At 37.9% G+C, this 72,089-nt stretch overlaps 1 protein-coding gene across 1 annotated transcript; it reads right to left on the bottom strand.

The window, feature by feature from the left end:
* Positions 1-24,547: 24,547 nt before the first annotated feature.
* On the bottom strand, positions 24,548-70,787 carry LOC134528047 (malonate--CoA ligase ACSF3, mitochondrial-like). Its single transcript, XM_063361248.1, has 9 exons — positions 70,545-70,787; positions 51,195-51,588; positions 49,684-50,010; positions 48,493-48,649; positions 40,896-41,096; positions 36,824-36,969; positions 35,232-35,459; positions 30,316-30,494; positions 24,548-27,997 (listed from the first exon to the last, which is right to left on the bottom strand). Exons 2-9 carry the CDS (start codon positions 51,556-51,558, stop codon positions 27,800-27,802), a joined length of 1,800 nt encoding a protein of 599 aa, XP_063217318.1. The 5' UTR covers positions 51,559-51,588; positions 70,545-70,787; the 3' UTR covers positions 24,548-27,799.
* Between the last annotated feature and the right edge of the window lie 1,302 nt (positions 70,788-72,089).

Here is a 72,089-nt window from a genome sequence, read left to right as displayed (position 1 = left end):
GCCTACCAGGTACAGGAAGTCCGAAAGTGCCATATTTTTTTGTTGGTGATGCAGCATTTGGACTACACAAACACCTGTTAAGGCCATATGCTGGGAAACATTTAACAGAGGAAAAGAGAATATTTAACTATCGATTAAGTCGAGCAAGAAGGTACATAGAGTTTGCTTTTGGTATTCTCAGCAACAAATGGAGAATATTCCATCGACCTTTAAATGTTCAACCACAATTAGCTAATGATATTGTTAAAGCCTGCATTGTTCTTCACAATTATGTTAGGGATAGAGATAGTTACATACAGGGGCGTAGCCAGGGGGGGGTTTTAGGGGTTCGAACCCCCCCCCTTAGCACCAAATCTTTAATTAATTTCTTATTCATCACTCAAACAAATTTCATATTAAAATTAATAAAATTTTTACCATTACAATATTTAAATTTAAGTACCGAAAACTGCTAAAATAGCACTATTTTACACCTTAAAATCCAAATTTTCCCGGGGGAGGACCCCCGGACCCCCCGCTTTAATACGGGGGTGGGGGGCCATGCTTCTTAACACCCCCCATATGCAAATCCTGGCTACGCCACTGGTTACATAGTTGAGGATGCAACCTCAATTGTAGGGATGGAAGAAATACCAGGAGAGAACACGATAAGAGGAGGCCTGATAGCTAACAATGTGAGAAACATTCTCTGTAAATATTTTGTTTCAAGTGTAGGAAGGATTTCCTGGCAGATGTCCAAAGTGTAAATTGTTTAAACATTTTTCTTGTCACGCTGTGTTTAATTTGTGAAATTTTTGAATAATGTAATGTAATATTTGCAATAAAAAAGGTAAAATAATAACTTCACTTTTTTACAATTAAATATATTCCATTCCATTCCAAAATGATATAATGGCACAAATTATTAGTGAATTGAATTATAGAAGGAATATGGACTTGACTTACCAAAATTGTTCCTTTCATTTTCTGGCAACTGGTCGAAATCACTTCGTAATTCCACACACACAGCATGCCAAGCGATTTTCGTGGCGTTTCGGTCCTTAAAAATTTCTAGAGTTTTATCCCATACCACAGACTTTGCTTCCACTAATGATATAAGGATTTCATTATCAATTTCGTCACTCATTATAACAAAACACACGGGGGAGAGGATACGCGATGCGGAAACAGAAACAGTACGGTGCATGCAGGAGAGTTCAAATCATACTGCCCAAAACAAGAGCGGTATAATCCGCTGTGTGTGCAAACGTGCATTTTATCACGTAGGCCACTACTTCGAAGCGACGGTAAAACTTCCGTCGGCTCCAGTGGCACCGGGCGGCTGCACAACTAACGCCGACGTTAGACTTACCGATCGTTTTTTTTTTCCGTCGAATGTGCAAGCTCCAATGTACTACAGTGGGCTACTAGTGGAACGGCGGCGACGGTAAAAGATCCGCTCGGAAAAATCTGCTGTGTGTGCAACGGGCCATACAGTTAGAGGTAATCATGAACTCCCGATGGCTGGACCAAGAATCGAACAAGGGTCCTTTGAAATGTAAGCAATTGACCATTCCATCACCTTAGCTGCTTAGTCATAATTTAAAAAAAATAATAATATTGCACTCGAGAAACCTAAAATCTACAAGCTCATATATATACAGGTTGTATCAAAATTCATGTTACAACGCTTGAGGGTAGAAAGCTCTTATTAACCATTTTTTCCAATAAACATGTTCCCGGAAACGCGTAGTTAAGCCCCTGTAGCCCCAGAAAGTCAGCGTAGGCAACCCGTTGGGCTTTGTACGAGACAGACGATGCTGTGGTGAACTACGTGTTTACGACGCCGGGCAGCGCTCGAGAGAACTGTACGATGTCGAATGCTGACCCCCGCCCCTTTTTACTTCCGTTGGTGGCGCCCTCACCTCTTTTCTTCCGTTCGTGCCGTGCCATAGCACTGCGCAGCGTGACATCGCAGTGTCGCAGTGTGTTTTGATATCACTGGTGGTCTGTCGTTGACTGTTCTGTCGTACAAGCAAACTCGTGGTGTCATTTCTTTCGCTGTGGTTCTGAAAACGGCGACGTTTTAGTGGAGCTCAATGGGGTACACGTTTAGTGAGTACACGGACATGCTGCTTGTTTACGGGGAAGCTAGACAAAATGGACGAGCCGCCCGTCGTCTGTACGAAGAACGATATCCGGGTCGTAGGATTCCAGCTCACACCATGTTTGCAAGACTTACTCAGCGAATGCGTGATACTGGTACATGTGCCGTCACAAGACCAAATGCTGGTGCTCCACGCAGGGTTCGTACTCCCAGTTTTGAAGAAGATGTACTTCAGTGATTTGAGGAGAGTCCGGATACAAGCACAAGGGCAGAAGGTTCCGATATGGACGCTGACAAAATGGCTGTTAGGCGAGTTCTTCATGAGCAACTCTTGTACCCGTACCACCTTCAAAAAGTGCAACACATGGGTCCGGCGGACTATCCTCTTCGCATGACCTTTTCTCGTTGGTACATTCGAAGAGTATTGAGGAACCCCGAGTTAGTGGTTTTATTCAGAGATGAAGCCAAGTTCACTAAAGACGCTATTCTCAATTCGCACAACAGTCATGTTTGGAATGATGTCAATCCGCATGCAATGTGCTCGCCAGGAACGTTTTTCAGTTAATGTGTGAGCCGGTATTGTTGACGGCGTACTCATCGGGCCTTTTTTTCTTCGCCATGACTTACCGGCGCCTGATACCTCCACTTCCTTCAGAACGAACTACCAGGTATTCTTGAAGAGGTTCCATTGCATGTCCGACGTGTGATGTGGTACCAACATGACGGGGCACCACCTCATATTTCCCTGCAAGTGCGAGAGTATTTAAACTAAACATTTCCAAACCGATGGATTTGGACGAGCGGGCCCTGTCGCATGGCCGCCAAGGTCACCGGACCTAACCCCGTTAGATTTCTTTCTGTGGGGTTACGTAAAAGGGCTTTTCTACGCTACGCCAGTAGAAACGGTAGAAGAGCTTACACAGCGAATCATTGAAGCGTTCGAAATCATAAGGTCGACTCCACACATGCTCCAGCGTATCCGTGAAAACATGATTCGCCGTTGCCACCTCTGTGTCGCTCAAGGTGGGCGTGTTTTTGAGCCGTTGCTTTAGGCTGTCACGTTGTTAAAACGTATGCAACAATTTCAATGTTGTGAAACAAAGCCGAAGCTGTGATTGATTTCAGAGTGAAATTTAAATCTGTGCCACGATTAAAACGGTTATTTCTCTACTCGAACGCCCGCACATCCACAACATAACACTCTACAACGGGTTGCCTACTCTGACTCTTTCTGGGGCTACAGGGGCTTAACTACGCGTTTCCGGCAACATGTTTATTGGCAAACATGGTTGAAAATAATAAGAGCTTTCTACCCTCAAGCGTTGTAACATGAATTTTGATACATCCTGTGTGTGTGTGTGTGTGTGTGTGTGTGTGTGTGTATATATATATTTTTTTTTATTTATTTATATTTACTTAAATTAATTTTATTTGGAATGGAGAACATTGAATTTCATTTAATGATTAAAAAAATAAGTCCGGATTAAGGTAAAATTAAGAATCGGTTTGATAGAAATGGGAAGAAGTATATGTCTAAAATAAGACTGTTTTCAACATACCTTAAGCCCAATGACCTGAATGTTAATTAGTAGTTGGGAGCCATAATTTAAAATATTTAGGGTTTTAAACAATTGAAGTACATAAGCAAATTATAAGTTGCAAGTATGTTTGATCTTAAACCAAGCATTTGATCAAAGATCAAAATTATGAAAAATCGAACAATATTATTTTCTTGAATTTACTATGGATTAATAGTAAGCACTGCACAGGGGCGTAGCCAGGGGGAGGTTTTAGAGGTTCAAACACCCCCCCCCCCCCCTTAGCTCAAATCTTTAATTAATTTCTTATTCACCACTCAAACAAATTTCATATTAAAATTAATAAAATTTTTACCATTACAATATTTAAATTTAAGTACCGAAAACTGCTAAAATAGCACTATTTTACACCTTAAAATCCTAATTTTCCCGGGGGAGGACCCCCAGACCCCCCGCTTTAATACGGAGGGGGGGGGCATGCTTCTTAACACCCCCCCATACACAAATCCTGGCTACGCCACTGGCACTGCATATGGGGGAAAATGTTTTTCAATCTCATTTTGCAACTGTATTATTTTATTTGAAATGAGAACCTTATAACGAAAAAAAAATAGTTGTAATAAAATGGTTTTATGTTGGGGTTTTTAACACACGGGAGTTTTTTCATTCATATCTTCCAAAGAAAATTTGAAATATAGTAATATGATAAAGGTATCATGCAGAACAGAGTGCCACAAAAAACAGAGATTCGTGATAAGTGTGCCGTACACACTTCGGTAGGTCGCAGAGCGCAATGTGACTCTGACGTAAAGTCCAAAACAAGGTAAAATACAACATATGACAGTTTTGAAAATTTGCGATCTATTATGAAACCGAACAGACATCGAACCAACGGAAATAAATCAGTCGTGACAAAACACTTACTTGGTGCAGTGGTGCCAAAGCGCTACACTGACACACCTCCAGTGGCGTCTCGTCAGGGCAAGCAAGGCAAGCAGTGCTTGCCCAGGAAGTTTCCACGCATTGTATTTTTTAAATAAATATTTTATTCAGAATAGTATTTTACTTTGGCTCGTGCCGTTAGGTGTATGTATTTTTTACACTATCTTCTTGGGACCCAGTACTGTGCGCTGTGCGCTATAAGAAAAGAACTCGTTGACACACAAAACATGCTGTTTTAGAAGCGTTGCTAGGTTTAGAAGCGCTGGGGAGGACCGCTTTCAGCAGGAAGGCTGCCGCAGTAGTTTCCTTTCGGGAGGGGGGGGTGGCATGGTACAAAGGTTCAGGGAGGGGATTGGCTGTAAAAACACGTGGTAGAAGCTACGAAGGTAGCGCTTTCTTGCCGATTTTTTTTTTTTTTCCTAACCTAACTAAAACTAAGTGTATTTTGGAGGGGTCCGGGTTAGGGAGGGACCTAGGTGCGTCTCAGGCCGAAGCCTATACGCCTAGTCATGCTGGGATTAGCCATGCAAGGAGAGGGTCGCATGCATCATGTGCTAGGAGGGGATTGGCCAGCCATGGCAGCGATTGGCGCCATGACTAACTCCCCTCACTCTTAAATCTAGACTATAACTAGAGATAGGTTGGGCCCAGGTAAAACCTGCATAGACACAGGGAAAACCCTGGGCACATTCATGCGGGATGCAAATTGGCATGCATTACGTGTAGGAGTTTACAGGAGACAGAGGATGGTCTGGATGAAGTGTTGGACAGAGTAGAAAAGAGTCTACCATGCGGGGGTTGGGAACTTGGACTCGTAGTCCGCTTTGCTTTTTATCCAGGACTGGATTTAGTGACCAGGGACGCAAGCGCCCCTGGTGGTGAGTGGTTGCACTGACCACTCACTCCGCCGCCAGTCAGCACTTTCTTGCCGAATTGAAGCGAACATGGCCGAAGCAGACTGCTTCGGCTATGTCCGCCACAGTTCGGCAGGGCAGGTGGCAAGGTCGCGTTTCAGCAGAAGTGGAGGGGTTGCCCTACTAATCCACAGAAGTATACAACATAGTGAATTTCATTTACCTGAATTTAATAAATTAGAAGCTGTGGCAATTACTTTTAAAGTCAATAAACAACAAATTGTGCTTATTTCGATGTATGCACCACCGGGCAGGTCACTAACTGAAAACGAGCTGGACATCTTATATGGCTCAGCTCCCACATTCCTAGCAGTCGGCGATATTAATGCCAAACATAAAGACTGGAACTGTCGGAGCAATACAGCCAATGGCCTACTGCTGCAAAGACACGAGTCTAACAAAAATTATCAAGTACATGCTCCCTCAGAGCCCACGCACGATAGCGGAGTACTAAGGCACAACCCCGATATTTTAGATATTGCATTAAATAAGAGAGTTCAAACGGGATTCGAACTCAGAGTCTTTCACGAAATGTCGTCTGACCACTTTCCAGTACATCTACTATTCGATGACGTGGACACTGACATCAGTCCTCCGAGAAAAATTAAAGACTACAAGAAAGCCGACTGGAGAGGCTTTCAGACGTATTTAGTCGATAATTTGCCTGCAGCCGATGCCGCCAACTTCAAAACAAAAGATAACATCGAATCAGCAGTCACTGAACTTACAGTTAAAATTCAAACTGCAATTAACTCGTGCATCCCAGAAAAGGTGGTTAGATTTAAGCAAGATGAACTGCCGGTGTATATTAGGGATTTAATTTCTCAGAAAAATAGATTAAGGCGCGAATATACTCGACGTAGGCAGCGCGACATTAAAGCGAGAATTAATGAATTACAGAAAATAATTTCCGATGAAATAACTCTATGGAGGAGCAGCCAATGGGAGACGAAAGTCTCTCAGCTACAGGTGCAAGATGGTAGCACCTGGAGTATGACAAAGCGATTCCTTCATAAGATAGATAAAATACCTCCGCTACAAACACGCACTGGGTTCGCTTTTACACCGACAGACAAAGCACAAGCCTTCGCGAATACCCTTGAATTAGCCTTTCAACCTAATATCGAACCCTGTGACCCGAAATTTAATGCCAGAATATACAGAGACCTTACAATTAAACTTAATCAGCCTTTAACCTCAAAACCTTACTTAACTCAATCTCAGGAAGTTAAACAGGCTATCAGGCGTATGAAACCACGTAAGGCACCGGGAAACGATGGCATTCAGGCAGTAGTCCTTAAGAAACTGCCCGATGAAATTTTGGAATACCTAGCTCAATTAATAAATGGAATACTTAAACTACAGTATTTTCCATCGCAGTGGAAAGAAGCGAATGTGATAGTTTTTCATAAATCCGGAAAAGATAAGACACTGCCCCAAAATTATAGGCCCATTAGTCTGCTGAGTACATTGTCAAAAGTAGCTGAATGCATAATTCTACAGCGACTAAATACTCACATTAAAGAAAATGACGTACTGCCGGACGAACAATTTGGTTTTCGCAGCGCGCATTCAACAACGCATCAACTGGTCCGTATGACAGAACAAATAATAACTGCGTTCAATCAGAATAGCTATAATCTCGCAGCGTTTTTGGACATAGAAAAAGCCTTTGATAGAGTACTTCATGAAGGCTTAATTTATAAATTATATAAAACTGGCTTCCCCGAATGTTATATTAAATTACTGGCCTCGTATTTAGAAAATAGATCGTTTAGAGTCACGACAGAAGGAGCACAGTCCGATTTAAAAATAATTAAAGCAGGAGTCCCACAAGGCAGCATCTTGGGGCCGGTTTTATTCAATATTTATATCCACGATATGCCTAAGCCCGCACACCGATCAGTTCAGTTTGGCTGCTACGCGGACGATACGGTATTGTTTAGCAGATCTAGTATTCTAGAACTCGCAGCAGACAGATTACAAACCGCGTTAAATTCAATAGAACAGTGGTGCACAAAATGGCGAATTAAGGTAAACCCTATTAAATCAGAAGCTATAGTTTTTACGCGTAAACATCTCCCGCCACTTGAAGATAGACCACGACTAACACTTTTCAATGAGCAAATTCCTCACAAAAATGTGGTTAAATATTTAGGCGTACACATGGATAGGAAACTACTATGGCGCGATCACATAGAGGCGAAAAGAAAAACAGCTTTCACTAGGCTCATGACCCTCTACCCCGTCATGAGCAGACGTTTAGGTAGCTCTGTTAAAAACGGAATAATAATTTATAACGCACTAATAAAACCAATAATCACGTATGCAGCGCCGGTGTGGGCAACAGCAGCGGAATCTCACTTAATCAAGCTACAGAGAATTCAGAATAAGAGTATTCGTATTGCGACAGATGCGCCTGTGTATTGCCCCGTAAGGGCTATGCACAGAGAGCTCAAACTCGAACTTTTAAAACATTATTATTTCCGAACTGCGCAAAAATTCTATGATAAATGTGCCATAAGCAGAAACCCATATATTTCATCACTGGGCGAACAAGATCCAGAGTTGCATGGAAAATATAAAATGCCAAATTCAATCTTGGCTCACAGACCTCCGTAGTGTGCTGTGGCTGGCTGAGCGATCGGCCAATCAGTCTCCCGCGAGTTGAAACTTAAATTATAGACATTAACGAATAATTTGCTTATTCAAAATGGTCCGAAGCACGCAGGTGTAGGTTCGGCTCCCGGGAGTTCACTGCCTGTTGTGTTAGGGCTGACTCCCTATGTCCGATGGGCATGGCCCGCCTGGCAGGCTTCACCTCCAGTGCCGGTTGTGTTTCTGAAAGACATGGGATTTTGAATTACAAGCTTGCAACCATGCCAGAATGCGAATAGGTCTTGACTTAATTCACCTGTAACTTTATACACCGACAGTTCCTCTATATTTAACTAGTAGTATAGTAGTAGATATTAGAGATTTATAAATTAGTAATAAGTCCTAGATACTAAGTAATAGTCATCAAAAATATATATTTCTAAAATAATAATAAAAAATCTAAAAAAAAAAATTAAAAAAAAAAATATATTTTTAGTTCTTATTTTAGTTTTATCTTAAGCACTGCACGTACATCCCTGAGTTGGGTGTTTGCATATTTCGTAACGAAATGCCTAGTTTGTAAGTCATTTATCTTTTTTCTGTTTTAGTTTCTTAGTTTTTTAGGTGCTGACTGGCGGCGGAGTGAGTGGTCAGTGCAACCACTCACCACCAGGGGCGCTTGCGTCCCTGGTCACTAAATCCAGTCCTGGATAAAAAGCAAAGCGGACTACGAGTCCAAGTTCCCAACCCCCGCATGGTAGACTCTTTTCTACTCTGTCCAACACTTCATCCAGACCATCCTCTGTCTCCTGTAAACTCCTACACGTAATGCATGCCAATTTGCATCCCGCATGAATGTGCCCAGGGTTTTCCCTGTGTCTATGCAGGTTTTACCTGGGCCCAACCTATCTCTAGTTATAGTCTAGATTTAAGAGTGAGGGGAGTTAGTCATGGCGCCAATCGCTGCCATGGCTGGCCAATCCCCTCCTAGCACATGATGCATGCGACCCTCTCCTTGCATGGCTAATCCCAGCATGACTAGGCGTATAGGCTTCGGCCTGAGACGCACCTAGGTCCCTCCCTAACCCGGACCCCTCCAAAATACACTTAGTTTTAGTTAGGTTAGGAAAAAAAAAAAAAAAAATCGTCGCGTTTCAGTCGGCGGTCGTCTCTCGGGGCGCGCGCATCTCTCCCGCGGGCTGTTGGCTGGCAGTGCGTGGGGGATTTGTGGGCGTACGCGTCCCGCGGGTGGCGGATACGGGATCCCAGCTCGAGAGTAGCAATCTCGCTGGGCTGACTGTGAATAACCAATAGCAGTCCGCGGACCAATGGCCGGCCTGTGGAGTCGTTATCGCGGCTGTCGGGGAGAAAAGTAGCCTGAATGTAGCTCGGCGCGTGGCAGGAAGCAGCTTCGTCGGCGAGGCACCGCAGGGGAGCTCGATGTGCCCTGGATGCGAAGTGTAGACGAACTGCGGGCTGGAACTTGCGGAGCTGTGGACTGCCGCGCGCGCAACGGAACTGAACAGCATCGTAACTCTGAAGGAAGAGATGGCGGCGCCTTTAAGTTGGGGCCCTGTTGGAGCCAGTAGTAGCCTGGGCGGCGCGACCTTCAACCGTCCCGGGATTTTGGAGGACAAGAGGGTCCGACTCGCAAGATACTTAATTCGCCTGAACGACTTACCCCCACCCTGGCTTGAAAGGTTGTTGGCTGTTGACTGGAAGAAGAAAGATGAAGATGGTGCAATGTCAGGCTGCCTTTCGTCCCGTACGCCCGCAGTTCGAGCCGGTTTACTGGCTCGTCTGCCCACTTCTGTTTTAACTGTGGCTGCCTGGGCAGCTGTGGCTGGGCTGACGAGTGAAGTCGCCCGCCCCTGGGGGCGCATGCGCCCCTGGTTAATAATAACCCAGGAGTACCCAACATTTAAATGCGGGCCGCAAGGCCCAAGCACCCAACTCCAGCATGGTTGATTTTTCAGCCCCTCCAACTCTTCTTACCTGGACCCTTCTTCCCTCTTGTCCAGTAGTTACCTGCTTGCTTAATGCATGTTAATTGATCCCCGCATGACCCGGACCAGGGTTTTCCCTGTGTCTATGCAGGTTTTACCTGGGTCACATTAGCTAGCTTTTAAGCTAGGCGACCAATGGGGCGTCAGTCATGGCGCCAATCGCAGCCATGGCTGGCCAGTAAACCCCAATTAGCACACGATGCACGCGCCCTTCTCCCGCATGGTTAAAAACCCGCATGGTAGAGTGTATAGGCTTCGGCCTGAGACACACTTAGGTCCTCCCCTAACCTGGACCCTCCACTTACACACTTAGAAAAATTTAGGCTAGGAAAAAAATCGTGGCGTTTCAGGAATGATTGACGTGCCAGTTTCTTGGTACACGTACCAGTTAACAGAGTTTCTGATCACGTATGAAGATAATTTCTTTTATGTTGGTACGAAAAATACCAACATTTAATTTTTACTATTCTAGTACATTTTTATGAGGTTCTTCTCTTTATTTTAAGTACTTACTTTGTCATGTGTTGTCTGTTTATATATTTTGTACCAGATATCGATGATACTACACTCCCACTTAGTATATAAGTAATGTAGAGTAGGTATTTTACTATCAGAATAATGTAAGTCAAACATTATTTTTTAAAAATAATTTAAAAAAAAAAAAAAGTCAATTTTTCTACCTGTGGAATAGTCAATGTTCAGTTAAGAAAACCACTTAAATAGCACCATTTTGTACCTTCAAATCCATATTTTCCCGGGGGAGGGCCCCCGGACCCCCACCCCCCTCCATCATGTTTTGATATGAACGGAGTTGTTGCTTCCCCTCATGTAAACCGCACGCCTCGCCACTGCACACCTCCCACTCATGCTGGGATAACATTAGCACGACCACGTATTCGAAGATTTCTAACCATTCACGTTCAACGCAACTATGACGTCAACGCGAACAAAATGGCGGACCACGACAGATTTCCCGATTAGAAACATTTTCTATTTCTATCACGTCGCGTGCGCAGCGTTATTCTGGAATCACAATAGCATGACGGCAGCGATTCGAAGATTCTTGACCAATCACGTTCAACACATATTTAACGTCAGCGCGAACAAAATGACAAACGCGAAATAATTTCCGATTTTAAATATTTTCATCTCGTCGCGGGCGTAGCGTTACCGAAATACGTGTCAGGTTTTGTTTTCGAAATATATTTTAACTGGTGCACTAGTAGTTCTATCATTATTCTTATATTTTAAAAGTTTTGGTTACTAAATTTATCTGTGAAATATCTAATGTGTGTTCATGGACGGTGGCTTGACAGATCTACGACCTCGACTAATACACGACCACTTTTCTGCACTGCTTTGTACTCCCTCCACAAATCGTTATGCCCGCCCTTACTCCGCCCTATTGAAACGTCACTCTTCGCATTGGCTACGGCGAACGCTCTCCTATTGGCTGTAAGTAATTAATAATAAAAATAGTAAGTAATAATTAAAAATAATAATAAAGTAAGTAATAAAAATTAATATTTATGCTTTTTTGAGGGGCTGGTATCAACTGTTAGACTGTTGAATTGTTAGAAAATGTCTCGAAGACACTTAATATTATACCGAGCCAATAGAGATAGAGGCAACCCTCCCCCTCCGACTTGTAACTTTTCTGGTAAGGCAATAGGTACTTTGTCACCGCCCCCCCCCCCCCTTCCCCAAAAACAAAACACTTTTAAGGGGTTTCTATGTTACAGGGCGGGAATTCAACTTTTCAGGCAATGAAATTGACTTCACCAAATATTTATGCCGCGGTCTAGTAGTACGGGGAAGAAGCATCTAAAGCGAGGGCAGAGAACAACCCGGAAACTTTGGCGAACATTTTAACAGTCTCAGTATTTAAAATAATAATGAACATTTAGAATGTTGAACTGTTCGCCACTTTTAAATCGTTCCTCCTAAGTCGGCAGCAGTCGGAAGCTATATAAGTAGGGGGAGTCTTTTTTGTCGCCTAATTATGAAAGTGCTTACATCGCTATAACTATTAATTTATTAATACTGTGTTTATTGTGGCCAGGTCTTTATAATTTTGTAATTTACATATTTTTCCACCTCATTTTGATTTATACTGAGTAGTATCTAAAAGAAGCTCTTGCCAGTGGCGTAGCCAGGATTTGTGTATGGGGGGTGTTAAGAAGCATGGTCCCCCCGTATTAAAGCGGGGTCCGGGGGTTCTCCCCCGAGAAAATTTGGATTTTAAGGTGTAAAATAGTGCTATTTTAGCAGTTTTCGGTACTTAAATTTAAATATTGTAATGGTAAAAATTTTATTAATTTTAATATGAAAATTGTTTGAATGATGAATAAGAAATTAATTAAGATTTTGGTGCTAAGGGGGAGGGGGTTGAACCCCTAACCCCCCCACCCCCTGGCTACGCCCCTGGCTCTTGCTAGTGGGTGCTGGGTGTGGTGTAGTACTGTCGGCGGCCATCTTGTGAAGTCACGGTGATAATCTTGAATGACCTTAACCTGGACTTTGACCTCGGCCTCCATATTGGATTATGAAGTCAATTCCATCATTTTGGATTATAATGTCACATACTCCACCTTGGACTTTTGTCACAGCCGCCATATGGTTTTCGTCTGCTGAAGCCCACCATTTTGGATAACGTCACAACCGCTATCTTGTTTTTCTTCTGAAGTTTGCCATCTTGGATGTATTGTCCACCATATTTGTTTCCATTGTTTGTTTCTAGAAATCACCACCATCCCTCTGTCTCATGAATGTATGGTAGATTTTCCATTACCATCCAGTGTTGTTATGACTCTTATCGAATATTAAATTTAATTTTTTATACAAAATACTTTGGAAGTGAGATGATTCAAACCATGACAGCTCGGACATCTGGTTTAGAAACATACGTCTTTGACCACATTGCTATCAATTCATTTACCAGACTGAGAATAGAATAAGGTATGGTAGGCCTATATAAAAATTATTCATAATCGGACTTTTATTTAATATGAAGTTATAATAGCAGTACCTGTTGGAAGCCAAGCCACCATCTTTATTTTCAGTAATTGCTACTAGAAGCGCCGATCATGTAGTGCACACATCGTTGGCTAGAGGGCTATGCCACCAACTTTGTTTACAGTACTTACCTACTATTAGAAGTTCTAGTGTGGTGTACTGCACACTTCGTCTGCTAAAATGTTTACTATTTACCAGCTAGAGTGCAATAGTACAAATTACCAGATCGTTGACCATCTTGGCCACTATCTTGAAATTCTGTAATTATTTATCTAGAAATTCGGAAAAATTTCAATAAATAATAAAAAAAAAACATTAATATACACATTGAAGATTCCTGTCCTTGATTCGATCCTTACACGATTCAAAAAATCTTTTTAGGTTAAAATCAATTAAATTATTTTTTTTTACTGTAGAAGTCTAGGTTTCAGGTGCAAGAAATAAAACAAAACATTTTAACAAACATTACTTATTACATAAATTATACTCTACTGTATGAACACGAAAAAGTTAGCAATCTAATACACATTTAATTCTGCATTTGTTTTAACTTACAGATTATTTAACTCTAATCGGTTTACTAGACAGAAACCGCGTTGCCGCTTCATCAGTAATCTAATTGATAATGTTCTGCGTGATATCGTCTAGAAAAGAACAAATGTATTTTAACTCACGAAATGTATTTTGATAATAGTAGTCTTTTAATATTCCACGAAATGCAGAATTCGTGAAGCGGAAACCACTATCATTTGCCTGAAATGCAGCAAGCACAGTCTTGTGTTTTGATTTATTTCCAGACGTTTTCGCAGGCAGTAAACATCTACGATAAAATCTAGTCAGTTTCGGCAATACTCTGTTTCCCACATGAGCACATCTGTTTCTACTCTTTCTACTTGTGAAGTCTGACGAACGCCAGACATTACTATGAACTATGAAGAAACAGTATTCACGCTCTGTAATGTTTAAAGTCCCTTGCAGCTTATAAAAATAAGGATGTGAACGTTTAAGAATTAAACTTCCGTCGTTATTCACAAAACTTTTTTTCTTATTGCAGTTTCTTGGAGTCCTTGGTCAACTGCAGAAGGCACACACTTGATTTCAACAATCGCATTTTCTTCGACCACAAGTCCGTCAGGGCTAGCACCCAAATATCCGTATTTGCGATCCAAAAATTAACAACACTTCTGTACAACTAATCCGGTTTGAGCTTAAAACCTCTGAATGGCAATATGCTCATTGCGACGACTGTATTCCATTGCCGGTGGTGAAAACGGAGGCTTGTAGAGTAACTGTTTAACAAGATTTGAACAGGACGTAGATTTTTTCCGGCGACAAACAACGCCGAAATTACTGGCTGTTAACCGCACACGTCTAATTTTGTGCCATAGCTCACAATCAGCTTGCATTTTTGTTCGTTCCACGATATTAGTTCTCTCTTCCAAAGTGACTTGCAGTGATGCGATGTAATTTTCACACTTACTGAATAGTAGGCTATGTTTTCAGGAAGATCACATACTTGTCCGTCAGTAACTTGCTCTGATGAGGGTCCATAGTCAGCATCTGGTTTTGTAGAGTGGAGTTCACGCTGTTTTCGTTTCAACAGACTATCTTCTTGGTAAGCCAGTTTACGCCGAGTTGGGCCCCATGTCGGATCTTTTTGTGAATGACTTTCTTGTGTGTTGAACCATGACATTTTATTGAAAAGTAAACCTTTCTTCAATCTTAGTCCTGCCATGTAACAGTAACCTCTCTGTGTGTGATTAATTATCTTGCCCCCACTTAATTTGGCAATTAGGCTCATATAGAATTCTGCCGAATTACTTGTTTTGTTTTCTTTGAGCCGTTGAACCTTTGCGACGAGTCTCTCCTCTAGACTTTGTATTTGTTCAAAAAGGCCATTTGCGCGAAGAACTGGTACAATGCTATTTCTTTTATTTTAACTGCAAAAGTATTCTCGGCATTTGGAATGATCACCAAAAACATTAAAGGGCCCATTCCGTAAGTCCTTCACGGGTTTGTCCACAACTCCCCCCCCCCCCCTTCCCAAGTGACGAATAATTGCGCCTCTTGCTGCAGCTGTATGGCGAGGAATTACAGGTTTCAGCAGCTTCCTTGCTTCCGACGAGAAAGTCTTGTCTGCTGCGCGGGTGTGCAAATGACCGTTGTAGGTTTTGACAAATATGTATTATAAACATTTACAAAAGTTAAAAATTAAATTCAAGGACAGTCGTTTTTAATATTATTTTAAAACATTTACAGTAGGTCACACATAGATGTCTCATATCCGTGTATGCATAATAATATATATAAAACACTCAATGAACATACATTTATTTATTTATTTTTAGCAGTACTTTCCAGAAGCATTTTCCTTTTTGCGGATTTCCTTCGCTTTGATAATTGTGGCCGTTTCTTAAGACATTTTTTGCTGCCCATATCGCTCATTTGTTGTAAACAACACACTGCGTACCGTACCAAGGCTTGATAAACTTCGTTGAATAAGTCACGCGTAGCCGAGCGTTCCGAACACTAATACTACCCGACTGCACTAGAGAGAATGAGTGACGGCGAGTGGCATCACACACCTCATCCATTCCCCTCAGGCTCGGCAGCCGAGGGCGCAGCTAGCCAAGGACCTCGGCGCCATCATTTTTTTTCCCTTAAAAAATTTCGAATTGACAGGATGCGAGTGTCGCTATATGTTTTTATCTGCTCAGCTCTACCAAAAATATCACAAAATATGAAGCAAACAATTATAATGTGATCGTATGTGGGTCTTCAGAAACGTTTGCATTTTCGGGAGAAGCCTAAACCTAAAGATAGCAATAGCTATTGTGTTATTTTTAAAACTCGCTATTAAAATAAAATTTTAACAAATATATGAAAATATTCAGATGGTACTTTAAGATCTCTGTCACAAGAAATGTGAAATTAAAAAATTTAATAAACATTTGGTTTGGAAATGATTGTTTCGTTTAAGCGTCGGTGTGCGAAACAGTGTGACAAAAAATCATCCTAAATTATATACTAAAAAACGACCACATAAAAAGCTATTTAAGGTAATGTAGAAATTTAATTTGCGAAGACGAACTGCGCGAGCACAATTTATACTATTGTTACGATTTATTAAAATCAATTAATAATAAATCATCGTGGGAAAACTACTGGGTTCGTAAATGGATAGCCCAATTAAAGATTTTACAACACAGTTTTATTGATTGCTAATATTTACATCACTTAAAAATAATCTTTTAAATATGCCTAATAATCAGTTTCACTTAAAAATGTTTATTCCCCAGTCACTCGGTTTTTACACACCGCACACCTTGCTGGTCCGCACCTCTGGCGCAACTCTCGCCGCAGCACTCCTCGTGGACCTCCGTCACGGGACTCCGTCACCGCACTCCGCCGCCGTCGTCGCACTTCCCTTCGCCGAGGTTCCACTCGACGCTTCGCTCGGGACTCTCGCCGCACCCGCGTCACTATCGCCCGGATCAACTCCATTCCCAACTGAACTCTCAGAGGCCGGCGTCCTGGGCTTATATAGGCCCAGGCGCCACTTATAGAATTCACGAGCGCGGCTGGGGACTGTCGCGTCATCCCGCGCCGACCCGACGCCAGATTTATCGAGAAAGGCGTCGGGAGCTCGCGCGACCGCAGACGGAATTCCCACAGCTGCCAGGTGTCAAGTTAACGGTGTCGAAGCAGAGCCTCGCGCGGGGAGTGGCGGGAAGGAGGGAGGGGAAGCGGCGACCCTTATAATCCAACAGGCGCGCGCGGCACGTCTCACGTTTCGGCGGCCACATGGCGTCAGTGGCTGTGCTGGGCCGCCAGCCAACTCCGAACCTGCGCGCACCGCGGCCCTGCTCACGTTCGTAACACTATTTTTAATACATGACCATCATGTTATCAGTTTTTGTTTTTATTTGCTGTCCTGTAAAGGGTTAAACACTAACCACTGAAGTTGTAAATGCAGAACTGTCACTACCTCGCGCGCAAGGCGTGACAGAACTAGTCTGTGTCCGTCTCCCTGGCTCACAGTCGCGAGGGGTGGGTGACCTTCCAGGAAGGAGCTGGCAACATGGCAGCCTGTTTCCGCCACCCCGCGCGTCATCCTTTCCCCCCTATTACACCCCCCCCCCCCCCCCCGCATACTTTTTGTTGATTGTGCTTTCAAATATGCTTCCTTTTCGTTGATTGTGCTTCCAAATGTGCTTGCTTTTCGTTGATTGTGCTTCCAAATGAGCTTCCTTTTCGTTGATTGTGCTTCCAAATGTGCTTCCTTTTCGTTGATTGTGCTTCCAAATGTGCTTCCTTTTCGTTGATTGTGCTTCCAAATGAGCTTCCTTTTCGTTGATTGTGCTGTCAAATGTGCTTCTGATTGTGCTTCCTTTTCGTTGATTGTGCTTTCGATTCTGCTTCCTCTTTGTCAAATGTGCTTCCGATTGTGCTTCCTTTTCGTTGTGCCGTCAGCCGGGGTCTCGAGCTCAATTCCCGCGGCGAGTCTAAGGGGCTGGTTGTGGATTATGGTTTGATTTTCCGGGAGGGCGCCAGGCTAGCTCGTGCGTCTAACCATTTGTGTGGGTCGATCGGCCCCAGCGTGCTTCCCTAGACTCGGTGGCTTGGATTTAATAGTGTAATCTAGCTGCTAATGAAACATGATGGCACTCCCTATTCGGCATAGATGGCTGGTGCCTAACTATGCAACAGAAAAACTCATTTGCACCCGTGAACGTGGGTTACACGTATTTATTGACGAACATGGATTGTACACGGCACTAGACTTGATTAGTTCTTTGGACAGAAATGGATACACGAGAATTACACGACACTATACTCTTGATTGTTTTACGAATATCTCTCCCTAAGGCAGTTCGTCGTAGGGGAGGTTTAGTGGTCACTTGGAGTCGGCCACGTCTATATATTAAAGATAACAGGCGGTAATCCTAATTCGCGTGTGCGACTTATTCACATAAAATTAATCCCGAGGGGATGTGGTTGAGGCCGGCAGACGTTTGCTCGGCTACGTTAACTAACACTCTGTCTCCTGGAGCCGGCCAGGTCCGGATAATGGCCTACCTTGGCACACATACGGTGTGCAGAGCTTCAGGAAAAACAACGCGATTTCCAAACTACTCAAGATATCCGAGTGGGGCCTATTTACGAATAGCATTTAAGAGTTCGTTGAGGGCCGAAAAGTACTTTTAATTTCGGATTAAGTTTTTAAACTGTATTTTTAGAAGCGTTAAAATGCCTAAAACGCGTGTTTCCAGAGTAATTTTTAGGCATAAAACAATCAGTACAGATTCTTGAAAGCACTTAAGGGGCTTGCATAACACCTTTATCTTCATTTCTCCGCCATATAATGTTACGGTCACCGCTCAAATTTCACAGTTATCCTGTGCCGACGAGAAGACTGCGCGCCAGTTCAGAGACTTGCGCTTAGAGGCTATACCGCGCTGGAAGCACCAGCGAGCGTCGCGCTTATCATCCCGCCTCACTAACACACATACACCCCTGACGAGGCAGCCCTATGGCCCGTGGCCTTATGGCAGAAATTTACGACGGCCGGGTTAGTATCCCTGCACAGTAAAAACCGACCCGGGGTCGCGTGGGGAGTTGGCGTTAAAGAAGGTTTGAGACATGACTATAATTACCAGCGTGAAGAATCAGAGAATTGCAAGTTTAAGGCTCCCCATGGAACGAACACTTCCGCCCCGGGCCGCGAGCTGATCAGAACTGCCTGGGGGGGGGGGAGGGGGGGGGGCAGTACCGCCGCGCGCCAAGCCACGAGTCAAGAAAGAGATTACCGTTATTCGGTTTAATATTTGATAACTTACTCACTAAATGTACATGACCCTTGTGTGATTATTTATTCAGGTGATAATTTCAATTATAAACATTGACTAAAGTTTTAATTGCTAACATTGAAACTTTATTATTTGAAAAAATGAGTCAAAGGAAAGACTCGCCATTACATGTTAAAAACCACTGGTTGTTTATGTTTGTGGTTTGTTCTGGATGTTGCTTCAGCACTTTACCTTACACTTAATTTAACCCCTGGGCCGTGATGAAACTTAAGGACATTCGTTAATTACTGTGCCCTGAGGGGGCTTGTACTCGTGTGCTACGACGCACTTTTCGAATTACGTGTTGATAAATGGGATTGTTTTTACGAGTGCGTTCAATGATTGACGATTGTTCGCGCTAGGTGGAGTTCTGTGGCAAAATTGTAACACTGGGAGTACTTGCGTCACAGTTCCGCGCTTGACCTGGGTTGGGTATGCTAGGGGTGCGTTCCACCAGCGGGAGCCAATATTCGCGGGCTGAGACCGGGCTCGGCTGGCCTCCGGCGGTACTACGTCAGTTATTGCAGAGGTGCCCACCCCCCCCCCCCCCAAACACTATGACTCACCCCCCCTAAACTAATGATGGCCCCCCCCCCCCACCCGAATTTTTTATGCCATTTTCTAAATGATTTACTCAATTATTATATAATATTATACTTTTTTAGTATTATATTTTATCACATTTTGCATTTATTAAAACTGATTTTCTAATAATAATTTTGGTCATATCAGGTAATATTTCCATCCTGAACCGACAGATGCCAAACTGCTTTTGTTGAGGAAAGTGCGGGGTTGCCAATTTGATTTACAAGATCCCTTTCAATTATCAAAGCACCAGAATCGTATTTTAACATTAGAAGCTATAATTATGTAAATAATATATACATTTTTCTCGTCTTTTAACCACCCCCCCCTGAAATTTTAATGACGCAGTCTGCGTCGTTACCCCCCCCTTGTGGGCACCCCTGGTTATTGTGCTTCCTCTATGTCAAATGTGCTTTTGATTGTGCTTCCTTTTCGTTGATTGTCGATCATTAAGTTTGTACTCAAGGACATCATTGACACAGAATAAACAATTGGTAACAGAAGCGACAAAGTGGGTTTACCCGCGTACTCACTCATCGTTTGTTTACTTTTCGGTCGCCATTTTTTCGGGGCGCGTTTAGCCAATGCTGGGATAGCAGTTTAGTCTGATTTGAATTAAGTACTGTATTAGTTAGTGATTGCGAGTGAATTCTGGCATTGTAAATGATTTAATTATGTATGTTTCACATTTGCGTACATTGATTAAGATTATGCAAGGATTTTTTTTTTTTGTTTTGTATTGACGTCTAATATCATTGTACAAACGTGTACACACAGAAGATCTGACAAGATGGACAAAATAAGCTAAACAAAATGACAATGATATGTTGTCCTCCCATTAAGAGCTAAAATTTACAGACAAGAAAGTTTCTTCAGTTAGTGTCGATAAGAAAATGGTTAAGTAAACTTAAATGTTAAATTAATTTGTGTCTTATGAGATTCTACTTATTTAACAAGCCAAAAAAAGTAGGTAGCTATTTAGGCCTACATTAGAAATACCTAGATATGATGTGCATTTACAAAATTTATTATAAGTATGTAAATACATATTTTATACGTGTTAACTACATAACGTAGGGGCCAATTAAAAGCAACGAAATTCACTCTCAACAATATTACATTAGGCCTACAGGAAAATAAATCACACGTATGTTAAGTGTGGCATTTGTAATATAAATGGCATATTAAATTATAGACAAAAATCACTCTACATTTTGATTGCTGTAGTCTTAGGTGCATTGTGGCAAAAAATAAATAAAGGCATTGAGACACGTTGCATGGCAGTAAGCACAGAGTTACACAAATATCACACATTCTTTCCAGCAAACGAGATGGACAAGAAGACACCTACTGGCTTTCAATCATTTTTAATAACATGTCGACAGTTACACCAAAAATTATGCATTCTTTCTGAAATAAATTTGTTCGGCATTTACTGCACAATTCCCTGAATCACGGAACATAAGGCTAGAATGCGCACGAACTAGCTTATTTATTCCAATATAAAAGAATAATGTTGATTGGAATCACGCATGAATACTCTAAATACTATGAATTCAAACATATTTGTGAAATTACGATGAATTATTGTATTTACTACCACACAAACTGTTCATTAAATCATACGCCCCTTACTTTCAATGGGAAAACATTGTTTATTTACATTCGTGTACGCCCCGAGAGCATCAGATTGCTGGTACGCACTAACCAAGGATAAAACCACATTTTGGCGCTTCTGTTACCAATTGTTTATTCTGTGTCATTGGTCTCATGGTTCAGAAATGTTTGGTCTATTAAATTGACATTGTTCATGATCTGGTCTCATGGTCCGAAGACACTTGGACTATACATATTGCATTTTATATGAACTGTTCGGAATGTATTCTAAGTATCGAAAAATTAGAATTCCATGTTAGGCATAGCGAGCGACAACGTATTTAATTCGTTGGACATGTATTTTGTCTAGTGATGATTTTCATAGAGTGAATGATTAATAAACTCCACGAAAGGTAATGGGAAAAAGAATTTAAAATTTATTTTATGCTTTAGTTATCCTTATCACTGTATGAGAATCAAACCAAGGAGGAAAATCTATCGTGCCAATCATTATTTTAATAATTGCATTTCTTGATGATTTTTGGAACAAAGGACAAGAATCGATCAATTATATCAGTAAATTAAAGAGCGATTTTTTTTTTTATGAATTTTGAAATTCTTCCCGAATTTATAGTTTAATTATTACGAATTTCCAAGATGGCCTTCAAATTTCAAGATGGCGATGCTACAGTAATAATTAATTATTACTACACTCTAGTGGACACAAATTAAACTAACATGTTTGCAGTGCACTCTAGCAGACGAAAACAAGATGGTGGCAATGTCCTCTAGCAGGTGGTAGCTACTCCACTTTTTTTTTTAAATAAACGTACTTTCCATGAAAGGTTTTTTTTTTATTTTCTTTACCTAACACAATTTTTTTTCCCTGCATAATCGTTGCACCACTACTTTTTAAACTTGATTTTAGAAAATGTGTGACGATTATGCAAGAAAACACAGTATTTTGAAGTTAAATTTATGTTACTATGGAAACGGCCTGAACATAGATCCTATAATTACAGGAGCACACGCAGAATTTCATTTTGGGACAATGAGGGGATCGAACCACCTTGCCCACGGTTTTCTTTCAAATTCTTTACATAATTGGTGATAACGATAAGCAGTAGAATGTCATAAATATTGTCAAATATATACATATAAATATGAATACACCAAGATACTGTCGTGAACCTTTTATGTTACTATGGCACAGCCCCAGCCTCACTATTTTATATCCTGTGCACCGCCAGGTACAACTCTGGCTCTATAGTGCGACTCATGTCATGCAGAGCTTTCTCCTCTCGGCAACACCAGTTTTGTTGATCTCACCCGCTGGGTTGAGCGGAAAAAAAACTGTGGGACTATTTTTTTTAAATTTTTTAATAACTAATTTTATTTAAGGGCTATTTCTGAAATTTCAACTCTTTACCTCCCTTGCATTTGTTCTGTCAATAAAATTGTCAACAGACATTTGTTAAGTGTAATGTAACAGGTATTACCACTTGCATGACTGTTTACGTAACTGTTATGTTATACTTAGTGAACATCTGTTGACGATGATAAAACGAGTGCAAGAATGGTATAGAGTGACATTTCAGAAAGAGCCCTTAAATAATGAGAATGAACAAACAAACAAAAAACATGACATGTGATACAGAGTCTGAAGTACGAACTTTCAATAGCCACTTCATAATCTTTAGTATGGGAAGTCATATCACAATTCAGTTTCACAAAAAATGATAATTTTTACCTTAAGGACTTAATTACCTATAAAACCAATTGCTTTATCGTTTGTTTTTTTTAAAAAAAGAGATGGGGCAGACATCTTTAGTGACCAACAACTCTGTTTCCTGATGCATTGACGGAGGCACATTTGTGGCGTCCCAATAAAAGCCTTGCGGGTGCTTTCTGTCTGTTTTCAGCTCCTTCATGCAAACTCTCCACATCACTCCTCCCAGGCTTTCAACCTCTGTACTACGCAGTAGTCTAAAAGAGCAAATTAATATAACTCAAGTCTTTTTTTCGCACGCCTGGGATGGACGTGTCAACAAGTCTCAACACAAGAAGTGAATAAGGGTGGAGACTGAAGAACGAAGAGAGAGATAAGCTGGGATTAAACATTAAAGAAGAGTTAATAAGTAGAGTGAGGAGTATGTATAAGGGAAAAAGAAGCAGTGTGAGAACAGGACGAGGGATGACGAAGTGGTTCAAACAAGCCAAAGGAGTGAAGCAGGGTAGTGCATTGTCCCCATTGTTGTTTATTATTGTGTTGGAGAGGGTTATGAAGAGTGAAAGAAAAGTTTAGAGACTGAAGATTATATTGTGTGGGGAGAAAAGGAAGGTGAAGTACAAGAGAGAGGAAGAAAGGAAATGTGGTATGAGATTCAGCACTAAAATGATTGAAGTGTGATGGTTATGACTTGGAACAAAACTGGCATTAGCAGGAGCATTGAATTAGATAGTGTTGAGTTGAAACAGGTAGAAACCTTCAAGTACCTAGGAAGTTAACTGGATGGAAGGGGCAAAAACATGGAGGAAATTGAAGGGACAGAACAACGAGGTGATGCATTCTACAGGTGTGCGAGAGATTTGGTATGGAAATGGGAAATGCCATTAAAATGCAGACAAGTGTTGTACAAATACTTACTATGATCCCGTTGACACTTATGGAGCAGACACTTGGACTGTTGACAAGAAAGATGCTGGGAAGATCAGAGCAATAGGAATGAAGTTTAACAGGAGTATGTTAGCAGTTATGAGGCGAGACAGGATCAGGAATGAGATGTTGCGACCAGCAGAGTACAGAACATGAATGAGATCATGGAAAAAGCAAGAATGAGATGGCATGGCCATGTGCAGAGTATGGCAAAAAAAGAAGCTACCTAGGAAAATGATGGAGTTGAAGTGCACAGGAAGAAGCCCCAAGGAAGATCTAAGAGTAGGTGGGAAGAACAGATTGTTATAGGAGTGCAGGAGAGAGGAGAAGACTTGAACAAAGTGAAAGGTGACGAATGGTGGAGGGACAGAGGAAGATGGAGGCATTTTACTGTACTACTCGGCCACAAACTGGAAGCAGTTTATGATGATGATGATGATTATGTTTAGTATTAATAAAGTTAATTTGATAATAAAGTTAATGTGATGTACACCATATTTGAGTTATTTTATGTTTATGCACAATATTAGTGACATTTACAACACTCATATAATTAAAAAAATTAAAACCAATATGAAATACATTTTTTACAACAAAATCAGTCTTGCTTATATCAGTACATTTATTGTTCGCTACTCAATGTGCCATTCAGGATTTAGTTTTGCCAGAACCTGCCTCCCGCACAAGCTACTTCTGCACTCTGCTGGCACAAACACTCAACCCAAGAGACACAAATCTTAACAAAAATTAAAAGAAACAAAATTTACAAGAAATTACATTTATTTGCAACACTGAAAACATTGAAATGATAGCACACGCTACAATATTTGAATTAGGCTCACATATGCATTTGCTGCACAACAGCATCATACAAAAATCTTAATAAAGGCAAAGCATGCACACACACATATATATCTTTAAAGAAACATAAAATGAACAATGGAGAAAAAATAGTTCCAAAAAAAATTAAGTACAAATTGTTAAAATATAAACCTAGTCAATGCCACTAACTTTGCCAATGTGATATAAAAACTTGCATTAAATATTTTATAACTAAAAGTTTTGATTTGTCATACAAATCAAATTAACTAACAATGAAGAAACAAACATTACAGAAGAATAAACTAATATGTTCACAGCATGACTGACTTTGAATTTTCATTGGTAAATGACATACTTAAACTTCCATTTAAATTGCTAGTTCAGCAAGCAATGACAAACATGTGACTGTTATTTTGTAAGCACGACAACCCACAATGAAAATTAAAAAGAAAATAGCTAGAGATGCTTAACAAAGGACAACCTAAATTAGAACAATATCAAAAAATATTAAAATATCAAGTGTCAGTCATCATGTGAAAGAAGAAAAATACTATGACTATAATAATTGGTGAAGAGCATAATAAAATATAAATTAAATGTTTGATTAATTTTTAATATTTTAATAACACTTGGAAAAATATGAAATTTTACGGTAACCATAATATTAAATGGCTTTTGAGAATCTTGTTTCATGTCTAAAAATTATTCTGAAAACTTTAGCCCTCTTCACTGCTCTACCCTTAAGGGGCTGGGCTTGGCTTGGACTGCCATGTTGAACTGTTTTTGCTAATGTTTTGACGTCGGCCGGGGCTACGCCCTCCCTAAGCCCGATGTGCCTCACGCCGTCACCACCCCTCTCCTCCCACCACCACCCTCTATTCAAACCTCCCGCTCGTGCGTGCGTGTGTTTCTAGCCCGGCAAGAGGGCGCTTAGAAGCAGTGCGGCGACCCCCTAAAGTGTTAAGTTTTAATGTGAATTGTAAACCCTTTTTCATTCATTTTTTTTGCCCCAGTGCTTTGTTGCAGTTAACTCATGTATTTCTTTAATTTAAATATTACGTTACTTAAAAAACTACAGACGTTGCCCGGGCGGACCCGAATAGGCACGGACTTGGACGAGGGTAGGAATGTTTTTATATAAATTCTCAATAACTACGTAAATATTAATGTACTTTAAATTGCCAGTAGTTTTTAGATATTTTTTAATGTTAATCTAAGATTTACTTAACTTTCGCCGGGGCACGGAATCGCAGAATGTAATAACAGTAATTGTGTTGGCGCGGGGGCGCCATGTTAGTCGAGACGAGCCAGCTCTCGCCCAGTTCATCTTCATCACCGACCGAGAGCAGACGCGCCAGCACCCCGGGGATATCAACCGTTGTAAACCACCGATCAAGTAATTCTGCATCTTTAATTATTCTTAAACCTTTTCGTCCGTCAATCCTCGGGGCAGCTTTCGGTCGGCAGACTGTATTAATAATTAATTATCTCATTCAAGTTTTTATACATTGTGTACTAAGCATACTTTATCGCATGGCCACGTGGGTGGACCATGCATTCACTTAAGTCGGTTCGTGCCTCAGGCTTTTTAACCGTTTAAAGTGTAACGTGCGTAAAGGGATGCGTGTTCATGAAATTAAATCTGGATATAAGTAAAACATATGTACTTTATTTAACCACGTGGTGAGTGAGCCTACTTAGCCTAGGAGTGTGGCGTGCCCGACGCCTAGAGCGGGCCAGGTCTGGATCTATATAGGGTAGAGAGGGCTGGTAACTCGTCCCCACCTGGGCTACGTCACGCCCTGAGAGCGAGACTCAGCCGGGTCCACGTGCCCTTATACGTGGTGGCGCCCATTCATAACACCTTAAAGTCACCGGGAACGTGCGCGCAGACCTCAGTTTTATATAAATAAATAATTTAAAAATGAGACTGCTGAATCTATTTTGTATGCTGTGAAAACCCAGGTAATTAACCTCTAGTGAATGACAATGACAACTAGTCAAGTTAATTATAAATAGGTGCTTGACTTTTAATAAACAGCAGATAACATGCAGCATGCAGCATGTATCTGAAAACAAAATTCGCAACAAAACATAATTTACGGGCTTCTGTGAATCCAGTATATTTTATTTGCATCAAATTTTGTTCAGAATATCACATGATTCATTAATATAGAACATTGTTTGAATACTTACATACTCCTAATAATTTAAAATGCATACATGAAAAAAAATTTGTGAGAATTGCATTAAAAAAAATTATGCCATGAAAATGCAATAAGCCAAGAACCTAGAAGGGTGGGAGTAATCGAGCAAGTTACACAAGTGCAGATAACTGGTTTGTGGCAAGCTAAGAATGTGCTGTGTTGAGTATTTTCAAGACTGCATGAACACACAGCTGGTGGCAGCAACTACAACATGTATGTTCTGCAAAATCATCTGATCGCCCATTAGAATGTGATTAGGTATGCCCGCAGTAGCGATTGTTTCCTTGTAATTGGTAGCAGTCATTGCCCTATTTTGTTGGGCCATTCAGGACATGTTAGCTCCCGCACTGGGTGGCTATGATTGGTATGCGACAGACATGCACCTGAAATAAACCCAGCCAACCACAAAACACAGACAATGCTACAAAGTTTTAACACACAGCTGGTCTGGAAATCCTTTCGTAAAAAGTACATGACCCTAGCTACAACTTATATGCATAAAAAAGTGCTGCTAAGAGAAATTTAGATTATTATTGTTATTGCTTATAAACTATATTACTTATTACCATTTCAAAAATCAGAAGATGCAAAATAAAATAAAAATTTATTTAAGAATCTATAGTCTACAAAAATAGTGTTTTAAACTAACATTTCAAAGTTTTCATGTGGATATAAACGAAGGAATGGAAAAATTGTAGATCAGAAAACAATATATATATAGTTTTCTTGGAAAGACGCAAATAAACTAGGTACAATCCGTAAATAAACAGTGCAGAAACTAGGTCACACAATATGCAGAAAGATGCATTCTTCCAGTACTAAATATTTACAAGAACAGAAAAAATAATGTACAAGCACAAATTAATGCAAATTAACTCGATCTTCAGACGTGAATGAGACCTATGCATTGGTATTCACCAAAACCTCTCCAGTCTTTTGGGGTTCCATTCAGGTGCCGATGGCACCAATCAATTACTACTCAAATCTACGGCGCAGGAATCTCTGGAAACAACTGTTTGACTAGGTCTTTCTTGTTCACTTTGCCCATGGTGTTCTTGGGCAGCTTGTCGACCACTTTCAGGACTGTCGGGACACAGTACGGGGCCATTCTCGCCTTGGACCACTCTCGCAGTTTAGACAGAATCACTTCCCGACCTTCCTCTGCCACAACCACAGCCGCCACCTGGGCCCAAACATCATCATCATCATCATCATCGTCCAAAAAATTCACACTAGTTATATTTATTTTACTACCATTGTTCACATCACATACATATTCTCATTATTCTCAATGATATTTAAATGCACCACAAAGAGTTTAAATACTTAAATTATCAGTATCCACGTGCAATGGAGCACAAACAAAACAAATACAGTGATGAATTTGCCTCGGCACATTAAAGTATCTTCCCCTTCTTAAAAACATAACCAACCACAAAGACATTTAAAACTCTTAAAAATATTCCATTCAAATAGACGTAGAACGTTATACTTAAGAGCTCCAATATACACATATAATAAAAAAAAGTTATATAAACAACTATGGATGGCCAAATAAAAAGGCCATAAAATAAAACAACCACAATGAAAAGTTTTAAATCCAGCATGTTTGGGACCAGAGCCAGATTTAGAGATTTTGCTGGATTATCAATCAATATAGTGTTGATGGAAATACCAAATAATAATGGATGCACAGTACAATGGATAGCCTACAGTTCACAGGGATAAAAGCCATAACCACAGCCTGAACAATTTCGAAGTTCAGCTCAATAAAAGGTTAGTTTCAGTTCGGACAGTAAAATAATTTTTTTTTTCTGGAACGGTAGGTTAGGTTATTGTAACTAAAATGAAAAGTTGGTTAGGTTCAGTTAGTGAAATTTAAAATACTCTATGACTGTTAAATATACAAATCCTTGCAACATGGTGCTTTGGTGTTTTTTCACAAGTCAGGGACGTAGTCAGGGGGGAGACCTGTGGGGTCCGGACCCTCCCTTCCAAAATTAAAAATAACTATATCTATAAAATGATAGCAACTTACCTACATAAGGCTACAGATTATTTTAGAAGGATTACTGTAATCCTTAGTGGGCTAAAACAATGTATTTCATTCCAATTATAGCCTCATACAGAGAAGCAGCAGGAATTGTGTTTCCAAGCAGTTTTGTAGTTTGCACACAGTTTAAGGTAGCAATGTATTTCATACAAACGTTACATCTGCGATTTATGTATTTAGTAACATTAATTAGATTTATATGACATCGTTTTAACAAAATCATCTAACAATTTACTTAAGAACCAATTAAATAAAAATCAACAATAATAAAACATTCAGTTTTCTTTACTCCAGCACTATCATTACTTAAATTTCAATGTGTACATACGATGGAATTATAAAATTCTACTATTCCCCGAGATTTTAGTGTGACATTCAATTCTAACATTATAATTATAAAAAATTATATACGTTCATGAAAACTTCCCTTATTAAATCAATAGATTTTACTATGTTGGGTAGAAAATGTATTTTTCAAGCTTACAAAAACAATGAAAGAATAGGCCACGGTCGATTCCAAATCCACTGTATTCTGAATCCTTCGATCCTAGTGGAATCGATGGAACCGACCGATTCCGGAATCGGAATCGACCCATCACTAGTTCACCTACATTTTCTGCAGCACCATGTTTTGAGTGCTGAGCAAAGTTCACTGGAAACTTTAGTTGAACCAACAGCTGAGTTGTTCATGGACAATGATCACAGATAGAGGCAGTGCAAGCAGGCATGTCCGGAATTTGTTCGGACTATATAAAGGATATTTTTTTAACAAGGCATAAAAATTAGACTTATTACTACATTTCAGATATACAATAAAGGTTCCAAACAATCCTGCTTTTCTTAGCATTACAACCATATTCCACATTAATTGCCTATACTTTAAGTGTTTGCAATGCATGTTATTTTTATTAATGCTTTAATAAGACTTTACTTCATTATTTAATAGACACTTCTAAAAAAAAACCATCCTTATTTCAGACTCTTTAGTTCAGCAATACTTTTAAATACTGGTATATGTTTTTCAGTAGCTAAAAATCAAGAGAGACAAGGCAGTGAACCATAGTTGCCATCTTGTGGCAACAGCAGCAACCATTTGCTTGCCATGACACATTCAATTGTAGTGACCCTCTATCATTCCAGCCCACCAATATTCTTTCGACACTGCTGCCATCTGTTACCACAACTTGAAAACGCATGAACTTCGGTTAACGCGAGCCAAGATTGTTTTGTCGCAGAATGTGCTGACAAAACATTCAGCGGAATGATTGTAAAATCATTCTTGGTCGAAGATCATTGGATGACGGATCGAAGAGCAGAATTGTGCAACTGGCCATTAGTCTGCACTTTCCGCCCCTTCCTGCCATGACACCCACATTATACATATTACAATCTGCTTCACATATTCAAGTATGTACCTACGAGGATCCGCTGTATTACACACAACTCACCTTCTGACCCCAGGTGATGTCTGGTAGACCGACGACGGCACACTCACGGATGTCGGGATGCCCTAGCAGGTGGGTCTCTACCTCGAGCGCGCTGACGCTGTAGCCCCCAGTCTTTATGATGTCCACATTTGTCCGTCCAAGGATCTTGTACGCCCCATTGCTGTACTGAGCCGTGTCACCTGGAGTTCCCACAACATTTCCTCCTAAGCACTACTGCAAGTATTTTACACCAATATATTATCATAAGCTGCACTCAGTATGTTTCTTAGGAATAACAGAAGAATAGACAGTTGTCAGTAAAAAATACACAGAGAATACACTAACTTAAAAACTTTTTCCCCCCCAGATAATACTACTATATTCAGCTGCATATGAATTTTGTATTTCAATACAATCAAATGTGAACAATTTATATCTATGGTATAGCAGTAATTGTAAACAAAAATGTAAACCATTTAACTAGGGATGGGGCGAATCCTGATTTCCTCGAATCCGAATCCTAACTTGAATCCTCGACTGGAATTGCCGAATCTCGAACCCAAACCCAAATCTTTTAATAGATGATGTCCACATATCTAATGTAAGTGAGATGTATTCTGCTTGCACTAAAAGTCCCTTGACTTTATCACATGTAGATTGGTACATTTCTGGTATAAGTGTATATAAAGACAACAATTTTTTCTTGAGAAATTTCAGTTTTAGTACAGATTAGCGGTTAGGATTTTTTCTATAAATAAGCTAGAGGTCTGCGAGCCTAAGAATTTTACTTCGAGCCGAGCTCGAGCTTTTGTGGTACAGTTACACTTTTGGGAAATTATTTTTATCTTAAACTTAATATCATGTTTGAATAAAGTATTAAAATGAAGTGGGCTTATTGATTTTGGGTAACTATTTACAGTGTGTGTAACTATTTACAGTGTGTGTTTACATTTTGCACTGCTAGAAAAAAAATAACATAACATCTTACCTGTTTCCATTGGTTCATTAGTAACTGATATCATCCAACTAACATAACCAAGTATATGTTTGTGTAAATGTAACATATCTTTGGAAAAATTTCACCCTTGTCAATTTTTCTGGAGTCCTTACTGAGCTTCAACAAACTTAGCACCAGAAATCATGTTGTTTGAAAAGAACATTCACATTGTTTCAACATTTCCACTTTTCAGCACAATAATTCTGAGAGAGATTGTCACAGAGTATTAAATTCTGTTCTTTAATCTATCATTCAGAACAATAATTTGTTCTGCACGTTCAGGAGTTAAATTAGCGATTGGAGATAGTGTTTCCAGCAAAAGAGAAGCGTCTCTCGCTGGCAACCTGCTTGGCTGGAATGCTTTGGTAAAATTGCTTAACCTCAAAATTAGTGTCATAAATATCTGTAACTGGTCATTAAAGTTTAATCAATTGAAAGTAATAAAAATAAAAACATTTTACTTCATTCAATTTACACTTGCAAAAAAAACATACACACAATAAACCTACATGGAAATTAAAGTCTTTTTCAATATCCTGAAGTCTGAAATATGTTTACTCATGTCATTAAATGTAGAGCTGTATTGAAGAAGCCGATTTTGCCATAGAGTAAGTAAAGGGAGAGGCGCCACTCCCATAGTAATGATCGTTTGCTTAAATTTGTAAACAAAACCCTTGCGATCATACCATTTCTTTGCAACTTGACAACGAAAAAATTACAGCCAGATACAACCTGAGAAAGGTTTAGCGTGTGATAGTTGGCACCTTTGTAGTCGTCATATTTTATATTTTTTCGATAAAGGCTACTGATATTGTAAAATTGCTTTAGGTTAGTCCTTATAATAGGACGTTAAACTATTTCCGCAATAGAAAAAAAAAGTTTTGAAATTAGGTAGATTCGAACCCTCAATCGTCAGTTTCGAGCCATGACGCCTTTACCCACAAGACCACCAGTCTATCTAGAAATAGGTTTAACAAGTGTATTTACTTATATAATATTTTTCTGCACTAGTAAAGTCCAAATTAATTATACAGCCAGATTGAAACTGATGATCGTTTAGTAATTAATTTTATTTCTTATTATATTTATTTTCCATTCCATTTTTAATTTTTTTTTAATTTTCAACTTCAAAAACTACAGTAGCAGCCCTAGCAGGTAATATGGAGAACGACAGGCCAACGTGCTCTAATTTTCGTTTTCGGCAATATGCCACGCAGCATCTAGATTTCAGTGACATTTAAAAAATATATACTTTTACTTTCAAATCCCATTATTACCACGAGACAATACATAGATGACCGTATGTAATTATAATAACTGGATATGTAATAAACTAAAGAGATCAAAACTTGTAATTTTTTTTCCGATGTTGGTGAAACATGGTATGATCTCATTTTTAAGGATTCAGTTTGTCCTATCTACTGTCACCCCCCTGGATTTTGCCAATATTTAGTTGAATCGGCATTTCTGCCGACTTTCGATACAGTACGCTCGTTAATTTTCGGCCGATATTACTGAAAAACGAAAGAGACTGCCATAACCTAAAAATCCACGAGTACCATTTTCACTTTTCGTAGTAGTACTGCATTCTTTAAGATCGCATTATTTCTTAGCAATATGTGCCAACCGTACATATCAAAGTTTAACATCCTTTTTTTTTTTTTTAACAATGTTCTTTAATTTAATATGTCATAAATAATACATTACTATCACGGTAAATATAATCTCAGTTGTTACGGTAACTATAGTGCAAATATGGTAGCTATCATGCTTCTGTAGTAATTATGGTATTCTACAAAGAATCTTTTGTTCTTTTTATGGTAATTATCTTAAAATAACTTTTGGGTTTGTACTGTAGTTATGGTACATCATCCATATTTCTTCGTATGTTGTTGTTCATTTGTCTTTTCTTCATATTTACGTGTGCCATTATTTGAGACAAGAAGTTTCAGAAAAAATTTTAACGGACATTATATCACACATTTAATAGCGTAAATGACGAGACCTCGGGCAATTTAAACGCTTTATACGGAAAAACCTACCATGCGGGACCTCGTAAGCGAGTTTTACTGTATTTTTTTCCCGTAAATAGTAAAAACCGAATCCTTTGACGAATCCTATATCAGACCCGCCGAACCTTCGAATGCCTAGGATTCGGCGGATTCGGCGGATATTGGATTCGGTCGCCCCATCCCCACATTTAACATGTTAAACTTCACAGATGGGACAAGAAATAGAATAGTTAGATTCTGAACAAAAATGTGTAAGTTTTAAACACCAAATTTCATTTTAGCTCCTGTGTTTTAACTTGGTGAATAATTTTGGATAATTTCTGAACAAACATGGAAAAAGAATCTGTAAATTGAAATAGTTTTAATAACATTTGAAACATCTTTGTTGACATTTTGGTGTTCAACATGAAATTTTGTATCATTAAAACTATTTAATGAAATGCACATAATAGAAACTTATAACTAGTGGTGCACCGATGCGGATACCGATGAATCGTAATCGGCGATTATGGGTACTTACCGATTAATCGTAATCGGCGATTATCTTAACGATTACTTTGCCGATTATTTACGTCCCGGCGTAATTAAGTTGGTTTTTACCGTGTAATATTTTGTTGCACATTTTAGGACGAAATACAGTAATATTTGTATATATTACAAAATTCATCTAACTGCGTCATATCATAATTACAGATATTTCGTTACGTTTAATAAATCTCATTGCCTCAAACAATAAATAATGCATTTTTCCTACACGTTTATTTACGTTTCGTCTTTTGTTTAATGGCCTTGTACATTACGTATAGCCAGAGAAGTAAAATAGATGGCACGCAATCAAAATACCACAAACAGTTGCAGTGGATTCTATGACAATCGATCTTTTAGAGTCGTAGTAGCGGTTCAAAATCGTGGTCCCGATACCTTCTAGTTTTTATCACTGTTTTTTACAAACTCGTTATGGGCGTCTTTGGTAACATTATCCGTTTGTTATTTGTATGTGACGTGAAAAGTGAAAAAGTACTTATAATTTTATATATTCAGTTAACATAAATAAAATCACATGTGCTAGAGTTGGTTTTTAGTCATTTTTATATAACTATAGTGAGATGGCGAGTAGGGAGAAAAAAAGTGAAGTGTGGAAACATTTTTCTATAAACTCAAGTGAACAAAATAAAGCAGCATGTTTACATTGTTAAACGGTAATTTCTTGATGCAACCTTATGTGATAGTCGATAATAATGCTAGTTTTCCGCAACAAAAACTTACCTATTGTAAATTTCAATTATTAGACTGTAGTTCAAGTTGTTTACAATAACAAATATTTAAATAGAAGTTAATTTAATTTCCCCTTTCAATGACTTAATAGTGTATTTTATATATTTTTATACTGTTATTATAACTGTATTCTCAATTTTACCTAATCTTGTTATTAAATTCACATGGGAATAAAAAATTTTGTGTGCATTATTAGATTACACTTAAAAAAATTTCTTCATTATAATCGGTAACTGAATCGGTATCTGCCGATTATTGCTCTCATAATCGGTAATCGAATCGGTAATCGGTAAAGTCATATCGGTGCACCACTACTTATAACCAAAAGTAAGTTCTCAAAATAAAAATAAAAATTAACGTATATAATTAACTGTGTTTTAAAGAAAAATAAACAATATTTAAAGAAAATCAAAACAAATACATTGAATACAGTAAACAAAATAAATCCCTTTAAAATGCTTTTCATTTCAAAGTATAATTTTCAGATCCCTACAAGAATTCAAAATTTAGTAACAGATCAAAAAAAAAAATTACTTTATAACTTTTTTTAATTAAAAAAAAAGTACATTGTAATGAGATACCACTGTGTTCTGTACTGAGCAACAGCACAACTACCGTTCAAAGTGCCAACGCCCCGCAGAGTCGACCCCCACCTGTTTTGAACCAGCCGTCGGCCGTGAACTGCTCCTTGGTGGCCTGGGGCTTGTTCCAGTAGCCGCGGAAGACGCCGGGGCCCTTGACCTGCAGCTCGCCGCTGGGGTGGTCCGCGCACTGCACGGAGCTCCCGCCGCTGCCGCCCCTCACGAGCACCTGAGGGGCGGGGCCCGGCCTCGGGTGAACCACCTGCACCTCCACGCCCGGCAGCGGCACGCCGACGAACCCTGCGCTCAGCGGGACAACGTTCCTCTGTGGGACGTCTACAAGCAGCCCTGTGCGAATATTCCAGTTTTCCAATACAAATAGTTTATTATTAATATTCAACTCAGCCTCTAGTACTAATACTTCGACACAACGAATATTTAACTGCTTACCAATATTTAACATAATACCTTGTGTTTATGTCATATACCAACAATTACCATTGTGCAATATCAATACCCATTTTTTAAAAGTTTTTTTTAATGGGATTCAATAATCAAAATCATAAACAATACACGTCATTTCAAACTGTCTCGTTACAATTTTTTTTTATCAAAGTTTGAGATGTAAATTTTTTTTAGTTTGATTTTTAATCAGGGTGGCTACTCTACTGACAAAACCAAATATAATTCCCAATGGTTTTTTTTAAAAATTAACTGATTTCTCACCGTTTTCAGGGTAACAAACAAATTCACGACTATTCCTGGTTTTACCCAATTTTTCCGGTTGGGTTGGCCACCCTGTAAATGGAATTCCACTGGCATTTACAAACTGAACAGTTTTTTTTCCAGCTGGATTCACATGTAGTATTATAGTTTTAACTAGTAATTGTGGGTCAAAATTTTTTTTCTAGCCAAGATAAACAGACAAATTTTGAACAAACAATTTTTCATATAATTAATTTTGTCATGTACATTCAGCGCTCCTTGGCTTATTATAACTTGTTCTAAGGGACCCGCCTACTTGGGCACACACTGTGCAGAGCTTCGGAAGAAACATCAGGATTTGAAAACTGCGTGATGACCATATAAATATATATAAATAAATAAAAGAATGCCCCAAGTGCCAATGAGTGGTTCTGTTTCTGTATTTAATTTTTAAATTGTGTTGCAAGTAGAGTGAATATGGCCAAAATGTGTGTTTTTATAAATGAAACACATGTTACAGATTCTTGAAAGTACTCAAGGGTCTTGCATTACACCTTTAAACATTTCTCCGCCAAATAGTATTATGGTTACCACTTAAAAAAATTTCCCACTGCACGACAAGAAGTCTGTGTGCCAGTAAAAAGCCTTGTGCTTAGATACAATACTGTGGTAGAAGCCCCAAACAAGTATTGCACTTATCATCCCATTTCGATAACATGGTTGCACTCCTGAATAGGCAGGCAACTTAAATATCATCGTACTGTATTAATTTTTCTTTGGTAGGTATTCCCTCAAAGTCTATATTGATGTCAGATCTTTTTTTTTTAAAAAAAAAAGAAGCTAAACCGGCTTGCCCGTGGTGTCCTGAACGTAACACTGATAACACTTGGAGCGCTAGATATCAGCAAGTCTGACCAGGTAAATTTCCCTTAGAAATGTACAAAAGTATGCGAGTCTACCTGGTTGTCTTTCCCCTCGCAAAGGGTTGGAGAGGACCATTCCCGTCTCTGTGAGGCCGTAGCGTTCCAACAGGCGGTGTCCCGTGATGATGGCCCACTTCTCGAAAACTGGGGCCGGCAGGGGAGACGACCCACTCACCATCAGTCTGGCAGGATAAACAAAAACTAACATATGCAATAGAAAACTATGGCTGAAATTTATTTATTTACTTATTAATATTGTAACATGCCCACCAACAGCCGAGGGCTTAAGCGGTGGGCACGACACATATATACAAGGACAACATATAAACAATACAAACAAAATACAAACAAACAAGTAAAGTTAAAATAAGTATAACTATTAAAAATAAACATCAAAATATAAAATGCATAAAAAGAAATACAAAACATAGACATTACAGTATAATGAAATTACTAATTGCAGGCTTATTTAAAAATTAATTTAAAAAAAAATACATTATATACCTAGCTACTAGGGGTGTGCGGGATCCCGATGCTTCGGGAAAAAAGTCGGGAAAATAGGCTTCCCGAAATGCCGGGCGGGAATTTTATTACTCCCGAATTTTTCGGGAAATTGTTTAAAATTTTACAAATGTTTACTAATCATGTGAAAATGTTTTCTATCAATTCGAACTGTTTTTACAATAATATTTTTTATGGATTCGTATATTTTTGAAGGGTTTCTGTACTATTTAAACGCAAAACATCTTTTAAACATATGCCGATCGTAGCGACAGTTGTGGTGTGCAGTGAATTATATAATCGTTTACACATACATATCTAATTGGAATATAAAACATACAAATTTGCAAGATACGTGAAGTCAGTTATATAACGTTTTTGCCATCACCATCGAATACTTAACCTAAAACCACTGTGTGTCCTTAGACACAAACAAAACACATGCACAATCCAACCTTTTCGCCAAAGATATAAGAAATACTAGACTTGCGTTACATAACGAAGCGTAACCATTCTCATTACTTGATAGCAGTGGCGATATAGAGAACTGTATTGGCACTTTGAAAAATTTGAAATCACGTAGTTTTACACCACTGCTCACGAGTATCTAAACATCTATGATTTTGCTTTGGGAGAAAAAAATAATAGTTGTTTATTGTTTAGTTTGGCGGGCTTTGTCGGCTGACGTTACGTTATTAAGGCTTGTGCAAAGTATCTGTTCCTATTTTCGATGCTGTTGTATATTAAAACAAACTAGCAGCCTACAAATAATGGATGTCGCAACCGATCAGCTTGTTACTTGTAAACCTAAAAGTGTTTGGAAGTATTTTGAACGTCTGACAGACATAAATCCCTGGCAAAGTGTGTCTCATGTGAAAATTTTTTTTGAGATGCGAGCATTGTAGCACGTCTGGCTATAAAAAAAGAATTTGAGGATGCTAAAAAAAAAAATGAAGTCGCCGCTGAATAAAGGGCAAGTGAAGCAGACAAAAGAAATAGCAGCAAAAAAAAAAAACAACTAGCTTTGCAAGAAACATTTAAATGGCCATCTTCTCATATTATAATTAAAAATTTGCTTTTTTTTTTTTTAATTTTCCCGATCCCATCCCGTTTCCCGCGGGAATAATTTATTTTTCCCGAAAATTTCCCGCAGTACAAAAACCTATTTCCGCACACCCCTACTAGCTACACTTTCACAGATTAAGATGATCAATTTTATTGAAATTAGAAATGAGTCGAAAAATTATATCATTCTTTTTATGGTATGTACGTAGGGTTAATGTTAATTATAAGATGCTTTCACAATTATAAAAAAAAATTTAGTACATTTTTGAACAATTAAGACAATTTTTCAGTTCTTTGTTGACTTGGTTCCCTCACGATCTGATGCTCCGCTGCTGGTTTTCATTATCAATGATCAAAATCAAACAGTCCAAGGAGAATTCCTATTGAACTGCAATTGCTTTAGACTCACAACTGAAATTTTTCAACAAACAGACACAAACATCATGCATTGTGCTTAACTGCTTAGTTGTGCTGTGTGCGTGCACTGTGTGTGGTGTGTGTATGTGTTTTTTTTTTCTATAGCAAAGCAAGCATAGTATACCTTTTAAGATTCTCCTGCACCCGTTGTACCGCGGGCCAGTAGCCTGGTTTAATATTAAACACATACATACCTACATAAACACCATCCATATAAACACTCCAGAAATTGTAAATATATATTTTATACTTGCTCTTGATCGCCTTCCCACAAAACAGGCATTGATTAAAATTTTAGTACATGCAAAATAATTATTCTACTATGTCTAGATAACTAACTTGGTCATATGAGAAATAAAAATTAAAAAAACCCTAGTCCGCTAGCATTTGCTAACCTGTATTGAATGGTTTGCTGTCAACAAGTGCAGCAGAGTCAAAATAAATGGCCAGACAAAAAAAAAATAAACACTGATATAACAATTGTTAAAGTATATTTTAGAGTTTTCTCTTTGTTAGTCAGGTCAATGTTACTTTGTTTAAACTCTTTTTTTTATGTTAATTAAATATTTTAATGCATAACAATACTTTTTTTTTTATCGCATAATCAAGTTTGGAAAGTAGAGATGTGAGAAAAGCATTTTTGTTGGGGTTATTTCTCATAAAAACAAAACATGTTGCATTGGAAGTACGTTTAATTAAAAAGCAAGAGTAAAAAAAGCATGCTAAATAATTTAAATTAATTAGTCATGCAACAAAACATATTTCATTTAACTTAAAATATAAGGATGGAAAACCTGAGCCTTAGCTAATGAAGTTTTCACTTAAGTGTCGTCAAGGTACGCACTTACCATGAAAGAGTGCGGGCTATCAAATGTAGTTTACTCCGTAAGAAACAGAGCTTACGCGTTCCATGCAATCGGCAAGCTATTGACATTGATATTGACTACGTATGCGCACTATATACGGGCATCAACATAACCGAACATGATGATGTCAACTAACGCTGGCCACATTTTTGTGTGTTACACAGTGGAAACGAAAAATTAAATGTTAAAACATTGGAAAAGTCTTTAAAAGAAAATTTATAATCGGACAACTTGTATTTCTGTTAAATAAGTGGTAATATCCTAACAAGTAACAGATTTCAAGTTTAAAATAAATTTTTTATTGGGGAAAAAGTACATCTTAGAGAAAATGACTATACTGGAACATTTGACCGTATTGAACAAGAAATCTTATCATGTGGGTGCATCTTAAACAAGTTTTACTATAATACCACATTGCCTGACAGCAACTTGAAAACCGATTACTGTAGTACGGTACTTTGTTCCATGATCTTTGGCAAGGTCATGTTTACTACCTACCCAAAGCACTAAAAACTTAAAGAGCGCGACCAAAAACATTAATTCAAGACTGTCGACATTTGGTATCGTCTTAGAACATAAACTCCCAACAGTCAGCCTGCAGGAGTGAAGCCCACGTTAGGAAGCTTGAATCTGTACGTTACAGTAACCCAAGATACTGTGCTCCACGATTTTTAAATAATCCTATTGAAGGTTTATTATGTTATAATCAGATATGAAACTTGGTTAGGTTTTCAAGTTACAAGTAAAAAACAGCTATTTATTATTTTTATAAGCACTACTGTATGTTAGCAATGTATTTCAAGGACCATATTTTACTAAAAATATCAATAAAAATCCTGCCTCAGAAACAAAATGATTTGTTTGAGCAAGGTAAGACTTCCTGAATTATTTTTCTTGTTATTTCATCATGTAATAATAATGCATCGTAAAATTACAGCCATGTTCAGTGTTTGGTTAAGGAAAAGATAAATCAACTAACTTTATTCCTGAAGTCTTTCATTTATGCCAAGAAATCTTCAGATTACTAAGTCTTAACCTGGGGAGGAATGTTTCTAAGAACTGAAATATTTTCCAGCACCCAGAATATTTTTTCAAGTGTTTATGTATGTAATGGTCAGACCAAGTAGAGCTAGCTGGAAGTCTGGACTGTTATTAGGTGCTCTGAGCCTACAGTCTAAAAAAAAACATGCATACAAACATACAAGCATAAAAATTATTTGATATGTACAGTTTGGGTTTTTTAATTCATAAGCCAGTACCTTATCTTCTGGGAGCAAACTGATTTGATGTACTCCTGCATGCGAGCATTCTTTGCGAATATCTTGTCGTACTCCTCTATCAGCTTGGCGTACATCGTGGGGACAGCCATGAACATGTTGACTCGTTCACTGGCCAGCATGTTGATGGCCAGCAGCTGACTCCACACTTGGGACGACTCGAAACGAGGCAACATCACACAGCTAAAGGACATTAAATAAATGTTCAAACACACTGGAAAACACTTCCAGGGAAATATTTACACCAGAATAATTAATATACTGTTAAATATGTTACAAAAATGAATGAGCTTCCCTATTTATATTTATTTTAGAGGTGGATGGGATCCCGAAAATCTGGATAAAAGCCGGGAAACCATTCCCACGAGCGATGCGAGAGTGGGGAGGGGTGAGCACACCCTTCATTTGTCTTCGTTTGTACATTGTCAACTGCAATTACATTTTTCAAAGTTTTCAACTTTTTAAAACGTATCCTTCAGCAGGGCTAATATTATATATATATATATACATATATATATATATATATATATATGTGTGTGTGTGCTAGATGAGTGTCAAACAGACTTTCAATTTGGTGGACTGAGAAATTTATTTGGCATGATTAATCAACACAAGGTGATAAAATAGTGTGTGTTTTATGTCCTGGAAGAGTTCAGCTTGCATTCTACTAACAGTAATAAAGTATGAAACTAATATATTTAGCATCTAGCATCTAACTTGCAACAGCAGAAATCACACTAACCTTTTCTTTTATTTAAATAAACATAGAATAGTACCGTGTTTAATCACATAATCGTCACACAGTTTATACTAAAATCAAGTTTGAAAAGTAGGGGTGCGATGTTTATGCAAAAAAAAAATTTTTTGTTAAGTTATTCATAAAAACAAAACCCATTCATGGAAAATATGTTTATTTAAAATGTGAAGTATAAAAGAGTACGCCAAACAATTTAAATTAATAAGTCATGCAACGAAAACCTTTCTTCAATAGAAAAACAAAATCTGTGATCCGAATGTGAGCCTGAACGAACACGTAACTATCGTCGTAGTGTGCGTTGCATGCAATCGGCGAGATATAGCTTTTCGATTAGGTGTGAGCGCTCTATATGGGAAGCAACATAACCAAACATAAATGATTCCAACTAGCGCTGGCTACATTTTTAAAAGCGGTACACAGCGGCGATGCAAAATAACAGATAAATATTGTTTTTAAAAGAAAATTTACACATCAGACAACTTCGTATTTCCATTAATTAAATAAGTGGTAATGTCCGAATAAATATTAGATTTTATACTTTATAATACATCGTTTTATACGGAAAAAACACCCACACAAAGCGCTCAAAAACTAATAGCATGAAAAATTTGAGGTATTAGTGATTTTTCAGCAGAAACTGCTGTGTGACTAATAAATAAATTGTATCATAATAACTTAAACTTATAAAATATTTATTAACGGCAAAGGACAGAATAAAAAGGGTTTTTAAATTAATTGCATTTAGTTTTATTTTTATCCATTATTATTATCATCATCATCACTAAGTCAAGATTCTTTGATGGCACATCATAGCCAAATATTTTTTTTTTCATACAAAAATGGAATGTTCACCATAAAAGGTGCACCCATAAACCCGGGATGGATGAGATGTTTTTGAGAGACATTAATGGTAATTTTTTTTCTGAATAGGTACCAAATTAAGTGACATAATATCAATGCTGTTGCTCCCGATCCGGATTATCCAATATCTTTCCTGACCGAATCCCGTCCCAAAGTAAAAATGCCATTCCCGGCCACCTCTAATTAATTTTACTAGCTTCAATTTGTTTCAAATTGTTCTCTAGCACTCAGCCTCATATATCATAGTTCAATTTTTAATATTTTTAATATATTTTTACAGTTTGAAAGGAAGCCTGTAAAGTTTTTTTATACCCAGCAGCATTTCTAAAACTTCAAAGTTAAAATGAAGTTTAATAACCTATTTTGAAATGACTAGACTACATCTAAATTTACTACTTTAACAGGCATTAACTGAAAATATGGAAACTGCAGCAAATAACTCTTAATATTTTCTATATATTCTTTTCTCTCAATTATCATGATTAACTCTTATTGCCTTTATTTGGATAATTTACATAATATATCACAATTAACTGCTTTGATTATGTGTTTGAAATAATAGAACGACTATCTAAATCAAATTAATACATTATTGAAGAACAAACTACTGTTATTCTTTCATACTTACAGCTATGATGTGCACAGTGCCGTAAGTACAAAAATAGTATGCCTTAAAATAATTTTTTAGACTGAGCCCGCTTCGCTGGTTCAAGACATTTAATCTAAATAGAAATAACTTCAGAATTTTTTGAGTTGTTTTATATTTAACCAAAATGTGTTTAATACATCAAATCAAACTACCAGTCATTTACATAACATACTTTCTCATGAATTACTGAAATATCTGATGCGCAAGCAAATGAAGTATACATTTTGTACAACTGACCTTGAAGCACCTCGTAGAAACGTACCACAAACAACATTGTTCTACTTATTATTACTCAGTAGTGTTTATATTGACAATAGTTTAGCTAAAATAAAATACATTTGCAAAACAACTATGACTAGAGCCACCTGTTTTTTGCAACGCGCAAAATCGTGAAATTTTTGCCATAATCTAAGAATTTGCGCGAAATTCACCACGATGGCGATAAAACGCCAAAAAATCACGAAATGAACGTATTCCTCTCGCTGTTGTGTTTACTTTTATTCGATTGAGCGATATAAGTCGATCAGACCGTGTTAACATGAGATATATCGATTATATCGATATTTCGTCGACTAGCTCGTTGCTGTCCACAAAAAACTACCATCTCCAAACAACAGAATAACGAAAACTGCTTACTCCCGATAAATTTCAATGTCATGTTCGCGCTAAAGAATTGACGGGATTTTGTTTACGTGACAATTACGAGACCTCTGTCTGACCGGGTTAGGTTCAGGTTCATCATGTTAGGTTAGGTAAGGTGCAAAGAGAAAGTTCGAGGTTGTGAGAACTTAAATGCGAGCAATATGAAGTTGAAACACGTTCTCCAACTCCAACAGTTGCCTACTGGACGTGCTAGAACGATTCGTTGATTTAATATATTTATTCAGTTAGTAGTATTTAATTGAATGTCAGGAGTCTTGCGGTGTTGTTAGTCTGTGATTATTTAGTCTCGTCGTAGATCTGCTTATTTACTGTTTGCTTTGTCGACTGCATGTAGTCTACGAAGGTTAATGTAATGTTACAAAATAAAACGTTTAGAATGGTGGTTACAATTTACGACCGCGAGAAAGAATTCTCGCACGAAGGATTTTATATCTTTGACAAAACCAACAAGATTTTGATGTGGAAGTATTGTAACGTGCGCATTGAGTGGGCCAGGAAGGATACGTGTTTGAAACACATTAATGGCAGCGCTTCCCACAAAAAGAATAAAGCGTTCGCACAAGCTGCAAAACAATCTGAAGCAGCAAATACGTCAGGTGTCAAACTTCAGATTTCACTCACCGACGTAATTTCCAGCACAAAAAAGGCTAAAGAAGACAAACAAGAATTTGTTATGTCAACAGTTCATGCTTTCATAAAAGCCTTTAGAGAAACTTGATCATCCTAAATTAAGGGATTGGATGAACAAGTACATTGAAGGTAGGCCTACTTTTAAAAACATCCTTTGATTTACAAACTTTATGATTTTTTTATTATTGTTTTCACAGGAAACTGAAATTTGTAAAAAAAAATTCAATTCCAGTCAATGAGCATAACATTTCAATACACAAGAACTGTAGTGCTTTCTGTACCTAAATAAAACTGAATAAAACCTAAATTCTCATAATATTTTTAACATTTCTGGTTTTAAATTCCTGAAATTCTAGTCAAATGTAGGAAATGCCCTAGGCCTAATTATATAACATTCCTGACGTTCCTTACTTTTCCCAGGTGCTGGTGATTTACCTACAGCAAGTAGGCTACGAGATGCGTATGTGCCGCGATACTTGAAGAAAAAATGAAGAATGCTGTAAGGGAAAAGCGGGTTTCTATTCTTTGCGATGAAACCAGAGACAGAAAGGGTCAGTGTGTGTTTTTGGTGCTGGTAAAGATTCTTGAATGTGGTGATAGTTCAGTTCAGAAATTTCTTGTGGGAGGTTTGAAAGTGCTAAAAAATGCAAATGCTACAGAATGCTCTCAAGCAATTGTTTGTTATACAGAAACTTGAGATTCTGTATGAAAACATTATTTCCATAACTTCTGATTCTGGTCGGTACATGGGGAAATGCATAAACACTATCAGAATCTTAGTTTCTGAAGAAGTTATACACACACAATGCTGGGCACACAAAGTCAACTTGGTGACAAATTTGTGGGCTGTAGAACTCAAAAAACTTAACGAGTGTGTGACACAAACGAAACATGTTTTTTTGAATACGCGGAAAAGAAAACATGCATACCTATATTTTCTTAAAGAAAAGTATCCTCAAGAATCAGAGAAAGTGAAGCTCTTCCCAATGCCTGTTATCACTAGATGGAACTCGTGGTTCAGGAGTGTGGAATACCTGAGAGACCATATGTGTGATGTATTTGCTTTTTTCAACACCTCCAAAGACGACAGCATGGCCGTGCAATACTTCAATAATTTGTCTTTGTCAGATACCAAAATAATCCAGTGCCAGGCAGTGTTTCTTGTAGAACACTTCAGCAAGTGCTACAACTTATTGCAGTTGCTTGAAACTCTAACACTGGACACTAAGCTAAATGATTTGGCAAAATTATTTACTTTGGTGTGTGGTGGATTCTTTTTTTAAATTACCTCTGAAATACTAGAAACCATACCCAGGCAGAGCAGGGACAGTTTAGCCTCTCTTTTCAAAGCTGTTGCTTCAAAATGTTTGAATAAGCTATAGAGCATCCCACTCTTAGATTGCAGTGTGTAAGTAAAGGGGCGCATTCTCTCTCTCTCTAACACACGCCGATTGCCGTTAGCGCTGTCCTTGTTTCTCCGTGCGATGTTGCCAAATATCAAACAAAATTAAAATTTTAATTTTTGGACCAAGCTTTTTTTCATATTGTATAGCATCGAAATACGCATCAGGCAATGCTTATTTTGAATACTTAACAATATTTTAAGTGTCAGAAAAAATTAAAAAACATAACTTATTCACTGCGAACTGTTTTGAAGTATTCCGAGATATTTCACATCAAAGAAAAATAACCTACATATGTATTTCATTCAGATTTTTTTAATTAATAAATTAATGCCTTAGGACGTCACCGAACAAATGTTAAGACAAAAACTGTACACGTTTCACTTAAATAATTTTTTTAATATATTGAAATGCATTTTCTCACAAACTGACACATCAAAAAGTTGACCAGCGGAAAACTTTTTTTCTATTAAAGATAGATGTGGGATAAAAACGTGAAAAATATTCACAATGAATTTAATTAGTTTTTAAAAGCAGCTCCATCTCAATTGCTTCTACAGTTTCCGTGGAAATAGCTGTTAAAGAAGTGTCTTATCAGTACAAGAGCACGTTGCAATAGAAGTTTCTCTCACAAGCTGCCGTCGTAAGAGGAAAGAGGGTCGTGTGTTTAGATAAGTGGGGTTCTGTCCTGCAAGCAATTTCAAATACATGACTTCCTTAGTCAACCATGTATTTCCTTGGACACGCATTTCTGAAAACCAGCCTGCCAGTTAGTATCGCGACGAAGCAACGCGTTGTGTCCGGTGACTCGTTACAGTTATAATTTTGACAAATTATATATTAACATACGTGATTTTATTTTCCACATTTATTTTTATTACGTACATATAAAATATGGAAGATATAACACCGAAAAGAAATTATATCGGTAGGCTACGCGGGAGGGAGCGCAAGATTGTTTTGAATGTATTTGAGTATTTTTCAAAAAATATGAGTGTGTGCAATGCAATTAAGGAAGCTTCCAAAGCAACCAGCTGTTCCGAACGAACCATTTACAACATAAGGACGGAACTGCAGCTACATGGTACCCTAAGTACGCCCGGTAAGGTAAGGTAAAATTATTATTCATATTATGGGAGTTGTTGCGATTTTTCTGTTTTTCAAAAAATCTTCCCCATTTCGACCCAATTGTTCGGATTTTTCCCATAACTTACTCGACCGAGAATTTCCATTACCGTATTTTATTTATCATTTTGGACATGACTTGTCAAAAATACGGCATTTATCGGGCCCATGAAAATGTTATATATATATATATATATATATATATATATATACATATACACATATATATATACATATATATACACATACACTCACACACACATATATATATACACTCACACACACATATATATACATATACACACATATATATGTGTGTGTATATGTATATATATATATATATATATATATATATATATATATATATAACATAAAAGAAAACTATAAGAAATTTTCGTCTACAATAGGTAGTTTTTATTTTAAATTAACATAAAAGTGGCATTGTTTAAAATTTATATGTGTAATAGTATAAAATATTATAAATTACGATATGATTTCTTAAAATGCTTCTTATTAAATCCGAATTACAAAGACACACATCTCCTGAAATTCGTAATGTCTTAGAGATTTGGCAACAGCGCGAGCCATAAGCCGTGTACTGCAATCTAAGAGTGGGGCGGGCTATAGTAGAGCTAAGGGAAAGTGACTCTGCAAAGTCATTCATTACAGCAGTTGGTAAACTTTTTGACCCAAGACATGTAATTAACAGTGCCCCTAGTGACATTTCTGACTTTTTTAAATGTATATCACTTTTGAAACAGCTTTCCCCAAGTCAGTATTTGGAAGCATACTCTGTTTTCAGGGATATTATAAAGTCTGACACAGAGTCTAGTAAAAATGTAGATGTACTGACAATTTTATTGTCTATGAAGTCAGACTTTCCATGTTTTGTGGAATGTTCAGTGCAGGCTTTGTGAATTGTTATCAGCAACGTTGACTCTGAACGAAGTTTCTCTTATTACAGAAACATTATGACAGACAGAAGGACAAGTATCTGTGCAGAAATATGGAGCTGATGACTGCACTGGCTTTTCCATCTAGCTAATGTCAATTGGGTGATAACACTGATAACTGATAAGTGATAACTTCTCCATAAAAAATGAAAAATTTAGGTTTTTAATATGTTCTTTGGGAAGAAATGTGTTATGTTAATTGTAACTATTTTTGTACACTTTAAGTAATTATTAAATTCTTGTTTATTCTGCATGACTTCAATAAAACTAAAATTTTTAAAGATCACAAATTACCTGAGTTTTTTAAAGAAATAAAAAAGCATAAAAAAGAATACATTTCGAAAAGCTACGAAAATTTTACCGAAATTAGTTTTAAAAATGACGAAAAACACACCGAAATCAACAAAAAAATTGACGAAATCTGCCATTTATTTTCATCGCAAACAGGTGGCTCTCACTATGACTTAATGAAGTTTAACTGTACTATATGTTCTGTGAGTAAAATGCTTTACAACATATAAACCATAAATGTTCTCACCGTGCTCCAACAACGAGAGGGCATGTCAACACATTGACCACGCCATGAACATGATGTAGAGGGAGGGCATGAAGGACAATGTCTTTGTGCGTCCACTCCCACGCTTGTATCAGCGACATAACCTGGGCCTGTATGTTGCTGTGGGTTAATACCACACCTGAAAAACATTACAAAAAAGAAATAAGTAGTGTAAAATAAAATCCATCTAAAGAGAAATAGCAACAAATCCTAACTTACAAAACTGCTTCTGGTGAAAGCTACAACAGGTAAATGTTGTCAATAAATTCAAAATTAATATGCTAATAGAATACATCTAATTACATAGAAATATATTTAATAAAGGGTGAGGACTTTCATCTAACCGCATGGATTTCTGCAAGCTGCATTGCTAATTTAAACCAATAATATTAGATATTATCATATCATTTAGTTTCCATTCAAATTTTAGATTTAAGTGATATTTTCATGTTAAATGAGATAGTTACAAGTATTCTATGAAATACTTAATGTTTTCTTACATTACAAATTACATTACAATTTCTTACATTACAATTTCTTACATTACAAATTTCCCTAATTATTATTTTAAATTATTTATGTATTTTGCAATTTTCTGGAAGAAGTTTAAAACAATCCCGCCTCCATTATTACCAAAGTTGGCCTGGTTCAAACAGAACCTTCCACACTCCATTTTTAAGTGTGTATGACTATGCAAAAACACTTCCACATTCTGATGACAAATTACTATTACTGGGGAATTTACATTACTTTTCCAGGATTTCAAGTAAATTTACCTGTCTCTGGCCAATTCCCAATTCACCAACTTTTCCTTGACTTTCCGGACAGAGATGTGTTGAGAAATTTTCCTTTTTTTCCAATATCAAACATAGATTTACATCATTTAACACTAAGTTGATATGATGGTAAAATATTTCTATGCTGCAGTCTGCACACGTGTAAAACATTTTATCGTTTGTAATCTATTACAAAAATTTTACATTACCATTAAATTACAGTATGTACAGACAAAAAAATCTCTCAAGTTAAAAAGAAGGCTTGGAACTGTGCAGTGGGATGCCCATATGTAGTTCCATAGTACACGTTGTCTTTCTTTACCATCTGATGGGTCACATCTTTTGTTATTTCATCATGTCTGTATAAAACGGATGATATAAACTGACAGCCCTGTACCCTTGGGCATGCCGGTGGTGCCGGCGGTGTACACGATCATGGCGGCCGCGTCGCTGTAGAACTCCGGCTCCTGGCCGGCCTCCAGCACCTCCTCGCGCGCTGCCCCGGGGTCCTCGTCGAGCTGGGCGAGGCGCGACAGGGGCGCGGGGGGCTTCATGGCCAGCACGCGCAGGGCGTCGTCCAGCACCAGGAGCCGGCTGCCCGCCCTCGAGGCCACCTTGTCCAGGCTGGGGCTCAGCTCCTGGGTGGTGATCACCAGTCCCGCCCCGCAGTCGCTCGCGTAGTGCTCCAGCAGGGGCGGCGGGTGGCCATGGCACATCGGCACCGCTGCAACACAGGCCGGCACTGCTCAGCCGTGCAGGGGTAGTGCCCAGGTAGTCTCTCAAAGTTTAGGAGCCACCTAAGACCTAGACAGCATGGGAAACTAGTAAGAAATACACGAGACAAGTGATGCCGGTGAACCTGAAGGTGTGGAGTGCACCTAAGTTATGCTACTATGTGTTTTAAGTGAGTGAATGCAGTAAAATGTATCACGCTTCGCCATACTGTCTTATTACGATATTTGGAACCACGCACAAAATCTAGGAGCCGGCAATAAAAAGATATGCTTTCATTAGCAGTTACATTTAAAGGTTAAATTTAAAACATTAGAAGTGGTACAACGCGGTACCTACACAGAAATTTGGTACAATATCGGTAATCAGAGTTAACTACTATCATTTTAAATACCACCCCAGTTTCTCGAACCCAGTCATTTGTGTACAAAGTTTTGTAACAACAAAATTGGGTGATATTTTCAAAACCACTGCAAGTTACTTGCCATCAAGGAAAAAGTTAGGTGACATGGCCAACAGGATTTATAGAGCTCTTACCAAGGTTATACACAAAGCAGTCTCAAAAATGGTTGAATATGAAAACACTGACATAATCAAAATGAATTTAATTTCTATTTGTAAAACCCCATTGTTAATCTGAATATTTATGTTTAGGTACAAGTAGTCTCCAACATTTAAAATATCAACAAAAAAGTTCTTTTTTTTCTTTTGTATGAAATTAATAAATACACACAAATATTAAATGAAAAATATGACTTTTAAAATATACATTATACAAAAATGCAAAAAGTAGTAAAATTCATTTACAGATTATCTGAGGAATAAACAATCAATTTCTGAAATGGTAAAACAAGTTCTAGCACATCAAGGACATATTGTAAAGTCTGGCTATTTATGCTGCCATAAGAAGAAATTACCAAACAGGTTTATTTATTCCACATTGTGTTACATCAACAGCACGGTCATTACAGGTTGATACTTAAACAACATATTTTGAGAAAGGTATTAGTCCTGGCCTACAGTAAGAAGAGATTTTGATAAAAAAATATATAACCAAAGGCAGGATGGCTTTTCTTGGATTCACACTTAAGGCTTCTAGTTTTACAACCACACTGCTTCGCTAACTCTATCCCAATCACTACTCCACTGTTTCCTGATGTACGTGTGCACTCTCACCTATCTGGCCACTCATCCAGCACGCCCACTGCGCAATCAGGTACGAAGCATCGTTGGGGCAGAGGAACGCCACCCGCTCGTTCCTGCGGCCCCCGAGGAGCGAGGAGATCTCGGCGGCCAGCTGGCGGCTGCTGAGGAACACGCCCCGGTAGGTGTAGTCCCCGTGGCGGTCGCGCAGGGCAATCCTGTCGCAGTGCCGCGGGGCGTACCGGAAGATGGGGATAACGGGCTCCACGGGCTGGTCGCGGCTCTGCTTGCTAGGGGACGGCGCGGTGGCGGTGTGGGCGTGCTTCCAGCACCCGGACAGGACGGGCCACTGGCGGCTGCCGGTCACCACCACTAGGCGGCCGGTCAGGAGAGACATGCTCGCTCTCGAGATTCACGTCACCTCAAACTGGGCACACGACATGCACATGTACCGCTTAGTATAGAATTGGTAGAGACAAGATTTTATTGTTTAATTTTTAGTTGAATTTAGTTTTTCAAAACAGAATACAGTGGAGTCACGCTAATCCGAACAGGCTTAGGACAAAAAAAATTAATTTTTATATCATTTAAGAACTAGGAAAAGTAAAGAAAAACTAGTTTTTTCAAGTAATGTTGTACGTTTATTAATATGTACATAAGAAACTTATAATTTATCTATTTCACTGTCTAACTGAAAAGAGAAAAAATATGATTACCTACATAGTACTTAAATACATATGTACGTATTGAAAATTTTTGAATTTACTTACATACTAAATTTAGAATTCACATTCTATACAGGATTGACACAAAACAAAACGAAAAAAAAAAGCAAACCATTAACTAAGAGGCACAGTCAGTAATCTTCCTTTGACGCAATTCACTAAATCGGCTTTAAGGTGCAATGTTTCGCCAACGCCGCATAAACATAACATCTGTTGGGGTTGCATCGGCATGTTGCTTGACGTAGCGCAAAGCCAGATCAAGGGCACTGGCTGCAGCAGTGTGAGAAACAACATCAGTTGGCGCGTTCCCTTCCTACTTACTGTCATCTGCATCGAGATCAGTTGACTTCCCTGCACATCTGCTATGAAATCTTCATCTGTGTATTCCTCGTGGCCACAGGTGTCAATGGCCGTCCACTTTTCAACGCACTCCTCTGCATTTTCGCAACCTGGTACATTTTTTTCAATAGTTGAAGAAGTTCAAACTTTTCTTTTGCCGAGGGGAAGACCGTTTGGACAATCTCTAAATCAGGCCAGAGATTTTTCCATGATTTCTGTAAAGATTTCTTTTGTGTTTTCTCCCAAGCTTCTGCTACCCAGTAAATGACATCTTTGATGGTGATTTTTTTGTGTTTATGCAAGATTATCAGTTCTTCATTCTCTTCAAGCAGGCTAGGAAGAAGCATTTTTCTGTAATTCTGTTTCAAAGCCTGCAGAACTCCTTAGTCCATTGGCTGCAAAATTGAAGTGACGTTTGGTGGGAGAAAAAGTTACATTTCTTCAGGATGTGACGGAGCATTGTCTATGAGTAACAAAGCAATAGGAGGCAATCCATTTGCTTTTTTAAGCCTTTACTTTTGGCCCAAATTGTTTTTCAAATCAGTCTTTAAACAAGACACGATCCATCCAAGCTTTCTTTTGGTTTCTGTTCATGTTTTTAAAACAGCGTGGTTTGGCCGATTTGCTGATAACCATCAGTGGAAGCTTATTTGTGGCAGAAACGTTGCAGCAGGCTAACACAGTTAGGCATTGTTTATCCATTTTAAACCCTGATGCAGATTGTACCTCTTGCGATGCCAGACTTTTGGTAGGCAATGCTTTAAAGTTAAGTCCCGTCTCATCCGCGTTATAAACTTGCTGTGGCGAGTAGGAAGAAATGATATCTTTGAACTCCTCAAGGTATTCAAAAGCTGCTTCGTTGTTCGCTGACAGTTTCTCCCCAATTATTGTAAGCTGCCTGATTCCATGTCGTTTCTTCCATCGGTCTAAGAAACCGCAACTAGCCGTAAATAATGCGTCACCATCCATGAGCTTGTTCAATTGAAGCGCTTTTTCTTGAATCAGAGGGCCAGTGATAGGGATTCCTTTTTGTCTTTCTTGGGTAAACCATAAAAAAAGTGCTTTGACCAATTTTTCGTAAGAAGACACTGTCTTTTTGCTACGTTTTTCAATAATTTTTTCACTTGTGGTAGTACAAAACTGCTAAATTATACCTCTGTTCTTTTTCCAATCGGAAATGGTTGCTTTGTAGACACCTAATTCTTTCGATAACAGAGTGGCACTTTCACCTTTGTCAAGTCTTTTCAGCACTTCCAGTTTTTCTTTTAATGTACACGAGTTATGTTTACGCTTGTTTGTCATGATAACCAACAGCAGGGCCAAGCACAGAATGTAAAAAACCACACTACACACCGCTCACAAGGGGTCACAAAACACAGGGCAAGTGCGCAGTAACAGGTGACACAGCAGTAGCATGTGACGCACTGACTGTCTCACTCATCATAGTTGGGAACGGAAGAGGAGAGGAATGCGTAAGCCTATGCGGGAAGGAGGATGGGGTCTTTATTTACTCTGGTTGAAGGTCACTGCCCTTCCACTAATACACACTCACGAAATGCCCTTCATTTTGACCTAATGTTGTCATGTAATGTAGGCTGTTGGATTTGTTAAACTCAGAATATTTGAAATTACAGTTTAGGCCATGTGAGTAATTAAAAAAATTATATGATACTAAATATGTACGCTAAATAATAAAGGTGTATTTTTCGTCTGACCTTTCATACATATTTGACATATCAGACACTAAATACACTTCAAAAAGACAATACATGGCATTATATGACAAAATTCCTCCTAATCCGAATTTTCGCTAATCCGAACAGGGTTCGGTCCCAATTAGTTCGGATAAGCTGGATTCTACTGTATTACAGTCTTATATTTTATTTTTAATAAAAATGTTTTTTAATAGGCTACTTATTCCACCAAAATATAAGTGCAATTTATATGCTTCATTATTACAATAAAATAATTTGTAATAAATTGGTCTAAAACAGAAACATTAAGAATAAAAATAAATTGGCGGGCATTTGTGGTTTAAAAGTGATTTAATAAGAGATGCACAATAAAACAAATTACTATTAATTTTGCTTATCCATGCACTTTGGTACAAGTTTTTGTCCAAATATACCGGCATTGCTTGAATTTCAAACGTAAAGTTTTTTTTTTTTGTGATTTGAATTCAGGTTTGGTTACATGCTACTTAAATACTTAATTCCATGATATAACTTGCACATGGTGTATTAACTTGCATTTCGGTGTTATGCAGTGTTTTGACATGCTTTTCGGTGTTATTTTGGTTTTACTGCAATTCACCATATCATCTTGTTCCTAATAATTAGAATTATGCAACTCTTTAATCCGGCACATTGGTCAACCGGATTAGCGAAGGTCAATATACTTTAACAGAAATGTAAAATGTGAAAATTGACCTGAAATAAAAACACACAGTAAAGATGAACAACTCACAGTAAAATAAACTAAAACACTTTGGCAGCGCAGTGATGCGATCTGACAGCCAAGGCAAACACCCGGGCTTCACTGAAAAATATCTAAAGCCGAGCTGCTCTATTGGAGCCTAATTACAGAACATACCACCAACCCCTGGAATGTCAGATTTAAGATCTTTCACAGTATTTAATTATTCATCACAATTCTTGACTGGATTTGTCATGGCATTTACCTAAAATATAAAGATGAACTAAATTTATTATACATTGACACCATTATTAAAAATAGACAGAATCATTCAAATTTATATCTGACTAGTTACAATAACCGGCGTTGCCCGCGCTGAACACAGGGTGTAGTTAGTAATTGTCTTCTTAATTTGAATGTCAAGTGTGAAAATTAATTTATATCACTTTCAGATCCCGACAGACGTTGTTCTGCCAGTTTATAGTTATTTATCTGGTCTGTATATAATTTAGACTTTATAAAGCAATATAGAAAAAAGCTGAAAAATAAGAGATCACTAATATTGAAAAGATTCTATTACCTAGCTAATGCTTGGCCTGCATTGCAATGCCTCATTTAGTTTTGTTTTGTAATATGTTTGAAGTAGTTCCACATATACAAATCATCTATCCATCTCTCTACATATATTTATCTCTATCTACATCTATATACATACATCTATGTATCTCTCTATTTCTATTTATCTCTTTATATCTACATATATACTTCTCACTATCTCTATATCTTCTATATATAAGTCTCTATATAGCTCTTAAATCTATAGGTATATCTCTTTATCTAACCCATTTCATTCTCTATACCTCGCTCTATCTCAACTTATCTCTCCATCTCTATCTCACTCTATATATAATCACTCTATCTCTGTCTCTCTTTTATATTTAAATAAATTGTGTCATGCGTGCGCACTTATACAACAAAAACAGACGAAGTGCCGCTATATAAAATGAAATACACATTTTTTGACACGATTCGTGCTCCAATTATTGAAAAATAGTTATACCGTCTCAGTAACCTTCATGGGCATGTGCATAACAAATCACCAAATTTCATCGCAATCGGATGAATGGTATAGGAACGCATACGGCACAAACAAACGAAAATTACAAACGCATCAAACGATGGTGCGTGTAAAATTCAAGGCAACTCTATCTATTGACGAAGTTAAGAACAAAACTGTTATTAGCGCCTTTATTTTGCTAGCCGCTGCGAGCTCCACTAAGCAGACTGGTCTCACCAAGGAGAAAAATATTAATTTGCCAGACCTTACTATGTATGTGTATGATAGTGTGTCAGACATAGAGAAATGACACTCACTCACTATTTGTATGTCTATGACCTATGATTTTTTCTGTTATAAAATGAAATTATCACTTTTTCACTCCCTTAGGAATGGAATTTCATATTAATATGGGGTCTATGTGTTAATCCAGGTTATAAGCTAGCTGTAGGCCCAATTTCATTCAAATCATAGAAAAGAGAGGGAGGGATAGAAAGGCCACTCTCTGAATAACAGCTAGAACGCTATTTTCAGCGCTGTTGTGGCCGTGCACAGTACTAACCGTTTAAACATTGGTGGAAGAATGACCTAAGTAGCTATTTATGCTAAAACCATTTATGTCACAGGCTAGCATTTTCGTACACGTGGCGGCATTGTATTTTACTTAATACGTAATTTTATACTCAATTTAACAATGTACCTCAATGAAAATATGGCCACTAAATAATTGAATACATAAACGCCAGATATTTTCCAGTTTCCACCTACGAAGCAATAAGCAAGTAGCACGCAAATAACCTAAAGCCCTAAACAAAAATACGAAAGAAAAATTGCCGCCAATACAAATGAGCCTTGGCAACGAATCGTAAACAAACATTGGGCAGTGAGCACACTAGCGCTCTTACGGCCGTGCACACAAACAAAACGTTGTTCAAGCATCTCTCTAATGAGTGCACATCCCGTGATTCAAATCCATTCAGTAGTTTTTACGTGAAAGAGTAACAAACATCCATCCATCCATACTTACAAACTTTCATGTTTATAATATTAGTAGGATAATGCACAGAGTACATGATTAGATCATGCAGTGAGAGATTCCTGTCATTAAAGCCAAATGTTTAACAGAATGAATAACTGGTAAGATGGTTGATCAATAATCTTATTCACACCATTGGCTGCCTACAGAAATATTTGTGTGTATCACTATTTCTAATTTGACAGACAGTGACATTTACACATAAAATAAAATACAAGAGCATTTTGGTTCAAAAACAAATATTAAAGATATAATTCTTGTTAATTTTTCCAGTAGCCACACTATAACTACCGAAAAACCTAGTAAAATGTTAGTAGTATAATGCTGTTTTACTCAAACTTAAAATTTAACTTCACGTACATGAATAAAAAGTATAAAGATGAATGCAGGAGAGTGCAAGAGTAAATAATATCATAGGAAAGGAGATGAGATACAAGAAACAGTAAATATTAGTCTCTGTCTAATTGAGGCTTGGAAAAGCTAATCGGGGGTGACAAGAAAAGTTAAAGGTATTTTAGTTGGCTAGACTGTATGATTATACAGTGACTTGAACAAGCTAATGCCAAATATGGTATAAGGACAATATGGGAAAGTAACCAAAAAAAACGGAGACACGGATGTCAGCGCCTCTAGCGGCGTGTACTGCTAGAACAATGATGAAGTGTAAAGTGAATGGTTGGTGACGGTATTTTGTGTGCGTGAAAATTGCAATTTATTGAACGAGTGGTTGTTAATTATGGCAGGAAATATTTGTTCAATGTTCGGCTGCAATAATTATAACGTTGCAAACTGTTCCAAGTCGTTTTTTAGGTTTCCAAAGGACCCAAACCAATAAGTACACTAGGCTTCGTTTCCATTTGTAGTATCGCTTAACATAATGTTTTTATTGCAAAAAATGCCTGTTATTGTATTAAAAACCTTTTTTGTCTTTCCGTAGATGCAAACAATGGGTGCTGATGTCTAGAAGAGCAGACCTCGATGTAATCCTAAAGAAAAGTGGGCCTGGTGGTTTATACACAAGAGTAATTTGTTCCGACCATTTCAAAAACGAGGATTTTCGCAATCGCAATTTGCCTTCACAAGGGTAAGAAGAACGTCAGTAATACAAATTTTTAGTTAAAATACGGGTTTGTTTTTAGCATGACTTTTAACTTACTGACCTCAACAGGTGACTTCTTTAAAGCAGCATTTGTGAAATATAGGTATCTCGCAAATAAAATTATATCCTGATCATTTGGTAAGTTGCAGACATTTCGCAGGAGATTGCTCTTAGAACTATTCAATGAAGCTCAAAATAATTAATAATTGAGCTACCATACAGTAACACATAACCTCAAGAGGGCTTGAAGGCTATATGTGAATTTACCAAAATTTGCCCAGTTATAAACTTTATACTTGTTCAAATAAACAAAACTGTGTGTTAATGGTATACATTTTGTGGAAAGCTGATAAGATTTAGTAAATATTGTCATATTGTATGTTCGTCTTAGGCTAATGTGGTACGTATGCATTTGTTTAAGAAGTTTACAGTTTTTCTTATATTTACAGTTTACTAAGGGGTGTTGTACCAACTCAAAACCTTCCTGCTTCGAAGAGCAATACCAACCAGCGTAAAAGCCCAAAGAAAAGACAACTGCACAGCTGTCCCACTGTAGATGAGCCATGCGAACTGAAAGACTTGTCTTTGGAATCAGGTATGTGTCATCATTAATTATGTATTTTTATGTAAAAATATATCAATAGACGTAGTTTTGAGAAATATAACGTGCAAACTTAGTCTAAAAAGCATTCAGACTGTGTATAAGAGACACAGAAAACGAGAATAATTAGCAAATAAATACTGGTATCTCAAAATACATTAGGTACTATCAGACACCGTTTTAATTTTTACGAGCTAAAATATACCTTCAGTCTCCTTACAAGTAAAACATACGGGACTTTCATGGTTGACCTAATGGGGAATATTCTAGAACACTACACCATAAAATGTACCTGATAATATTTTTCTATTTCATTTATTACTGATATTACATTTTATTTATTAAGTATTTTTGTGCAGCCGACCTAACCAACCAACCTTTCACTTTGTTTTCCATACCTTCTACAAAATACTCTCTAATATTAAAATAATGTTGTTTCATGTAGCTATTTTTTTTAATTTTTTTATGTAGCTGACCTAACCAACCTTTTGCTTGGTTTTCAGTACCTTCCAGATATGATAGTAAGTATTTTCGGATAATCAAGTTGGTAACTTATTTTTCCTGTCGATAATTTTTGATTTAATTTTTTTATGTAGCTAACCTAACCTAACCAAATTTTCACTTTGTTTTCAGTATCTTATCAAATCACCTCGGCTCATCTATTTTACAATTAATATTTCCTACACTTACCTCGCATATAAACACCTTTCTTTAAATCATATACTTCCCCTACTTCCGGAATTGAATATTAGAGTTCACCCAAAATTTCTCCTAGTGTGTATAGGTATGTATATGTTGTAATTTCTTTGCATGTTGCATAATTGTTAAATTTAGAGTTGAAATGCTATTTGCAAAAGGAATATACTCATAAAAAAGACATAGCTTGGATGTAAGGTATTTTGTTAGTCGCTAATAACATTTTTATAATTTATGATAGCCTGCTGTTTTTAAAAATCATTTCTGAGAATTAAACTATAAAAGAAATTACCTACATGTGGTTGAAATAGGTAGAAAGCCTCACATTAGAGATCATTCTTCTGTCCTTGAAATTAAGCTGATGTCATGTTTGTACTTGTGACATGTCAACCCTTACAGGCCAATATGTTGTTGAAGACTGATGTTCCACCATGATGACTGGTTACGAAACACAGATAATGTATTTGAAGTTTGACTTGGTAGAAATTTGAGGTTAGCGTGTTAAACGTTTATCCAAACAGTTAAATTAAAGATGAGAAAGTTCAAATGAAGGTTATTATTTCAGTGCTACTCTGAAAGGGAGCTTTGCTGACTACTTTGTATGTACATGCACTATGGAAGGGTTAACATTGACACACATTATCAAGACATCACTCCCAGCCTAGGTTTCCATAGTGATAATACCTTAGTATGTAGTTGTTATTTGGCTGATTTTGTTTGATTCATGAGACCAAATTTGGGTTTCTATATATGGTTGTGTTTTATTGAACATTCCTGTGTTATCATTTGCATCACAGTCACTTTATAATCTTTGCAATAGTAGTTTTTGACCACGTTATTTCAAAAAGGCTAAGTTAATTGCCCTGCAGTTATTGTAAACATGTCAGATACTACATAGTTTTGTGTGTTATTAGTTAGCAATAAAGTTCATTTTGTTTCAGAAATTCTTCCTGATGCCAGAATCCCAAAGCGTAGGAGGATGAATGTTGACCTCGAAATCAAATCACTGCAGCAGAAATTACGGCGAGCCCAGAAAACGGTTTGTAGACAGCGGAGACTAATACGGGCAATTAGGGAAGAAAAATCTGCTTTGGAGGAACAAGTGTCATCATCTAGTGTTGAAAACTTAAAAAAGTGTTTTGATGAAAATAGTTTTTTATTGTCATTGCTTCTCAACAAAAAGAAAAAAGGCAGAAGTCGGCGCTATACTGAATTCGACAGAACTTTTGCTTCCGCTGTTTACTATTGTTCTCCAAAAGCTTACAAATTTTTGCAGAATTTCTTTGGGTTACCAACAGTAAGATCATTACGTTTGTGGCTCCAGGATCTTTCAGTAACTCCTGGTATAAACCCAAACATTTTGAAACTTCTGAAGTTAAAAATGTCACAGTTGCCTGTTGAAGATCGGGTAGTATCTCTAGTATTTGACGAGATGTCATTGAAAGAGAACATTACGTACAATTCTTCTTCTGATGTTTTTGAAGGGTACCCTGATTTGGGAATGGATGTAAGGCATTGTGACTCAACTATAGATCCCCAGCTGTCTTTTGCCAACCAGGCTACCGTGCTGATGCTGCGAGGTTTGCGAAAAAATTTCAAACAAATTCTAGGGTACTACCTTACATCAGGCTCCATGGCATCTGAAACTCTGAAAGAAGTTATTCAACTTGCTGTTCAAAAATTACAGGAAATAGGTGTTGTCGTTAAGGCAGTTGTTTGTGACCAGGCTCCTAACAATTTGAAATTGCATAGAATCCTTGGTGTTTCACCTGATAATCCATACATTGTCTCAAATGGAGAGAAGATATACTTTTTCTTCGATGCACCCCATCTATTGAAATCGGTAAGGAACAATTTAAAAAAATTTGATGCATTGTATAATGGAAAGGTGGCATCTTTTAAACACATTGTGGCATTTTTTGAAAAAGATAAAGTGATGAACCCAAGACTGGCACCTAAGTTAACAACAAAACATATAGAATTGCCACCTTTTTCCCCAATGAGAGTACGTTTAGCTACACAGCTTCTCAGTCATTCGGTCAGTCGTGGCATACTGACACATGTCGCTCTTAACAGCATGGTGAGCACCTCCGTTTTTACAGCACAGTTTATAAGTGACTTTGATTCACTGTTTGATGTTTTCAACTCAGCCCAGAAATGTGATGCAAAATTATTTCGAAGAGCTGTTTCAAACGGCAGTTCACACTGGAAATTTTTGGAAGAAATCGAGGCAAAATTACATAAGTTAACTTTTATAAATTCCAAGAGGTCTGTACCACCATGTGTGAAAGGTTGGATCCTCAACATTTCCTCAATTAAACAGCTGTGGGATGAAGTACACAACAGATTCAACTTCAAATTTTTGTTGACTCGTAGACTCACACAAGACTGCCTGGAGAATATGTTTTCTGTAATAAGGAGCAAAGGTTTCCACAACGTGACACCAGACTGTTCCAAATTTCGGTCAGCTATCAGAAGTGTGATGTGTAATCAGCTATTGATGCCATCCCCTGATGGCAATTGCGAGTTGGATTTCTCCAAATGTGTATTGCTGAAATCTGACTTCAAGAAGCATTGTGCTGGAATCGCTCTTACCAGTCCGGTGAAAATTGAGATAGGTGACGGTAGTGAAGAAGCTGAAGCTGGCATAGACATTTTACAAGAGAATAGTGTTGCATATGTTTCAGGATGGGTATGTAGCAGACTGAAACACGATATTTGTAAAAACCATCTGTCTTCATTGGAGGAATCATTCTCAGCAAGTAACATTCACATTTCTATGAAAAAGTATGACGACACAAATTTCTTGCACCCCACTTCTCATGCATCCATTCTTTCAAACAAAATTCATTCACTTTTCAAGAGTAACTTTACAACATTTCTCAATGAATCCCGTTCGGGTGTTAAATCCAAGTTGAAGGAAATGCTACAAGTAGATGCAGACTGTCCAGTGTGCCTAGATTGCATTAATATATATTCAGACAAATTTTTTAACGTTTTAATAAAGTGTTTCTTGAAAACAACTAACGATAGTGCATCAAGAAGTTTGCAGAAAAAAGAAAACAGAAAAGCAAAGAAAATATTGCACAAATAAAGTTGTGTTTTAGTTGTAAAACATTTTGTTTGCTACCTGCATGGAGATACATGATTGAGTTTTGTGTATCATCCGGCAAGCACGTGTGAAATATGACTGATGGTTTTTACACGCTTTATATTAGCTTCACCTGTATGTTTGTTTGTTTGTATGTTTGTAACCGACTCCCTCGGGTGCGATTTTGACCCACTTTAAACGGCCAGATTTCATTCAAACTTTGTAGATTTATCGAGGACCGATGACAATACACTAATTTGATAAGATTATTCCATTAATCAATTTGCAAAATAAGATTTTTGTCAATTTATATAATTGGTAAAATGAAGTAAAGACGTATTTGTTAAGAAAACAATTTAGCTCATGTGCGAACTCTTTTCTTTCAGTTTGTCTTTGGCGCGATATAAACAAAGCCTACTAAATATTGTGACATTTAATTAAATGAGAAGTGAGAGTGGGTTATGATTATTGTGAACAATATACTTTCTTGAAGAGAATATTATCTATATTTGTAAAAATATGAAGAAAGAAACCTGAAATAAGGGCTTTAAATGTTGTTTCTTTCGTTACATAGAGAAACACAATTACGTCTTTGTTTCATTTTACCAATTAACCAAGAGTGAAACATTATTATAAAACAACATTTTATGCAAATATTTCACGAAACATGGATAAATTGAAGTGTGATTTTGCTGTGAAACTAACAGCAGATGGGAAATCAAACACCATATGCATAACCTCAATAGCTACACCTGATGGGCAGATTTTTGAAATTCCACTCGAACACCAACCTGCAAATCTACACCAAGCAGTTACAAATACTCCAAACTATGCCAAGGTCAGTAACTCATTAAATAAAAGACATCAAACATGGAAAATATGGATAAGTTTGACAGTTGATATATCAAAAACATATTTGGATAGAGAGCAAAACTTACAGTTTAAGGATTTTTACCTGAAAGAAATTGAGGAAATAATTTTTAAAATAAGCCTAAAACAATAATGAATGAAAAATACTAGTATTATTGTGAAAAAAGCGTGGGGCACTTTGCATGGTGTCAATTGTTATAATTATTTTACTGACAGATATGAGTAGAAGGATTATCATTTTGATAATATCTTAAACAGCACCCAACACTTTTTTTTAAAATAAAATACATTTTTTATTTTACACTATTTTTAAATTCAATTTATTAAAATTTATTTTTTTATTTTTAGTTGGATTTCATATAAAAGTGTGTTTTTTAGTTTTTTTAAACTCTTATTTATTTTTTACTTTTTAGTTTTGTTTACTTATAAAAGCGTGTTTTTTTAATTTTTTAAACTGTTATTTGTTCTAATCTACTATTAATTCCATGATAACTATAAGTAGCTGTAATTATTATACAAATTGTTAATGTGTACAGCTGTATTGATAGTCAAATCTCGATTTTAGAAGCCATTCAAAAATTTTAACGTGATCAATATATACAGTGAGACTTAATGTTCAGGGTAGTAATTGAGTGTAAATACGTTGGTTCATGCATTGAGCTGGGTGACTGTGTCTTGGTTAAGTTCTATGTATTGTCCAGCATTCACATCTGACATGTGATACAACAGAAGAAAGCAATAACACTAATATTCCGAAAGAATAGCTCTTGTAGGCCGCTATTAAAAACATTGAAAGTTCTTATTTTGCCCAGTCAATACATCTATTCTATTTTGGCATTTCTTTCTGATTATTTTGAATCATTTCAGGTAAAGTCTTCTCTTCACTCATATTCCACAAGAATGCAAAACTGTATTCACTGTCCGCAAAATAGTCTATCCCAAAAAGGTCCGTATTACACTGCAATAAAAGTGTTTGATAAGCTTTCCCATGATAACAAAGAGCTATGCAGGCACAACAACAAAGCTTCAAAAACCAGCTAAGAGACTGTTTAATAACAAATGCCTTTTATTCTGTGGACAAATTTTTAAATTGTTAAGTGGTGTCTCTTCTTAAAGGAATAACCGATTTATATGTCATTGTGATACTGATTGTAGAGTATAAATACAAGTATTATGTTTTAAAGTAATAATGTATGTATAAATGCAGTGTCATAAACTTTGATCAATTTACTCTTACTTAGATTTGTATAACTATGATGATAATATGGCTATATATATATATATATATATATATATATATATATATATATATATATATATATATATATATATATATATATATATATATATATTTGAAAGTGTATTTTCATTAGCTACTCATATTACATATATTTTGTATTTTGTCTTTCTATGATGTAGATTATTTGTTTACTATTGTTGTAATGTTTTTTGTCTATCCATGTATTTCTTTACTTGTTCTACATCCTTGAGCCATCTTGGAACTCACTGAGGATCTATGTAATGTTTACTTAATATATATATATATATATATTTTTTTTTGATGCCGACCGCCGGTGCTCCCTCTGGTTCGCACAGGCCGTTATGTCACAACACTTACTCTTAAGTGCATCGAACACGCCCGAGCGTGATGGCCGCCGAGTGAGTGTAAGTGCACCGCATCGAACACCGAGTCGATTACAGCGCCCGGCCGGGTGTGGCAATGCGCTAAACTAAATCATTAATTATTCTTTTAAATCAAAAACAACTAAATTAATAACAATTAAAAGATAATTAATTCAAGGGAAATTATGTCCAATTGTTTTATAGTCATATATTGTGAAATATGTCATTTAAGTCCAAAACTGGTCGGAGCTGTTTTCCCGCGCTGCACGTGTCGAGGCGCAAGGCCGCAGGGCAGTCTCGCGCTCAGTTACCGTCGGGAGCTCGCAGGGGTCGGACGCTCCGCGAACGCAGAGCCATCAACTTTCGCACTACATCCAAGTCTCAGCAATAGTGTAAGTTCTTATAATCCTTTTACCAGCTCTGCGCCGACCCCACTCAGTCGCACGATATTTCGTGCGACTCGTTAACTAATTAATTTTATCCCCCCAGGGAGCTTTGCATTTATTACGTAATTTCATGTCCAGAGATTAAGGACAGCGTAATTGAGTTACGCAGTTTCGGCTTCAAAGCCAATTGTTATCGTCGAAGACTCTTAGCAACGTGTGTCGAGTTCTTACTCGTTAACTTACGCCTCTTAACTTTCATCGTCTGTAAATGTGTAACTTGTAATGTGCAATCTAACCGAGTAATTTCTAATTAGAAAGTGACTGTAACATGTGTGTTTCCAGCTTACCGGGTTTATGTACTTTTCGGGACTTTAATATTTCGCCACAGGTTAGATTGCAAATAACTTTGGAACATTCGTTTGTATGTGCCGTTCTCCATGTTAAAGTAAATGTCTGCATAAGTTGTTGCAGCACAGTAGCTCCGCGACTATCCGCCGCATCTTTCACGTTGATAATCGGCCACTGTATAAGTCCGTATATACCACTTTGCAACCTATCCTGGTCGCGCGTACCGTTAACACATAGAGACACGCGTGTCGCAGCGGTCAGACAACAGACGCGGCCAGTACCTGGACCAATAAGTGTATCGGTTCTGAATAAAGTGCAGTGTCGTGTCAATTCGTTTACCAGTTATTTACAAGGCGTCCTGGGTGGCCTGAACAGCCCAGGTAGGTTTCGAATCGTGACGCGCTCTTGCCTGCAGCCACGAGGCCGAACCCCCGTTAAAACCCCTGAGATATTTTCCAACGTTAATATTTACTTAAAAACTTAGACAGGCAGCGGGAGTGGCGTCTATATATATATATATATATATATATATATATATATATATATATATATATACATATATACATATATATATATACACACACACACACACATACACACTCTTAGTGCTGGTACATGCATACAGTATTGTATTGTAACACCCAAAATCCTGGCTGCTTGTGTAACATGGCATGCATCCAAGTGGTAAACTTTTTACTAGAAGACACTAATTAACACAATCAGTGGTGGATTCAGGGTGGGGAAGCTTCTTCATTCACAAATTGTGCTGCTGTAAAGAATGAGTTGAAAGAGAAAAAATATATAAAATAGAAACAAAGTTATCATTTTCTTTCTGTAAGTTATTTGATTTGTTTACTTACCCAAGATTTTTAACATGCTCTTAGACGATTTTTTTACGTTCATATTGTGGCTTGCCAGTGTTCACGGCTTTTTGTGTTATACAGAGAGTCAAGCCTCGAGGTGCCACCCATGCCTATTGTTCTTGGTCCTGATGATGAGGTCCAATTCTGTCTCTTACACGAACACATTCCTTTACAAAACGGAGTCAGCCAAAGGCAGGTGAAATTTTTGTGACTTTAATTTCAACTTTGTTAACAACTTGCATGGCTGATCCTGTAATTAAAGTGTTATTCATGTAAGTTGTGTTTGTATTTTACGATTCGTTATTTGAAATAAAATAAAAAGATGTTCTTCCTTTTTCATTTGAGAGTTTTATTGTCCGAAAGACGAAACAACCGCATCCAAAACTACATATTTCGTGAGAAGCCGCCGAACGCGCCCTCCTGGTGCAGCGATCGACAGACAACAGGTGAGATATTGACACTGTGTCCTTCACGCAGGGAGGGCAGTCACATGACCTCACTGACCAATCACACACCCGCTTCATTCACACTACACATCCCAAGCCAATAAGAATACATGACACACCTTGAAAACAGTTTTCTACACACAGAGCCAGGGACTTTACATCCTCGTTCTTTCTCCCACACCGTGAGACAGTAATGATCACTCAGTTCCCACGACCAGTGGGAAATCCCAGCTTTTGTCTCTGTTGGCAGGGAATCACTGTTTCGTTCTCACTCGCACTTACAGGCCTCTTATGCCTCTCTCTAATACATCCCACACCTAATCTATTGTTTTATAACATTATGTAACAGCGATCATAATACAAATTACTTTACAAAATTCAACTTATTGAGAAAAACTTGAAAAAGTAGGCCAAAACAGGCAAAAATCTAGTACAGCGACTTATTTGTGAATGATTACCTAAAAAATAGTAATGATTAAAAATGTCTGTTAAAATACAAAGTACCTTCTTAAAACATACAGCAAGTGCAAATATCAACCCTTAAATACATAAAACGGTAAAATATTCTTAGAGACTTTTTTTAAAGAAATGTTTACATTCATGAAAATAGTTTAAAAGAAAAATATTTAGGTAGGAGGGCAGGGGTCTTGCAATGTTACAATTTTGAAAGTTTACTTCTGAGAATTGCCTATGCAAACAGCATTGCACACACACTTTTTCCAGGAAGCCAGGTAATACTGAAGGTCAACATCTTTCTCAGAAGAGAACTGTCAAAATTTGGAAAACTTTCTTTTTGATTGTGTCGGTCACCTTTACATGTGATCAGGATTGTACTTGCATATGTGTTCAAAGGACACACCTAGAAAAAAGTGTTGGAAGGTAGCTGCTGTCTAACACTATGAAAACAGCCATTTTACTAACATTTTTAGCACCTAAGTAATGGACACAAGAAAACTTTGGCAGTCGTATCTCTATGTGCCATAAATCATTCGCCATGAAATATATTTTGGAAGAAACAACTTTGATAGCTAATTATTATGAATTTTTTCATCTATTTATTAATTTAGTATTTTAAGTTTAGCAAAATGGTTGTTTTTTTGGGGGATAAACAACAGGTCTTATTTCGTAACAATATAGTAATCACATGCCCCACGAATGAGTTAAAATATAAATTCTTTTTACACTTCGGTTATGTATTGACTGGAGTTTCCTTGTATTTGACGTGGTTATGTGGCTACATAATAATGATTTATTGAAGTAATGTACCTGTTTATACAGACAGAAAAAGGAAATAATCATTAACATTTCATGTGGCCTGGATTACAGTTGCAAAATTGCCCTTTTGTAATGATCAAGGTCAATTGAAACCGCAGGCTGGTTCGTAACCGACATGCAATGTTTCAAAAAAAAAAAAATTGTGGGGCCTATATAAGTTATGCGACATGCTAAACCTCCTACTGTCCCAATGCCAGCCGTATTGTAGCAGGACCCTCAAAAATTCCAAAACTTTGGAGGATGGTGGAGAGAAAATGGAGCAGCTAGGATGCACCTTATACCACACTTGGAGCATGTGACCCCTACAACACGCACCAACTCCCACCTTTCCACAATACATTGCCTTGGCTTAGGAGCTTTCAGAATATAAATATTTGGAGGGTGGAGGGGGCAAATGGGGGGAGGGGGGTGAGAAAACCCCAACCATACTTGGAGCATGTTACCCCCTATGTAATGCACTAACTCCCACCTCTCCACGATTCATTGCCTTCGCGTAGGAGCCTCCTGAAAATCAAAAATTGGGGTGAAAAGGGGGGAAGGGGGATGCTGCCCCCCCCCCCCGACTTCACGCATGGTCCCCACTATAATATGAACCCTCCCCAACCTTCGTATAATGAGCGGTTTGGGACGAGACCTCCGGAAATGGAAAACTTTCGTTTCTGATTTCTTATCTGCATTTAACAGTTTCAAGCAGTAATGTTTTCACCTGACGTACTTAATTACAACTCTCATAGTAATGTACGTAATTGAGCATTATATTACCATCGATAATACTTCGAGTTTCAAATCTAAAAGACCAAAACCCTACCTAGACAGTGCATGCTGCCAAATGTAAATTTGAATTTCGCGGGCATTCTTCAGTTCATGCCGCTAGAGGCGCTGCAGTAGCGTGTCTCGCACGCCATCCATTGAAAACGATCAGACTTTCTCATATTGTCCTATATCATATTTGCTAATGCATCATAAATCAGTCATGCTGGGTTTCCAATTGAACCAGTGATCCCAGCCATGCCATTATGTTGACTCTGTGAGGCAGAAAAGGGCAAGGGATAATAGAAAAAGAAGAAGTTAGGGGATGGGAGATAAAATGGGTTGAAACTGTCCACCAATCAAATATAACAGATATTTGAAAAACATTTGCATCTATGTCAAGACAGTGAAAAAGTGGAATGAATGGGGTGTATATGGTGAAAGTTTCTTGGGGCAGCTATATGTGTTATGATGAAAAACATGGGGGTGAGATAAGTGCAGAGGTGTGATGCATTAGATGGTGAGAGAAGAACAAAATCTGCAGGACTTATACAAGCTAGAGTGATGAATAAGGGGAACAAAATGTTGATCAATGTATCCAAGACAAAAATAGTGAGGTGAGATAAAGGAGGCAGAGGGGTATCAACATATAGGGGTGTCATAGGTGTCTAGGATGGGGACAATGGCTGTACAAAGTAGTGAAGAAAGGGCCAAGGGCTAGGCAGGGTGCGAAAGGGATGAGCAGACCAGTAAAGGAAAAATTACTACACAAAGTGGAGTTGCAACACATTCCTAGGAATAGAGGTGTTAGGGAATACAGTACAAACAAGGGTAGCCTAGCCAGATGGGTATAGAGGATGTGGAGAAGAGATGAATGATGGGAAGAGTAGACTCAATGCTATCAGAAATGGTTAGGCACCTGGCATAGGGCACATTTCAGAAGATAAGATGTCCAGAGAGACTAGCAAGGATGTTTAAGGATATGAAGCATGACGAAGGAATAAAAGATTAAACTGCATAATAAGCTATCAAAAGGGTTTTACAAACAAGAGGGGGAGGGACTATGAGTGAGGGTTCAGAAGAAGGATGAGGAGGAAAAAGCACTCTTTTCTGGTGAAGACAGTGAGGGCTTCAAATGAGTTGAATGGTTGAATGTTGTAACTTGGGGGAGCGAGACCATTAAGACGAAGTTGCATGCTAAGGTATAGGTTTTGGAGAGGTGGGGGGTTAGAGGCTCCTTGACCCCAGACAGTAACCCAATCGCAAGATGGATACCCAATAGATAAAAAAATATTGTGATTTTGGAGTACAGTAACCAAAAGGAGTAGAATAGAAGAATAATTATTGTAATGTTTTTCTAAACAAAAAATTACTGCTAGCATGTTTAAATTAAACAAATATAAAAAAACTAGTTAACTAAGGGTAAAAATATACTTACATAAAAATTTCTAGAATTCCTATAAACATCAAAAGAACAGCTGCTTATATATAAAAACAAGCTACTCTGCAATCTAGTAATTCCAACCTACAAATAATACAAAAAATCTGTCTAACACACCATAAATTATAGCTTAAGTTACCAGTACCCTTTACGAGCTGCAACAGAAAATAGAAAAACCTTCAAAATCGTAGTCAAGGATGTCTAATATTACTAACACACATTTCCTGCACCAATGGCATTGACAATCATATCTTAAGGTCAAGTCCACATTCCAATAAATAAGCATTACAGTATTTTGCAAGGCAGTTATGTATAAATTTACCTATAATTTCTTCACCGATGGACTTTTGTGGCGTCATGTTCACTTCACATGATTTAATTTTCTTGCAAAAATCAGACAAAATTTAATGAAACGTTTCAAGTAATAAAAAATTCTCGATTACCAAATTCGCCGTAACTGATGAAACCATTGGTACCAACTAACTAAATTGTTATTTTCTTAAACAAAAACTTTCTCTAACAGGAAATTTTATTTTAACTTTTGGGATTCGGTATCAACGAGCTCGGTATCAACACCTATAATAACAGTTAGCATACAGTAATGTTTAAAATAATTTATAAGTAATGAAAAAAACTAATTTTTGGATTTGTGTCATTACGTGTAGTGCATATGGTGTAGTGATAGTGAGTTACAGGTGAAAGTAAAAAAGTAAGAAGTTAAAAGAATGAGATAAGAGACAAGAAAAAAAGTAGTATGAAGTTGGAGGAAAAACTGCGAAAATGGAAAAATAAAGAGGGCGAAATATAGTGACGCCGACCGCCAATACTCCTCTATGTCGCATAGACCGCTATGCCTCATCAACGTCTCGCAAAGGCGTGTGCACCGAACGCGCTCGTGCGCGCAGCAAAGTGTAGTTCGTGCGACGAGGCGAACGCCTGGCGACGAATGCTATGCCGGCGGAAGGATCCGGCTGGGTGTGGCATATCCCTCCGCCGCACTACAACAAATAATTTTAAGTATATTTTTCCACAGGTTTTTATTAAACATTATTTTTCATCAATTAATATTTCAGTCCTTGCAAAATCATGTTTCACTGTGCGATTTGTCCCGAACCTGGCCGGTTCAGTTTCTCGCGAAATTCACACATTTCCGCGGGAGGACTGGCGGGGGGGGGGGGGGGGGTCGCGCGCGGCGAAACCAAGAGTGTCCTTCAGGAGCTCCGACAGGCCGGCAGCCTGCGCGCAACGCGGAACCATCAACCTTTGCTTTCACCGACATGTAGTTTTCAATAGTGTAATATCTTCTTAAACTTTTACGTACAGTTCCGCGGTCGGCCTCAATTTACCATGAGGTATTTAACTTAATTAAATCAGTGCTCCAAGATGAGTGTTCTACGTAATACGTAAGTACTGTGGGAAGTCTACGAGACTTTACGTCGGCGCTTAACGCCCCAACTTAGCTTACCGGCTACTTAGTTTTGGCCCGCACGGGGCAACCAGCAGGCGACACGTGCCACCGAACGTACTAACGAATCAGTCCCTGGGACACATCTAGGTATCACGTAGAGTCGCCGGAGACACAGGCCTACCTGCCACTAGCCCAGTTTATTAAGTGTTAGATAATATTGAGTGTTTTGTTCGTCTAGATATCGTTCGTCATGTTAGAGTGTATTTTGTAACCGCAGGACCACGTGTATAAGTCCGCCCCTCACGCGCATTAAATTCATGAGCCGCCACTGAGGAAGTGAGCTGCGCGTGTGACTAGTCGCGTCGGGAAAACCATTACGGCCAGAACGGGCAGCATCATGTATAGGGCTGTGCCATGATAAATTCATCAAATATCTTCCAGGAACTTTGTGATATTCTT

This window comes from Bacillus rossius, chromosome 1 (assembly GCF_032445375.1).
Source record: "Bacillus rossius redtenbacheri isolate Brsri chromosome 1, Brsri_v3, whole genome shotgun sequence".
NCBI lineage: Eukaryota > Metazoa > Arthropoda > Insecta > Phasmatodea > Bacillidae > Bacillus > Bacillus rossius.
Note: the sequence above shows the minus strand (reverse complement) of the source record. Positions and strands in the feature narration are given on the sequence as shown.

Bases quoted from the DNA above. Each gene is read 5' to 3' on its own strand.
- LOC134528047 (XM_063361248.1), bottom strand. From the start codon at position 51,558: ATGTCTCTCCTGACCGGCCGCCTAGTGGTGGTGACCGGCAGCCGCCAG. The intron at 41,097-48,492 runs GTGAGAACATTT...AATGTCCTTTAG, and splicing joins CCTCTCGTTGTTGGAGCACG to CTGTGTGATGTTGCCTCGTT. The intron at 35,460-36,823 runs GTAGACTCGCAT...CGCTGAGCGCAG, and splicing joins GCGAGGGGAAAGACAACCAG to GGTTCGTCGGCGTGCCGCTG.